Source organism: Dipodomys spectabilis, unplaced genomic scaffold (assembly GCF_019054845.1).
Source record: "Dipodomys spectabilis isolate Male_0828 unplaced genomic scaffold, ASM1905484v1 ptg000566l, whole genome shotgun sequence".
NCBI classification, from domain to species: Eukaryota; Metazoa; Chordata; class Mammalia; order Rodentia; family Heteromyidae; genus Dipodomys; species Dipodomys spectabilis.
The window spans coordinates 642,476-714,564 of record NW_024871243.1 but is presented as its reverse complement, the minus strand read 5'-3'; the positions used below and the strand labels follow the sequence as shown (position 1 = coordinate 714,564).

Genomic DNA, 72,089 nt, shown 5'->3' with positions numbered 1-72,089 from the left:
ATTTTTGGCAAACTCTCTCTCATTTGACCTGTCAGTCTCTCACATCCAACATGGGATCACATCAGCTGGGATATTTTATCTCAGCAATATAAAAAACAATAACTGGAACATTACACCAGCAAAAAGGACAGATCTACTAAGACAAAGTTTATCTTATTTTAGAAGGGACCGTACAAAGACATTATGGGAAAAAAATGCTCAAATAAGAATGGATGCTGTTAATTTCCAAATTGAGTCAAGCTTACTTGCCTCTTTGAAACTACTAAACTCAAGAGGTGAAAAAAAAGTTCCAGGCACTGGCTTGTCCTTGCTCTTTAATAAAATGCATGCTAGCTGAGAGCTTGTGGCTCACACCTGTAATCCTAGCTACCTAGGAGGCTGAGATCTGAAGATTGCAGTTCAAAGCCAGCCTGGAAAGGAATATCCTTGAGACTCTTTCTCCAGTAAACCACCAGAAAACTGGAAGTGGCACTGTGGCTCACATGGTAGAATGCTTGCCTTGAGCTGAAGATCTCAAGAGTTTCAAGCTCCATGACCAAAAAAAAAAAAGTCACTAAGCATTATTACCTGATGCTAAAGCCTGTCAACCCCCCAACTGACTGGAAATACACACTTTTACATTTATGTCACTTCCTATTTCCTTTTTTTTATTTTGTCGATTGTGGGGCCTGAACTCTAGGCCTGGGGACTGTCCCTCAGCATTTCAGTTCAAGGCTAGTGCTCTACCACTTGAGCCACAGTGCCACTTCTGGTTTCTTCTGCTTATATGGTGCTTAGGAATCTAACCCAGGGCCTCATGCATGCAAGGCAAGCACTCTACCACAGAGCCACCTTCCCAACCCCTCACCTTCTATTTCTAAAGCTAGGTTTCAGTACAAACCTAGATATCTCTTCCCATGTAGGAACATGTGCACCATTTTAGAAGAAGGATATCTAATTTGAAATACATCGGGCCTAATTCCAGAATCATAGCCCAAATGTTTGTAAACCTATAAGGACAGATTGACTCCCTAATAACTGTGATTTCACAAAATAGAATACCTTTAATATATTCAATGGGGAAAAGGTTTATTCCATGCTAAAGGAACACTTTTGTTAAAGAGTAAGAGATTGTTACAGGTCTAATCTAATATCCACATTAATTCAAGAGGCATCTCAAATTAGAGAGTAAACTATTAATAATGGCATATTTGAGAACACACCTGATTTCGATTCTCTCCATTGCTGTCTTCCCTAGGATCCCTATTTAGTATAAAAATTCTGCTAGGATTTTGTCCCTATATTCTTTACCTACTTCATGGGTTTGTTTCATCTAGATTGGAGTCCGTCAACCTACAAGTGGCCATTAAAAATAGTTAAATATAAACTGGTCTAGCAGTTTTACTGTGGTCCATTTGAAGAGCACACAAACCACAGGCTGTCTACCTAAAAGACACTTCTTGGAAGATCCTAGACTACCTTAACCCCTCTGACATCTCTCAGCAGAAAGTCATTGTCCCTGTTTCCTAATGACACTTATGGGTTCCCATCAAAGAAGGACTGAGAAAGGAAGGTAAGTATAGAAAGTAAGGGCCATAACATAGTTACAGATACCATGTGTCCCAGCATGGAGTTTTATTCCCCTAGTTCTACCAGCTCCTGATAAAATACTTATTCCCATAAAAGCTGTGAGTAACTGCTCAAATGCTGTGTTTCCACTAAACTAGTGCAGACACACAAAGCAAATGTATAAGCCATTAACCAATCTACCCAAATACAGAGAGTGGAGAAAAGGGAGGAGCTCAATATTATAAAAACCACTCTGCAAAAAAAAATCAATATATATCCTAAAAAATTAAAAGTGAGGAAGTGATGGTTGAAAGAGGTGGCACTGATCAAGACATACTATATTCACAAAATGCTTTGCTGATTGACAACTTCTTTGTACAACTATTTAGGACACAACAAAATTTTTTTTAAAAAGAATCCAATGTATATTCTACACAATTAAGAAAAGTGAAGGATAGGGTGGATAGGGGAGTAATGGATGAGAATGTTGAAAGGGATAACTGAGGAAGATATATTATATCCATAAACTGCTATGTTAAATGGCAAGTCGTTTGTACAATTACTTAAAGATAATAAAAGGAAAAAGTAGAGAAAAAAAAGTCCTCTGATAGGACTTTACTACAATCTCCCCTACAGACAGATAATCTCCTTACTTTCATTTCATGCCTTTCCTTGTACTGTCAAATAAATTTACTCTGTTTACCTTAAATTATGTCTTGCCTTTTAATTCTTTAATAGGTGGAGAAAACAAATCCATTCCCCTATACAGCATCAGTTTCTGCATCTCCCAAAATACACTATGAGATGGGTACCTAAGGCTGTGATGGTGGTTTCACTTATAACACATTGTTTATAGCCAGTAAACTGAATACACACCTCCTCCAAACTTGTGTATCCTCTTGATGTTCTTCAATTTATTTTATTCTTATATTATAATCTTTCATTATATGATAAAACATGTCTCTTTTCTCAGTCAATATCTTGTCTAACCTCCACAATAACAATCCAGTATTTTATCTTTCTTTTAAATTTTCTTTCACCCTCATAGTCATGTAGGTTTCAACTGAAGGAAAAGCTTCCAAAAGTCATAGTCTATGTAACACTAATATTGAGGGTGAAATACGAAATATAAAAATTTTTGAAATAATCAATTAAGGAAGAAAATAGGAGTTTCCTTAAAACAAGAGGAGGGACAGAAATTTAGCAGGGAAGTTCAGTTTAACCCAAGATTCCATACAAAGGATAAACAGAGTCTAGTAGACATCAAATATTGAATTTTATGCTTCCAAAAAGTGGAGAATAAAACCATCCAAGTAAAACTCTTTATACAAACAGATACTGACATGGTTAGAGTTCTGCTGCACCTGCATAAATCCAGGTGTGTTTTTTGTTTTGTTTTGTTTTTTTGGGGGGTGTTTTTTTTCTTTTAAATCTCCTGGTGTGTCCCACACATCTTCCGCATTTGAAAAAGCAAACAAAAACAGCAAAACAGCATTTGGAGGTATGAGAAAATCCATGGCACAGACAGTAACAGCCATTCACTGAGAACAACAGAAGAGCAGTAAATAAAAGAACTGTATACTGTACCCAAGGAGAATCTCCATGCTACAGATATATCCAAGAAAAAAGCCATGCTAATATTCAAGGCAAGTGAGTCACACTCCCCTACCCAACCCGCAGCACTCACTAAGATCTACAGAGCCAGAGACAGGGCTGCTAAAAATTCACAGAACACAAAACTGCACTGACTTAGTGGGTCCCAGAAGTTATCACTGCCATATAAAGTTATAACCCAGTTCCCCACATAACATATCACACATGCAGTGCAACTGGTCAAATCCAGAAGAGAGTATAAAATTTTGGTAGATGCCTATATGCATAGGCCTGCAAGGCAGAGGTGGCAGATTATTGGGTGAGCCTCCTTTTTTAGGGAGGGAGTTCCGGTCATGGGCCTGAACTCTGGGCCTGGGCACTGTCCCTCAGCTCTTCAGGTCAAGGCTAGCGCTCTACCACTTGAGCCACAGAGCCACTTCCGGCTTTTTTTTCTGCTTATGTGGTGCTGAGGAATCGAACACAGGGCCTCATGCATGCAAGGCAAGCGCTCTACCACTGAGCCACCTTCCCAGTCCTAGGGTGAGCCTCTTATAGCCTAGGGCTGACTGGAAACAAAACAGCACCAGTAGTTTTTGCAGCACACAAATGGCAACTTTAGAGATTTGCTGTAATTCACTTCATTCTAGAGCACTGCAAAGTCATACATAAAATCCTGAAAGAGTGAAGTTTCATAAGCAACACAGCACTTCCTCCTTTACTGAGGGGATTACACTAATTCAAGCTAGGTAACTGAGGATTTGGGGACTGGAAGTGATCATCTTAAAAAGAGAATTTAGTGGGCAACAAATTATACGCTAACCTGAACAAAGACTGAATATGAAAACTTTGGGGATTTTTTTTCTTTGCACTGGTCATAGGGCTTGAACTCTTGGCCTGGGATCCTTTTGCTCAAAGATAGTGCTCTACCACTTGAGCCACAGTGCCACGTCCATTTTTTTCTGTAATTAATTGGAGATAGAGTCTCATGAATGTTCTTGCCAGGACTGGCTTTGAACTGTGATTCTCAGATCTCAGCCTCCTAAGTAGCTAGGATCATAGATATGACCCACTAGCATGCAATGGGACTTTTTGTCTTTAGTATATTGTGTCTATCAGGGATTTGGTTTGACATGGTTCGAGTTTTTCTTTTTAAAATTTTGTTCTTTTTAAATTTTGGGTTGTTTGCAAGGTATTTGCTATATTCCTGTTTCTTTTTATTCCTTTCTTTTGTAATTATTTTTCTATTTTTGGATCTAGACTTCTTTTCTTGGAAACCAATCCCAATTCACATGTACCTTATCCTAGAACCCTCCTCTTTCACACATATATCTAATGCCTGATATCACCACTTCTCTCTCAAGTGAACATTATACCTACATGGAACATATTTGGATCTATATGACACTATTATACTCATTCAATATTTCTTTCATCACACCTTTTACCTGAAATAGCTTAGATCTAAAACTTACATTATCATACAAAAACCCAGCTCCACTACCTACAATAAGACTGGGTGTACAGATAAAGCTATCAAAGGTCTTACTTTACCAAAATATTTAACTCAATTTTTATTTGCCAATATATGAAAGTTAAGATATTCTCCATATGCAGTGGTGGGAAATACTGCACAAACCACTGAACACCTAGTTCACTGACAATACTGAGACTTCAGCCTCTAAAAGCCCTTAATATGACCGTATAAGATGATGTTAAGTTAAATGAATCCCAAGATAGGGCCACAAGTGGGTTTTTTTCTTTCTTGCTATTGTTTTTAACATATTTATAATGTACTATGTGATTTTCTTTTGTTTCTTTGGTATGTTCTTCCCCCATGGTATAACCCCTGTTTTCACTGTATTTGTTTCCGGTTCTCAGCATCTTGTATATACATTTTTCTAATTTGGGGAGGGGAAGGGAAATAATTAAATGCTGAAATAAGGACACAGGTCGACGCATTGTAACAATGAGATGTACAAGGCACTATGTTGAAAACAAACTTTACAACTTCGGCGGGGCAAGGGTTGGATGGAGAAGCAGTGGGGGAGGAGTTGGGGAGGTAGGAGGGAAGGGATGGTAGGGGAAAAACAAAGGAGGAGGTAACAATGATAGGAAATGTACTCATGACCTTACTCATGGGACTGTAACCCCTCTGTACAGTCTTTTAACAATTAAAAAAAGAAAACATTTTAAAAAGACCTAACAAAGAAATACAAGAAATATGAGAAAGCTGGAAATACAAAGAGAGAAATAAAGAATTCCAGTGAGAAAGCAGATAAACTGCTAAAGGAAATCCAAGTGAGTACAAAGAAGTGAGTTCAAAGGGAATGGGACCATGCAACTAAAATAAATTTTTAAAAGCCACAGCTAAACTAAGTTAAGAAGTCATTATGGGACATTAAACATAATCCTGAAAAGCAATCAAACTGAAGACAGACAGAGGAAAACATGTAGAATATTTCTCCAGCAGAACAGATGATATTAAAGACCAAACTTCTTGAGCTTGACTATTGAGTAGATATAAAAGAGAGAGAGATAGTAAACATACACACCTACACACACACACTCACACACACACAAATCCAAGAATTGTGGAAAAATGATTGCAAGAACTTTAGGACTGAATTCAAAGACCAAAACTCCTAATCAATTTTAAGGAAGGAGAAGAACAGATAAATAAAGGCATAGTAAATATATTTAAGTTTCTTCTCAAAAAATGAGAAATAGAAGCTCATGAACTTCAAGAAAATTTTAAAACACCCAGAAGACCAAATCAAAAAAATAATCTTTCCAGAGATAAAGAATACTCAAATACATACTAGTAACTAGAATATGAGCACAATATTTTGTTGTTTTATGCTGCTTATAGGTGATATATTTTTTGTTCTTTATGCTGTTTGCCCTATTAGAGCGTTTACCTGTTTCTTTTATATGGTGCTATTTTTTTTGCTTTTCATAACTTCTATTGCCTTGAACATTAGTATAACACGGCCCGAATTTATCTGTGTGCACAAACATTACTTTCTTTCCACTGTTTGGTGATTATAATTAACATCTCACCATCCAAGATAACCACAAATTCAGAGTGAAAGGGCAGACAAAGACCTTCAAAGCAAACTCATCCTGTGAAAAGGCAAGAGTAATCATACTTTTTATTTTGTCAGTCCTGGGAGCTGAACACTGGGCCTGGGCACCGTCCCTCAGCTCTTTAGCTCAAGGCTAGTGCTCTACCACTTGAACCGCAGCACCACTTCTGGCTTTTTTCTGCTTATGTGGTGCTAAAGAATCAAACTCAGGGCCTTATGCATTCGAGGCAAGCACTCTACCACTTAATATCAGTAAGTTGCCTCTTATTAGTAAAAGGATTGATCCATGAAAGAAGTAATTTTAGTGGTCTACATATATGCATGTAACAGTGGCACACCCAAATTCATTAAACACTCACTCATGGACTTACAAGTGCTGATAGATAACACATAATAAAGAGAATTTCATGCTGCACTCTTTATAAAAGATGCGTTAACCAAATAAAACTTAAGCAAGGAAATCTCAGAATTAAATGTTAGTATAACTTTTAATACATGAAACATTTCTTTTAGTAACTCCCAAAATACATATTGGACTTTTTCCAAAAGATATATCCTAGGACATTCAGTAAGCTAAAAAATTCTGGCTCTTTGAAAAAAATAAGATTAGCAACTTTAATCTAGTATGACTATAAAAAATTAGAGACCCAAATAAACAAAATGAGATATTAAAAAAGAAATGACAACAACTATCAAAGAAATACTAAAGACTATATAAGTATTAGAGTTTTCAAAACCCTATACTCAAATAAATTGGAAAAACTTATAAGAAATGCATAAATTTCACAAGGCATACACACTGAACTAAAGACAAGAATCACATGATTATCGCAATATTTGCCAAAAAAGTCTTTAACAAAATCCAATACATCTCTTTATGATAAAAGCTCTGTTGAAGCTAGAAAAAGAAAATACATACCTGAACATAAAAACGTCTGTCTGTGACAACCTACAGCCAACATTATACTAAATAGTGAAAATATAAAACCATTTTTTCTAAAAATAAGAAAAAAAGGATGTCCACTTTATATGATCAAAGCACTGCAAAAGCTATGAATAGGAGTAATAAACCTGAACACAGAGCAAGCTATCTATGACAAAACTACCATGAACATTATACTAAATGGTACAAAACTAAAACCATTTTCTCTAAAATTGAGAACAAAACAAGAATGTTCATTCTCTCAATTCCTTTTCAGTACATGAATGGAATTCCTATCCAGAGACATGGGTTCGATTCCTCAGCACCACCTACGCAAAAAAGAAAAAAACCAAAAGTGGCACTGTGGCTCAAGTGGTAGAGCACTAGCCTTGAGTTGAAGAGTTGAGGGACAGTGCATAGGCCCAGAGTTCAGGCCCCATGACTGGACCCCCCAAAAAAATTTGTATGCATAAAAATCTTCAATATATAATTAATTTTTTAAAAAGTTTTTAAGTCCTCCTAAAAACTTCTAGACCCAATATTCTTTTCACTGAAGAATTCTGTCAGATGACTTTGACACAGTGAATAATTTTACAATAAATGATGTCCTAAGAGTTGGAATATATAGTTTTAAAAAGTGGCTTGGGAAAATTGGGAGGGAGCAAAGGAAGGGGTGACATTGTCCAAAAGAAATGGACTCATTAATTGCCTCATGAAACAGTAACCATGCTGTAAATCTTAATTATAATAATATTTTTTAAATATGCCAAGTTTAAAAAAAACCTCATAGATCTAAACATTACTCACAAAGCACAACACTTTAAATGAAAGCACATGAAACTTCATGTATTTGTGTGGCTTTGAAAATGACTTCTGTGTACACTTAGTGGGTTTTTTTGTTTGTGGTTTTAGTTTTGTCTTTGGATTGTTGTTGGTCTTTGTCATTGATGTCATGAAGCTTGGACTCAGCCTTGCCGCTGTCACTGAGCTCTTTAGTTCGAGGATAGTGGTCTACCACTTTGAGCCACATCTCTACTTCCAGGTTTTGAGGACTTTTCATGAGTACACCACTAGTGCCCGGCTACACTTCAGATTTTATTTTTTTTTGTTGGTCATGGGGCTTGAAGTCTGGGCTTGGGCATTGTCTCAACACTCTACCACTTGAGCCACAGTGCCACTTCCGGTCTTCCAGAGATAAGAGTCTCAGGGACTTTCCTGCTTGGGCTGGCTTTGAACCATGATCCTCAGATTTTAGCCTCCTGAGTAGCTAGGATTATAGGTGTGAGCCACCAGCACCTGGCCACTTCAGTTTTTTATTAGGAGATAATATACAAAATTTATTTTTTTAGTAAAGGTTTGCCAAACAGTCAAGAAGCAGATGTATCTCAAGTGATGCAAGTTCATGTGTGAACTCTATGAAGATGCAATAAATAACCTAAATAACCATTACTTCTGCTATATCTATTCCTTAGTCTCTTTGAACATATTTCTTTTGGGACATTATTTGTATCAGTTCTAACCTGGGCTACAATGTCACTCATTAAGCTCTGCTCTCCTGGACCCCTCTTCTCTAGACCCTCGTTCCTGAATCAACGTTATTGGCCTCAATTCACAAAGCCTCCTTGCAGCGATATCTGTAACTTTTCTCTGACCAAAGAGCTGTTTCAATGAGCATGTGGACACACATCTACCCTGTACTGAACTGTTATCAGTCTGTCCCATGGAACCTGGCTGTTTATAATTGGCTTCCTGGTTAATGGAAATTCCAATTTCTAAAGACTCATTCCATCCCAATTCCTTCAGCAAATAAGTACCTCTGAATATTTACTCTGAACAACAATCTAGAAAGTGCTGGAATACTCTTCTTGAAAAAGCAAACTGGTAAACACCCTCTTTCTTTCATCATTAACCACTCTTTCTCTTCTTGCAAACATATGGCCCTTTCTACTTACAATATTATCTTATATCGAATATTTTCTTTTCTTCACCCACTTCTTTCTCTTCAAGACATTACACATACATACATGGATATATATATATATATATATATATATATATATATATATATATATCCATGTATGTATGTGTGTGTGTGTATACATGTATATTAACCACCTCCAACTTCTTTTTAAACAGTAATAAATATTGTGTCAAAACACTGCTTTATGAGTTTCTTAACTTCTTTCATTCTTTTTTCCTCTCCTTTCTTTTACCTTTCTCTCTTATCTTCTATCTCCTCTGTTTCTCTCTCCCTTACTCTTGTTGTCACTACCAAAGCTTTAAGGGAAGTTTCAAGTTCTCACTTGGCTTTTGTTTTTTTTCCTAAAAATAGCACTCAAACACATGAGCTACCCCTCCAAGCAAGTTTTGTTTATCTACTTATTTTGCTTATTTCTTTTTTCCTAGTTATTTCTAGTTAATTGGAGATAGATTCTCAACAAACTGTTCAGAAAGGCTGGCTTTGAGCTGTGAGCCTCAGAATGCATGTGTTCCTAAGATTACAGACATGAGCTACCAGGGCCCAGTTTGTGCTGTCTATATGCTTTATAACATTTACATCCTCCTGAAATGGTAAATGTTATTAGTTCTTCTGTATATATAAGGAAAGTGTTGCAGATCTATTTTTCAGAACCAAAGTTAATAAATATTAAAATGTGGATTTAGGCATAGGTTATCTAACTAAAAATACTATACAATAGATAAGCTGGACCTGTCCCTCACAGAGTGTCCCTCCCCTCCTCAAACTCTTATGGACTGACATCAGTCTGCTGTTTTACTTGCTCTGCTGAAACTGTTCCTTGAATTCAGGCCATTTGTAAATGCTTGATTCCAAAATTCAGTGATTTTTTTTTCCAGGTCTTTACTTCTCAATTGAGAAAAGAAGTCCTCCACAATTTTTTCCTTCTCTGATTTTTCCCACTTTCACCTCTTCTTCATCCCCTTCTTGATCATATCAGTTTCACCTCTTCTTCATCCCCTTCTTGATCATATCAGTTCTTGATTTTCTTATTTTTGATTCTTATAAAGTAAGAAAAATTAGCCATATATTTTGGACATTTTTAGTAACTCAGTAATCATTTTTTGAGGCTCTCATCTTCTGCACTTGGATAAAATTGGCCAGCTATTCCCTGGTGAAATTTGTACACCAAATGCATTGGAGAAGCTTTAAAGATATTTAAGAAAAGGATGCAAAACACCATCTCTAGAAATGGCTTACATTTACATTTTCATTCTAAGAAGGCACCCTCTAAAACTTCCTTCCTATTCATAATGTCCAAGTAATGCTATCAACAGATAGCAGCAGCACATAAATAGTCTGCAATATGACACAAAAACAGCAAAAATGTAAGCCATGAAGTATTATATAAAGAACTGAAAATATTCAAAGAAGACCAAGAAAAATGATCCCATTTATACTATGTATCTCCTATAAGCTTACTTATAATGCAAAATTATATGGGCCAACCTTGTCTATATGCTTGTTTTCTTGATTTGTATAGAACTTAAATATGGTACACTTGTAGAGGTTCTACCAAGTTAAAGACTATTTCTGGGAAATGTTTACAATACATGATGTATAAAGAAAAGCTGTAATGAGATGATGTTTGGTTATTAAATTGGTGAGCAGTTATGCTTTAAATTTTTAATTGAAAGGCTTAAACTCCAATTTGGTTTAGGAACAAAGCAACATATTTGACTGCGACATAGATAGGGAAAAATTCTTTGTCTTTAATCAACTTATCATGAAAAAATGTCCAGGACTTTTTTATTACCTAGAGAAATCTCTGGTTGTCATTAATGATTTCTCAAAAACACAGTATTAGTATTGGCCAGCAAAAGGAAAGTGAAGTGAAGTAGTATACACGTGCAAAAAACAAATTCCTTCCCTTCTATAAGTTATCCCTGTCTCCACTGGTAAGTTTATCTATTATCCTTCACTTTCTGTATTTAGTAACATAATTTTCCCAAAAAATGACTGACCTCAACTTTGTTACCAATTCTGTTTTTCTTACGTTCTAATACAATCTAAAGTTCAAAAAAAAATTAATACTTTCTCAATAACAAGAATACTTCTAAAGAAAGACATCATGAAACAAGGCACTGGTGGTTCAAGCATACAAATTTAGCTTTTCAGGAAACTGAGATGTGAGGACCACGGTTCAAACTCAACCTACGTTAGAAAGTCTGTGAAAGTCTTATTTCCATTTCACTACCAAAAACCTGGAATTGTAGCTGTGGCTCAAATGTTAGTGCACTAGTCAAGCAAATAAAAGTTCAAAAACCTCAAGGATAGTGTACAGGCACTGAGTTCACACCTCAGAACTTGTTCTCTCCCTCAAACAAAAAGAAAAATGACTAGAAAAGATAAACATCATAATCTAGCAGGAAACCACTGGCCCAGAATACCAATTTGAGGCATATAAATCCAGTACTAGCTCAGAACAGGAAAATTGCTAAAGCATAACATAACCATTACAATACTTGAGAGGAAGGTAGTAAAATGATCATTTTTTGTTCTTTAGGTAATATCTGAGAAAATTATCAATTGCAATATGACTCCAACTGACAAATTCTCAAACAATTCATCTGCCTGCTTATCAAGAAAATTTTTTGTTATTAATATTGTTTCCCAAATATAGCAAACCCAAGAATGTATGCACCTTTAATGGAGCCATAAAATCCTTCCTATCTACAAAAATAAATGACCTTCATGGTATAGTAATAAGTTACCATTTTGGTTCACTCATTAGTTTCCTACTACTGTGATTTTGTCCACGTTTGTGGAGGAATTGGTGAAAGCCCAGATTCTGAAGTTTAAAGATTCAAGCTTCACTTTGAAGTCACTTATTTTCTCCACTGTCCCCTCTCTAGTTCCCATGGCATGTGCTTTATTCTTTCAAATATAAACCAAGATCCTTCCAATCATAAAACACATTAATAAGCAAGTTGAGAAAATGGGTAATACTTAGTAAATGTTAAAAAAAATCTATTGTTTATTTATATTGAGAGTATGTAGGTAGCTCTAAAATAAGGTAAAATTCTCTTTCTATATAGCAAAATGAAAAACATATATATGTGAGTGTGTGTGTGTGTGTATATATATATATATATATATATATATAACATACCCAAATGCTATAAAATATATTACTAACTAGAAGACCACATTCCAAATGAAAAGATGTGAAACTAATTTTTTCTGTATAATGAAATTTCTATCAAATTTATAAAAGTAGAAGAAAATTGACAAAAGTTTTTAATCTTTACTGAGAGTAAATTTATCTGAGAGAGTTTTGAATTGAAGATTTAAACAAAAAAAACCGCCTTGCCACATAAGAGGATAGAAATTATTCAACCTAGTACTACTGCCAAAATCAGAGAAAACAAATGAAATAGTACAAAACCCAGAATCACATCTACTGTTTGACAAACATGGGCTTTTCAAGTAAAGGAAAAATAATGTTTATAATATGTAGCTGCTAGGCGAAAACTGGTGTCTCCCAACTTTAGCCCCAAGTACCCAGGAAGCTGTGGTCACAGGATCTCAGAAAAGAAAAGACGATCTCATGGCAGAAAAGTTCATGAGAACCTCATCGCCAATTAGGTAGAAAACAGCCACAAGTGAAGGTGTGACACAAGAGGTAGACCTCAAGCCTTTAACAAAAAGCCAAGTAAGAAAAGCAAGGTCCTGAGTTCAAACCCCAGTACTAGCACAAAAAAATAAAACAATTATTATCTCAATGAAAATAATAGGAAAGGTAGTGCCATTACATCAGTATTTCAGAGCTTAAATATAAATAAATTGATATATACATAAAATTAAGAATGTATATGGAGGAAACAGAGATTATGTTTTTTTTTTAATTTTATTTTATTTTATTTGAGAACATACTGTACAGAGGGGTTACAATTACATAGGTAGGATAATGCATACATTTCTTACCAAGCATTGCAGCCTCCTCCTTTGTTTACCCTTCACCTCCCTTCCCAGCCTCCCCCCTCCGCCCCAACCAATGATACCCCCCCCACACACCGACCTTGTAAAGCTGGTTTTGACATGACATTTTGTACTTCTCATTGTTGCAACAGGTCCACCTGAATCCTTAAACGACTTGTTTGTCCCCATCTCCTCCACATGTTATACTGACATCAAATATAGTGAAAGCGGGAGTTAAACTGTCGGGGAGGGACATACTAAGCAACAAAGAAATAATCTTATAAATACGTTAGAAACACATGCATGAAAGAAACATAAACATTAAAATACATATTTGAGGGTTCGTTTTCCTAACATCACATTATCTGACTTTTTCCGCTTGACTCATACCTATACTAGATACTGCAAATAAGGGAAACCATGGGATCTATGTTTCTTTGGGCCTGGCTTACTTCACTTAATATAATTTTTTCCAAGCCTTTCCATTTCCTAACAAATGGGGCAGTGTCATTATTTCTGATGGAGGCATAGAATTCCATTGTGTATATATACCACATTTTCTTGATCCATTCATCTACAGAGGGGCACCTGGGTTGGTTCCATATCTTAGCTATGGTAAATAATGCTGCAATAAAAATAGTTGTGCTGGTAGCTTTAGTGTGGTCTTTTTTGTAAACATTAGGGTAAATGCCCAAAAATGGGATTGCTGGGTCATAGGTGAGTTCTATGTGAAGTCTTTTGAGGAACCTCCATACTGATTTCCAAAGTGGTTGAACAAGTTTACATTCCCACCAACAATGAAGTAAGGTTCCTTTCTGTCCACATCCCCTCCAGCATCTGTTGTTGTTAGAGTTCTTGATTTTTGCTGTTCTAACTGGAGTGAGGTGATATCTCAATGTTGTTTTGATTTGCATTTCTTTTATGGCTAGGGATATTGAACATTTCTTCATGTGTCTATTGGCCATCCTTCTTTCTTCTTCAGAGAAGCTTCTCTTTAAGTCTTTTGCCCACTTAATTATTGGGCAGTTGTTTCTTTGAGGATTTTTGTTGGGTGGTTTAATTTTTTGAGTTCCAAGTATATTTTAGATATGAGACCCTTGTCCGTTGTATGGCTAGTAAAGATCTTCTCCCAATCTGTGGGCTTTCTATTGATCTTGCTAGCTATGTCATTTGCCCTGCAGAAGCTCTGCAACCTTATGCAATCCCATTTGTCCAACCTTTCTTTGATTTGTTGTGTTTCCGGGTCTCTATTCAGAAAATTTCGGCCTGAGCCAAGGAGACCTAGGGTTTCTCCTATTCCATCCTGTAATGTTTTCAGAGTGTCTGCTTTGAGTTCAAAGTCTTTGATCTATTTGGAGTTGATTCTGGTGCAGGGTGATTTATAAGAATCTAGCTTTAGTTTTCTACATGTAGTTAACCAATTTTGCCAGCACAATTTACTGAAGAGGCTGTCTGTCTTCCATTCTATTGTTTTAGCTCCCATATCGAAGATTAGATGGCTATAGGTCTGTAGGTTCATTTCTGGGTTTTCAATTCTATTCCATTGGTCCTGAGGTCTGTTCTTATGCCAATACCAAGCTGTTTTGATTACTATGGCTTTATAATAGAGTTTGAAATTTGGTATTGATATTCCTCCAGCAGTGTTCTTTCCATTGAGGAGCGTTTTTGCTATTCAGGGTCTTTTATTGTTCCATATGAATTTTTGGATTGCCTCTTCTATTTCCTTGAAGAATGAGGGAGGAATTTTGATAGGTATTGCATTGAATTTGTAGATAGCCTTGGCAAGTATTGCCATTTTCACGATGTTAATCTTTCCAATCCAGGAGCATGGGAGGTTTTGCCATTTTTTAAGTTCTGTGTTGATTTCCTTTTTCAAGATTTTAAAGTTTTCATCATAGAGGTCCTTCACGTCTTTAGTTAAGTTAATTCCTAGGTATTTTTTTTTTGGTGGGGCTATTACGAATGGAGTTGCTTTCCTAATTTCAGCCACACTTTTCTCATTGTTGGCATACAGAAAAGCCATTGATTTTGGGGGATTAATATTATATCCTGCTACTTTGACAAATTTTGAATCAGCTTGAGTAATTTGGGAGTGGAGTCTATGGGATTCTTTAAATACAAGATCATGTCATCTGCAAAGAGGGAGAGTTTTATTTTTTCTTTCCCTATTTGGATCCCCTTTATGTCTGCATCTTGTCTTATTGCTGTAGCTAGGCATTCTAATACTAGATTGAAGAGAAGTGGAGAGAGTGGGCATCCTTGTCTTGTTCGTGAGTTAAGAGGAAATGGCTTTAGTTTTTCACCATTGAGTATAATGCTGGCTGTAGGTTTGTCATATACAGCCTTTATTGTATTGAGGAATGTTCCGTGGATTCCTAATTTTTCCAAAACCTTCATCATAAAGGGGTGTTGGATCTTGTCGCATGCTTTTTCTGCATCTATTGAGATAACCATGTGGTTCTTATTCTTGCTCCTGTTGATGTGATGAATAATATTAATTGATTTGCGTATATTGAACCAGCTTTGCATCCCTGAAATGAAACCTGTTTGATCGTGGTGTATGATTTTTTGGATGAATTGTTGAAGTCGGTTGGCCAAAATTTTGTTGAGAAGTTTTGCATCAATGTTCATCAAAGAAATGGGTCTATAGTACTCTTTCTTTGATGAGTCCCTGCCTGGTTTTGGGATGAGGGTTATGATGGCTTCATAGAATGTGTTCGGTAGTGAGCTTTCTCTTTCAATTTCATTGAAGAGTTGGAGGAGAATTGGTGTGAGCTCTGCTTTGAAGGCCTTGTAAAATCCCACTGTAAAACCATCTGGTCCTCTTCTTAGCTGGGAGGTCTCTTATTGCTGTTTCTATTTCAATGCTTGATATGGGCTTGTTAAGATAGTTTAACTCATCTTGGTTTAGTTTTGGCATGTCAATATTTGCTAGGAAGAGGTCCATTTCTGTCAAGTTCTCAAACTTATTAGCATAAAGTTTTGAGAAGTATTCCCTTATAATGTTCTGAATCTTGGTTGTTTCCATGGTGATGTCTCCATTCTCATCTCTGAGTTTATTAATTTGCGTGTGTTCTCTTCTTTTTCTGATAAGATTTGTTAAGAGTCTGTCAATTTTGTTAAGTTTTTCAAAGAACCAACTCTTTGTTTTGTTGATTCTTTCTACAGTTTTTTTGGATTGTAATTCATTTAATTCTGATTTAATTTTGATTATTTCTTTCCGTCTACTGGATTGGGGTTTATCTTGCTGCTCTTTTTCAAGGAGGTTTAGATGTGTCATTAAATTGTTAGTTTCAGATCTCTCCAATTTGTTGATGTAGGAGCTCAGAGCTATAAACTTGCCTCTGAGTACTGCCTTTGCTGTGTCCCAGAGGAGCTGGTAATTTGTGTGTTCATTTTTGTTGAATAGCATGAACATTTGAATTTCCTTTCTAATCTCTTCCATGACCCACTCATGAATTAGCAGTGTGTTGTTCAGCCTCCATGTGATACCGGACATTCTTTGGTGGCTTTTGGTGTTGAGTTCTAATTTTATTCCTTTGTGGTCAGAGAGAATGCAAGGTATAACTTCAATGTTTCTGAATTTAGACAAGTTTGCTTTGTGGCCTAAAATGCGGTCTATTTTAGAAAACGTATCATGTGCTGCTGAGAAAACGTGTATTCTGATGCTGCTGGGTGAAATATTCGGTAGATATCTGTTAAGTCTAGTTGATCTATGCAGCTGTTTAGATCTGCGGTTTCTCTGTTGAGTTTTTGCCGAGTTGATCTATCTAGTGGGGAGAGTGGTGTGTTAAAATCCCCAAAAATTAATGTCTTTGGATCTATATGGGATTTGATAAATTTGGGTGCTCCATTGTTTGGAGAATAGATATTTAGAATTGTAATATCCTCCTGAAGGAGAGATCCTTTAATTAGTATGTAGCGACCTTCTTTATATCTTCTCACGAATTTTAATTTGAAGCCTATTTTATCTGATATTAGGATTGCAACTCCCGCCTGTTTATGGGGTCCGTTTGCTTGGTAGATTTTGTTCCAGCCTTTAACTTTGAAAATGTGTTTGTTTTTACGGGCAAGATGTGACTCCTGCAGGCAGCAGATAGAAGGGTCTTGTTTTTTAATCCAACTAGACAGTCTAGGTCGCTTAATTGGAGAGTTCAGTCAGTTAACATTAAGAGATAGGACTGAGAAGTATTTGGGAATACCTGCCATGTTATCTACCTTCTTGGGGGCTGCGAAAACTGGGTTCTTCCTATGGTTCTTGGATTCTCAGTTTGGGTGCAGTTTCTTGGCCTTTACTGCGGTCTTGTTGGTTTTCTATGTGTAGGACAACTTTAAGAATCTTTTGTAGGTCTGGTTTGGTGGAGATGTATTGTTTCAATTTTTCTTTGCTATGGAAGGTTTTTATTTGGCCTTCAGTTATGAAGGAGAGTTTAGCTGGGTACAGTATTCTTGGTTGATAGTTGTTTGTTTTTAGGGCATGGCATATATCATTCCAGGCTCTTCTTGCTTTGATTGCCTCTGCTGAGAAATCTGAGGTGATTCTAATTGGTTTCCCTTTATAGATGATTACCCCATCTCTCCTTGACAGCTTTAAGGATCTTTTCCTTGTTCTGAGTTGATCCTGTCTGGATTACAATGTGGCGGTGGGATGTCCTATTCTGGTCTGGTCTATTTGGGGTTCTAAAGGCTTCTTGTATCAGAATAGGCCTATTATTTTGCATGTTTGGGATGTTCTCTGCTAGGATTCTGTTAAACAAATTTCCTAGACCATTAACTTCTGTTTCTAGGTGCTCCTCTACACCCATTATCCTTAGATTAGGCCTTCTGATTTTGTCTTCCAGGTGTTGGATAGATGTATCATATTTCTTGGACTTGTCTTGGATGGTTGTGTGTTCTTTCTCTATAATATCTAGGCTGTCTTCAATCCCTGAGATTCGATCTTCTGCATGGTCTAACCTGCTGTCAAGACCCTCTATTTTGTTTTTTATCTCTTTTCCTTCTAATTGGTCAGCTTTGATGGCTTCAAGTTCTTTGTTGAAGCTCTGTTTTAGGTCTTGTATGAATTTCTTTACTTCCTTAATTTGGTGTTCAGTGTTTGTCCTCAAATCACTTAGTTGATTGGTTATGGTTTCTTTGGACTCCCATTCCTTCTGTTGGGTTCCATTCAGCATTCCATTTGTGGTCTCCCTGACTTCCTTCAGCTCTTTGTTAATGGATTCCATGAATGCCTTTAGTGATCTTTGTGTGTTCTCTACCTGGTCTCTCAATTCCTGTATTACTCTTTGATTAGATTCCTCCAGTTCGTGGGATTCCTGCAGTTCTCTTTGAGTGTTCTCAGCCTGCTCACGACATTCCTCCCTTTCTCTTTGAGTATTCTCAAGTTGTTCACACAAATCCTGTATCAGTTTTTGAGTAGCTTCCTCATGCTTATGATATTCCTGTATAAACTTCTGGGATGCCTCCTCTCTCTCCCTATCACGCTCATACAGAGTCCTTTGTAAGTTGTCAAACTTCTCATTTATCATGTTTGCCTGCAGTGTTTGTAGAGCTATTTGGGAACTCTCCTCTGCATTATTCATTATCTGTTCTAACCCCTGATTATCAAGATTGGGAATTGATATACCCGAATTTGCCATTTTTCTTGTGTTTTTCTGGCTTACTCTGCCCATTTGAGATGAAGATAGCACCAGTTTTGTGATAGAACACTATCTTAAGGCAACCATCAACGAAGGTTTGCATTTGTACAGTCAACAGTCTACAGATACAATCTAGTTCAACAGATACATCTATTCGACATCAAACAACTATATGTTAAAGGACTTCGAACCACAGAGAAGAATTTGGAAAACCAGAAATTATTAGTGTTAGGGAGGGATGTGGGTAAAAAATAGGAATAGATTGTTGTGGGTAGGCACAGGGAGAGTTAACTATGTCCTAATCACAATGCAGGAAATAGGTTGGGTAGGATGCAAGTAGAGAGAGAGAGAAAAAGAAGAAAGGGAAAGGGGAATGAAAAGATTCCAGAAAAAAAATAGAAACGGAAAAATTAATGTTATTATAGAGATTAAAATACCATCTATTTAGAGAGGAATGTGAATATATTGAGAAAAAGGGAGGGACATAGAGGAGATGTGAAACACTTTAAAAAATGCTTAAAATATTATATAGGTATAAAGAGGTAGTACTGCTATTAATGAATTTAAGTCTCAGAGGTTTTGAATTGAGTAATAAGTTTGTGGATTAAGTGTGTACACAATGGGGGTAGGGTCTACTAGTTAACTACCAGTTTATCTGAGGATGTGCAGGACAAGAGTTAAGTCACATAAAGAAGAATAAAAGAGAGGAAAAGGTGGAAAGGATAGGAAAGTGAGAAGAAAAGATCAGAAGTTCAGTAGAGCTAGACAAAAAACAAAAAGATAATTAAGAATGAAAGAAAAAGAGAAAGGAGACTAGAAAAGAAAGGAAAACACACATTCACGTATTCCTAAAATAAAAATTATAAGAGGAGAAAAAAAAAAGTTACTGGAAAACAATTATTTTTTCAGAAGAGGCAAAAATTAAAGATTAATAAAAGTTTTAGAAAAGGAAAAAATTTTTTTATATATATAAGGTAACAAAAAACAAAAAAAGTTCTTTGATTTTCTTTTTTTTTTTTGGGAGGGGTGGGAAGAATCCTGTATCTCCCTTTTGTCTGTAACCAGAGTCTTGTTGGAGTCTCTGGTCATCTTGAAGTCCTGTGGCTTGATTGGTTTCTTAAGTCAGTTTGTTGGAACAGGCAGAAAAATGCTCTGCTTTACCCAAGATTTTGAGATTCCCCCTCCCAGGTTAGTTTACTGGGAGGATAATCTGCTTTGAGACTCACAAAAGAGGGGGATGCAGTGATGATGCTAGGTTCTGGGCAGAGTTGAGGCCTTTCAACAAACAGTAGCTTTTCCCTGGGGCTATTTTGTGACAAAAACTCACAGCACCCAGCCTGGAGCCATTCTCAGGGTTTCTGTTTTTCAATTGATTGTGGTGGCTGCTAGAGGGAGGGGCAGCCTCTGGCTCTGGTTACCAGGTGAGGAGAGCCACTCCAATGGCTGGCGCCTGAGCTGGGTGACTTTTCCCTGGATGGAACTGAGTCTGTGAGGTCACTTCGCCGTTAAGTTCTTGTGACCTGCTAAATGACTCGTTTTATTCCAAGGCCTGAGCTGGAGCTAGCAGCTCCTCTGAGCTTTGTCGGTATCCAAGATGGAGATCACCGGTCCTCGGGCGGGAGGGGTGGCCTTCCCTCCTCTGCTCCCTGAGAAGGAGTGAGGATGTCGGGCTTCTACTCACTCCGATTCTTGGATCCTGGGTTGTCTCTGGTCTGCAAAGTGTAGGATGAAGATGTCCGCTCCTTGTCGGTTCTTGCTGGTGTTGAGTAGAATCCGCTCGTCCCCTGGGTCTGGCTCCTTTGTCCTGGACTGTGTCTCAGGTATGACCCCGCGGCAGTGGTCGCCGCTGTGACCCTGCCGCCGCAGCGGCAGCTGCTGGAAAGTGCTCAGATGTGTCTGCTTGGCTTCCCCTCTCTTGACTAACTCTCTGTCCTGTGATGGCACACTTGGTGTGATTCTCTGGCTTGGAACTGTTCACTGGAACTCTGAAACTGCTTTCTATGCAAGAGCTTGTTCAGATTCCAGCTTCTCCTCTGCCATCTTCCCGGAACTCCAGAGATTATGTTTTCTAATTGTTGAGTCAGGGAGGAAATTTAAAGCAAAATGTAAATATCAGAAACAAGAACAAAAACGATGGACTAAATTTGGCATAAAATAGTATATATCACCAACAAAAACTAGGAGAACTTATTTATAAAAAATAATATGCAACACATTTGATAGGTAATAGAAGTTGTAAAGATATTTTTAAGCTTTCATATGCCGAGTTGTAGCCCAACAAAATGAAGCTCCCAATTGAAATATAAGAGGGGAAAGTAAAGGGGAGGAGTGTAAATGAATGAAGAGTGGATGGTAATGGCAGTATGCAGTCATAATATTCAATGCATATCCTATGAAATGAGGAAAGTTGAAGAAATGGCTTGGGTTGGTGGGAGGGAGGTGGTAGAATGATGATAGGATTGATATTGAGCAAGATACTTTGTACTTATAAACTGGTATATTGACAGATAAATCCTTTGTACAACTACTTGAAGATAATAAAAATATAATAAAAAACAAAAAAAATTATCTGGGTGCCAGTGGCTACAACTGTAACCCTGGCTACTTAGGAGGATTTGAGTACTGAAGCCAGCCTGGGCAGGAAAGTCCATGAGATTTTCATCTCTAATTAATCACCAAAATGTCAGAAATAAGAGTTCTGGCTCAAGTGGTAGAGCACTAACCCGAAGCAAAAAGAGCTCAAGAATAGTACCCAGACCCCTTAGGGACCAACACACACACATGCACACGCACACACACACACACCTTTCAAAATTCACTAAAAAGAAATCTTCCTAGGCCGGTAGTAGTGACTCACACCTCTAATCCGAACTACTCAGCTTGATATCTGAGGCACTTGGTTCAAAGACAATCCAAGCAAGAAGATCCTTAAACCTTATATGAAAATAAATAATAAAAAGCCAGAAGAGGAGCTGTGGCAATACAGAATACAGGCACAAAAAGCAAAACAAAACTTGTTTCAGTCTTATAACAACATATATTATACTGAGAGTAATATAAATTGTCAAAAAGAACTTTTGAAAATATATACAAAAAGCACTAAAAGTACAAGTACACTTTAATCCACTAGCTGTAACAAAACAATAAAAGAGGGGCAACTTGATAAGCTAAGCTGATGTTTACCATGCTAATTCATAACTTTAACAGTGAAGAAACATATAAACTAGCTAGCAAGTTACTGAATAACACAATATTTTATTCTGACATTCAGACATCACAATGATAGTGTACGTATATATTGATGTAGATAGATGAAAAATATCTAGATAGGTAGATATATAAGTAGAAATATATTTGCTGCTAATTATTCAATATTAAAAGCCTTCACAAGAATTTATATATTCCTATTCTAAGCTCTTGTCTCCTGCCTCAACATAAAGGAAAATAAACATCCATAACTAGCATTTTACTTTTACAGGAACTCAGCACAAGCTCCTCAAAAGCTCACTCCATCTTTCACCACACAGTCAAGCCCTCTACTTTTTAAATTTACATATCTCCTTTTTAAATTTGAGCCTAGAATTCTTACCTTTCTCTCTATCCCCCATCCCTCTCTCTCTCTCTCTCTCTCTCCTCTCTCTCTCTCTCTGTCTCCTGACAACTAAAAGTCTAAATGGTCATGATCTTTTTTAAATACTCTCATTGAAGCCAGGACCCAATCACATTCTTAGTCTTACTTTATTTCCATTCTTTTTGTTGTTGTTGTTGGTTGTGGGGCTTGAACTCTGGTCCTGAATGCTATCCCTCAGCTCTTCAGCTCAAGGTTAGCACTCTACCACTTGAGCCACAGTGCCACTTCCAGTTTTCTGAGTGGTTTATTGGAGATAAGGGTCTCATGGCCTTTCCTGCCTGGGTTGGCTTTGAACCGTGATCCTCAGATCTCAGCCTCCTGAGTAACTAGGATTACAGGTGTGAGCCACCAGTGCCCAGCCTCACTTTATTTCCAAAAGAAAGCTTCCAGCTCTCAAAGCAGAGCATTATACAAAGCATGTACCAAATAAATTTATTCCATTAACATTTTCTATATACCTACTGCATAACAGCAGGACAATATGATGCTGAGTTTGGATCTCAAAGATCATGAAATATGTTCATGTATAAATATGACTAGTGCTTGGGAAAATTGGGATGTGGAGTAGAAGTATCAATAGGTTATTGATATATTATTATCCTCACAATAGTATGTATATTAGCTCGAATTCCCAAAAATAGCACACTGAATAATGTCTTCTGCATGTTTTAAATATTTTATAACAATATGTATCTATATAAATATATAAAGTATCAATAGATATTTGGGAATAAGAGAAGTAAGATAGAGAAAAAAGGCTTTGATTAACCTAGATAAACAATAAACAAGTACTACTATTCTGAAGCTTATATCTTGAGAAGGTGGAGATTACCACTGTCAAATTCAGGTTCACCATACATTTTCCAAATTTACAATTCTCAAGTTATACAAGCAAAAGTTATGGTTATAGTTTGGAAAGAATCCAATGATAGATTTGAAGTTTGTCTCATGAAAGGGTAATTTGTCTTCCTTTCTTAGGGAAAGAGAAAAGTAAGAGTAAATATCAAAACATTCCCAACACAACAGTTGATTTCCTCCTGGTATCATTTAGTGCATTTTTAATCTAACTTGATTCATTTTCTAAATTGTTACAGTTCCTCAAACTATGGTGCAGAATAACAATATGAAAAGAATGCAAATGCAGTGAGACAAGGTAATCTCTATAAATGAGTTGATTTAAACATGCTTGCCATTTTCTCATTCATAAACACTACATTGATGCATTTCACTTACAGTGGATTTCACTCACAGTATTCTTTTGCTTGCTTGCATTTTGACTTCTGCTGCCTAATTTGTTAGCATATGGGTTGAGTAAAGGTAGTTCATGCTGTAAAACAAGAAAAAAATAATGTCTGTAATCTTTTTTGGGGGGGGGTGAGGGGATCCAGTCGTGGGGCCTGAACCTTGGGCCTGGGCACTGTCCCTCAGCTCTTCAGCTCAAGGCTAGCGCTCTACCACTTGAGCCACAGCGCCATTTCCGGCTTTTTTCTTTTTGCTTATGTGGTGCTGAGGAATCAAATCCAGGGCCTTGAGCATGCAAGAAAGCACTCTACCACTGAGCCAACTTCCCAGCCCAATGTCTGTAATCTTAATGCAAATTGTTGTCATCTATTGTTAGAGGAAATGAGGTGGAAATTTCAAAACCTAAATGAGTAAGATGAATCAGTAACTGAATAGAATTGGTCACATATCGTTTCCAATGGGAATAATAAAACAATACAATCCATCAAAGCATTTTTAAAAAGAAAAGGTAGGCATGGTGATTCACATCTGCAGTCCCTACTCACTCGACTAAGAAAGAGCATCGTTCAAGGTCAATGTGAGACAGAACTTTACAAGACCCTATTCTCAACCAAAAAGTGTGTAAAGGTGCACACCTATCATCTCAGCTAGGGCACACAGACACACAGACACACACACACACACACACACACACACACACACACACACACGAAGAACAGGAGGATTACAGTCTATACTGGCTCATACCAAAAGCAGAGATTATTATCTCAAAACTCACAAGCACTTCTGTGCTCATGAGAGAGTAACTAACTACCAAGTCAAAGACTTGAGTTCAAATCCTAGTATTTCCAGAAAAAAAGAGAAGAGAAAAAATACATTAAATGATGAAAATATACCCACTTTCAATTGACTTTCCTTTGAAAAGGGGGATTTAAAGATAGATATTTGAGGCATCAGAACACTGGTTTTAAGGTGAAAGGTTCCAAGACTTGGCTGGGAAGGAATTCTGGATATTGGTTCTCTGCAGTTTTTCAGTGCATGAAAAGAGCATGGCAAGGGCACTGAAAACCAGTGAAATAGAAGTCTCCCTTGTATTTTACTGCAAATCTGCAGAAATACAAGAGAAGCCTCATTGGTCTAAAGACTAACAAGAATATTGTTTCATTAGGAGATAATTGTGTTTTTCAGCCACTGTCTTCTCCTAATACATGGAACAGATTTTTAGTAAATAATGTGCAATTGATTCCGTACAACTTAAAATTTTGAGGCAGGGAGTAAAACCAGATCTTTGGAATCAAGAATCAAAAATGGAGCAGTATAACTGGGCAGAGTTAAAGGGGGAATAAGAAACAAAGGAAGTAAGCAAGAAAGAATAAAGGAAGGGCTAATAAAAGATTATAAGTAAAAGAATCAACACATTAAAAACTGAAGCTAATCAAAATACATCACAGTATCCTACTGACTTGGTCAATCCTTCTAGCTTTAATTCTATCCTGGTTATTATGGCTACTCAGTCTCTGAAGATTCAGATCTACAATGTTTAGAATTAAGAAGCAAATTGATACAATATCAAAAATAGGAAAGTAGCACATATTTTTTATTTGTAACATTTTCACATCCTTCAAATTTAAAATACATCATGGGAAATTACAGATAAATAATTACCTGGTAGAGCCCATAACATTTGACTAAGTTTGGGGGAAAAGATTAAGGTGGTTATGTATTTAGAATTTCTTACAATGAGATGTACAAGGCATTATGTCGAAAAATGAATTTTACAACTTTAGCAGAGGTGGGGGGGCATGGGATGGGAGGTCAGGGATGGTAAGGAGGAGGCAACAATGCTTAGTAAGAAATGTACTCATTACCTTGCTCATGTAATTGTAACCCCTCTGTATGGTATTTTCACAATAATAAAAACTTATTAATAGTAAGTTTTAGCAATGTTTATCTTACATATCTAATTTTGATGATCATCAAAAGAAGGCTGACTCTTTTTCATTGTGAAAATACTGTCGACTTCATACTTTGTAAGTCCTTGTTCTGATGATAGGTCAACATGTGCCACTGTGTTAGGAGCCCCTCCATTTATACAATTCAGGTGAGGGTGTTTTGTCAAGTTTGGAGTGGTATCTTTGATTAACTTATGTCTGGTATTTCTAATATGATTTTATGTATTTGCTTATGTATTGTCTATTGACACAAATAAAAAATTAGTTTGTGCCTCATGGTATACTGCCACAAACACTGCACAATTGTTCATGTTTTGACACTGATACTTACTTAAAAATATTTTACTGTGAAGTTATAACATTGAATACTCTCTAGATATGTCTTTAAAAATAAATTTTAAATACCTCTGATTATATTGAACATATCTGAAAAGAATGCATATAACATTGGTTTCACCTGACTTTAATAAGTAGGCACCCAAATTCTTTGAGGAAAAAAAAATAAAATCTCCTTGAAGTTCAAATACATACATAAAAATGCTTCAAGTTTATTAGAAAAAGACAATTGATCAAAAGATTAAGTTTGATTAGAAAGTCTTAGTGGTTCTGAAAGATAATGAAATTAAAATACTATTTAACTGAAATTGTTTCTTTTATTATTATTAGCACACTAAGCTTAGAAATGGATCTATTATTTCCTAGGTATAGGTCAAATGGCTTTATTTTCATAAGTTTTTTTAAAATGTGACTTGAAAGTAGTAGGTAGGCCAAAAGGAATAAAATTGCTGTCTTGCTTACCCTTCATTAGATCCTCCTTTGGTCATGTCACTCTTCTTGGTGTGATCACCTCAAGAGCAAACTGCATTCAGAAATCAATGATCCCAGAAAATCTTTGACTACCCACTTATCCTGATAGGTTCTCTTCAATTTTCCCATTTTCCCAGGGTATTCATATTTTACTGCTAAAATAATAAACAAAACAAGCCTGTCATGCTTAGAGTGCTAGCCATTTATTCTTCATTGATAAAATAGACATTGATGAGTTTCCTAGTATATATCCTCTGTGTCAAAGGCTAAAGATATGATAATAAAATAACAGAGGATTTTTCTATTGTAGGGAAAAGATACAGTAGATAATGGACAATTATCACACAAACCAAGTGATGAACAGTATTTATACCACAAAGAGGAAAAAAAGGTACTCACCTATTCAGGTCCATAATCTAAAGAAAAGTTGATGGAAAAATGCCTCCAGGAGACTAAAAAGGCCAACAGGGATCCCAAGAAGCTTATTATCAGCAACGTCCTGTGGGAAGTAATAATTAACACTAGCACCTTTTCCTGCTTCTTATGAAGGATGCTGTTGGCCTATTACAAAAAAAGCTAACTACACTGAACTTTATCACTGAGATGTCAGTATGTCACAAAAGAAAGGTATAGCCATAGTTTCCACTGTGTTCCAGCAGTGACATCAAATATGCTGAGTATTCCACCATGACATTATTTGGTAAGGAATGTGTTCTTCAGTGGTCTTGGGAAGCTGGGAGGCAGTTGATACTATTCTCACAGGTGTACACCAAATCCAGAACATTTCTCCTCACTTCCTGTTAGCAAGAAAACATTTCCTTGATATGCTTCACTTGTTGACCTCTCTAGGCGGGTCCCAACTTTGCCTATTCACAAGAAGATGAAGGGTTCAATCTTCTAAAATGAATTTATAATGCTTCTGTACTATTCATTTCAGTTTGACAGAAGCTCTAAAATCTGACGTTCTTATTTATCTAATGAAACTTTAATTTACAAATCAAACTAATAAACAGGGGTAAATTTGGGTCAAATTACACATTATTGACTAAAACTATGCAAAAATTCCAGGGTTGTTATACTGTTGAACATACCTGATAAGAATGTAGTTGAAGTTATTTTACCTGATTTTTAACTAGGCAACAGATCTCCATGAGGGAGAAATGTAATCTCTCTTGGGAGCTCAATGTGTATGTATAATATGTTTCAAGATTATTAGACAAAGACAAGAGGCCTAAAAATAAATTTTAGCTAAAAATCTTGCCCTGAAAAACAATTAGTCGTAGGAAAATATTGAGGGGGAAAATACTAATAACTAAAACTGCCTCTGGAACTTTATAAAATTATTATCAAACACAAAAAGGAGTTGATTTTTTTAAATCAAAGGCATATGATAAATGGTTATTACTTTTCATGAAGTTTTTTAAATGACTGGTAGACAGGACAGACAAATTGATGTCTTGCTTTCCCTTCATCTGGCTCACCTAATTCCATTTTGGACATTTTGAAGTGTGCTGTCACCTCAACCCAAGGCTACATTCAGAAATCACTAATCATGGAAGTTATTTTGCTACTCTTATTCTGAATGATTCATCAATTATTTCACTGATTATCAATGTAAGTTATGATATGCCACTTTCAAAATAAAAAAAAAAACATAAAACAATTATCACTCATACAATGCTATTCATTCATTAATCATTTAACAAATATATTTTGAACAGTTTTGTGGGTTGGAGGACATGGGTATATCTGCAGTCCTGGAGCTTGAATTCCAGGTCTGGGTGCTGTCCCTGAGCTATTTTGCTTAAAGCTAAAGCTCTACTATTTGAGCCACTTCTGATTTTTTACATAACTTTATTGGATATAAGGTTCTCCCAGGCTTTCCTGCCCAGTCTGGCTTTTAATTGCAATTCTCAGATCTGCCTCCTGAGTGGCTAGGATTGCAGGAGTGAACTATTGTGCCCAGCTGAGAGCTAGAGATATAGTGATGAGCAAAACACAGATTATATCTAGTCTTATAAACTGTAAGTCTTCTGCGGAAAAGGGTCATTAGACAATTCCACACAAAACGTGAAGAATAGCATTAATTCCACAAGGAGCAAAGCAATTGTACTCACCCTATTCAAGTCCACAATCGAAGGGCAAGTTGATGAAAAAGTTTTCCCAACAGACAAGGAAGGCTGACAGGAACCCGGGAAGCCCGTGAAGAGCAACTTCCTGTAGATAGGCACAGTTAAATATCAGCACTTTCCTGTTTCCTCTAAAGATGCTTTTGGTCTAAACCCTTTATCCCTAAGGAGTTAGGTGAGTCACAAAGGAATGGATTGGTCACAGAGAGCCTTGTTTCCTAGTAGTGATCAAGAACCCTGAGTATCCAATGTTATGACCTCAGGTGAGGAATGTCTTTTTTATACTGTCCTTGAGCAGCTGGAGGTTATAGACGTAATGACATGAGACTATATTCAGTAAGCTAGAAGACACATCTGCACTTGCTGTTAGCAAGGAAGCTTCTCCCCAGTGTTTTCAAAGGTCTAGCCTCTCTAGAGTAGGTTCAGTTTTGGACAAATGGGTGGAGGAGCCATGAGGCAAGAGAATCAGCAGGAATTTTGCCAAAAAGAAATTGCCCATTCACTTCAGGGTGAAAAATATGTTTTAGTACAGACTTAGAAGAGTGTGGCTTCTCATCAGTGGCATAAGCTCAGCAGCATCATGGGATAAGCCACTGATACATGCTGTACTGCAGGAACTCCAAAACATGACAAGAAATGTTACATATGCTAACATACACCATATCCTTTTTGTAATGTGTACAGAAAAGTTATATGCATATATAGAACCGGTAAGTAGTCTCTCTTGGGGCCAAGTATCAGAATGGGGTTTGCCACATTGAGCCCAAGATACTCAAAAAAGTGATGAATGTGTCATAATTGCATGGGGCATGGCATGGTAGGGTGTTTCTGTTTTCTAGGCTACTAAAAAATTAGAGGCAGAAAGAATTACTCAAACCCAGGAACATAAGCCTAACAAAACATAATATAAGCTAGACAAATAGCAAACAAAAAAGCATTAGTAGCTCCTCTACTGGTAGGGTAAAGAGGCTTCATAGAGGCCGTACAGGTAGCAGTCCTTGTCTTTAATTGTTCCAGCCCAAGGACCACACATGAGAGTAGTCAAGCCTTTAGATCTGTGAAGATTTGGCCTGAGTTATCACAGCATGTAGCACCTAGCATCCATGACCAGTACTAAAACTGCACCATAATATACATCTAATTCAGATGAGCTTTCAGAGAGCAAAAAATATTTTTAAAAATACAGAAAAGAAATTCAAATAAACAAATGTTTCACTTTTGTATTCTTATTTATTATCCTAGTAGCAAGTTCATAAATAGATGAGGTTGCCATCTGTGGTAGAAATGATAAAGGAATGAAATAGAAGGAAAAAGTTGTTTTTTCTGAGTACCTTGCCTTATATTTAGTCGTGAAAGATCTGACCAGGCTATATACTCTCTTTCAGAAGTTCGTATACAGAACTTTCTATAGAGGAGAAAGAAGATCAACTGACTTGTCTGGATGGGATTGTTATAGATCACATTTTTCCTAAGCTGGGGGTCTTATAACTCTACTGATGTCTTTTGCACTGCATATGGAAAAGTCAGACCCATAAAAATACAAACTTATTTCTATTTTTTTTTTTTACAAAAACTTCCATACATTTATTGCTCAGCTCATTCTTAGGGCAAAGAAAAAGAAAAAGGGAAATCAGACTTTTAATTTAAACTACAAATCTTTCCAGGTAGTATTAAATTTTTCAGTCTGAATTAAATAGAACATAAATATTTATGAATTATCTTGATTCTCCTCCAGTGGAGGAGTTGTACATGATTTTGTTGTGAGTTTTGTATTTTTTTCCCCAAAACCATTAGAAAATGGGCCACTTTTGCTTTTGTATCTTGACCGACTAGACTCACTTCATCCTGAAAATTTTGTAAAAAGACCTGGTAAACAGCCCTTCTAAATACAGACATCACGTTGAAGGCATAGAAAAACATATCTACTGAAAGTTAAAAATCTGTTGTTGTTCTATGTTAAGCAAATCAAACAACTTTGCCACACAATACCCAGTCTTTTTATATTGGTTTTAAATTGATACCTAAAAAAAATCTAGTGATTGTTTATATGGTGAGTTTGTCTAAGTTGTCAAATCCCTTTGATTTATTTTAATTTTATGTCCGAGACCGGAACTCTAACTCAGTATCCTTCTGCTTTTGCTCATTGGCTCTACCAACTGAGCCAAGCTTCCAACCCCAATTAAATCCCCTTTAAAATAAGAATAACTGATTTAGGACTAACTTTTTTTGCTTACTTCTGTTTTTTTCTACTGTTAAATAATTTTTGATGCAGTTAAATCATATTTCCTTTGTTACAAATGTTTTACGGTGTTTTTACATTACATAATCCTTGTACTTGGTTTTCTAGAATGATTTTTAAATCTCTAGTCATTTTAGTTGGACAGAAAGCTCTACAAACTGACATTTTTAACATATATCTAGTATGACTCTATAATCCACAATCAAACTAATAGATTGGAAGCCAATAAGAGTCAAATTGTTGGTTACGAAGAACTTGGAAAAATCACCAGGGTTGTTATGATGTTGAAAAGATTAGATGATAAAAATGTATTTCAAGTTGTTTAGCATGATTTGTCTAGGCACCAGAGTACTGTGAGGGGGAAAAAAATGAAATCTCTGTTGAAGTTCACATAGATATCTAAAACGTGCTTCAAGTTTATTAGGCATAAAGCCAATAGGCCCCCAAATAAAGTTTAATTATAAAGCCATGCTGGATGTGAAAAACAATGAGGTAAAGTAGAAAGTTCTTCAAGGAAAATTAATATATAACTGAAATGGTTTCTGGAGCTTTTTAAAAATTATAACTAGCAGACTAAACTTAGAAATCAATCATCTTATAAATATGTTAGAAACAATAGCAAGAAAGAAAAACAATTTGAGTCCTTATCTTGAGGTAAATGCTTGATGAGAAATGTACTCATCACCTTGTTCATGTAATTGTAACCCACCTGTATGGTATTTTCACAGTAAAAAAATAACTTATTAATAAAAAATCAATCAATTGCCTTTAAATCAAAGATTGGATGATTATTCTTCATCAGAAGTTCTTAACATATGACTGGTGCATATATTAGAAGTCATTAAATTGTTGCTTTGCTGTTATCTGGCCCTTCTGAAACCATTAGGGATACTGTATTACTCTTTGTGTAATCACCTCAAATCCAGACTTCTTTAGAATTACTCAACTTGGAAGTTCCTTTGCTATACGCATATCCTGACACACTCTTTAACTATTCTATACTTGAGTATTGATATAGTGAACAATATTCGTGTCAAAATAATAAAACAAATAAGCTACCACTAATTGAGGGCTATTCATTCACAATTCAATTAACAAATTATTTTAGGCAGTTTTATGTACATAGCCTCTGCTAAGAGCTAAATATAAAATGATGAGCAAGACAAAGGTTATTTCTAGTCTTGTGAACTGTAAAGTTTTGTATGGAAAAGAGACACTATGCTGGTAGCTCATGCCTATGGTCCTAGCTACTCAAGAGCCTCATGTGGTAGAGAACTAGCCATCACATACACACACACAAACAACCTCGAGGACACCGTTCCAATCCTTAGTTCAAGCCCCCATAATGGTAATAAATAAAAGAATTAAGAGGTACAAGACAATTATCACACAAACCACATGACTGACAGTGTTACACAGCAAGGAAAGAAAAGAAGGTACACACCTATTCAGATCCACAGTCTAAGAACAAGTTGATGAAAAAATGTTCCCAGAAGACCAAACAGGAGCATAGGGGACCCAAAAAACTTCCCAATAGCAACCTCTTATGGGTAGGCACAGTTAAGTATCACATCTTCCTTCTTGCTCTGAAGAATGCTATGACCAATTACAGAAAACCTAATGGGCTAGGTGACTCATAAAGGAATGGAATGTTCATAGATACCTTCTATATTTTTTCAGTAGTGTTATCAAGTATGTTGAATAGGTCTGGGAAGTTGAATCAGTGGTAGAGTGCTTGCCTTGCATGCATGAGTCCCTGGGTTCAATTCATCAGCACCACATAAGCAGAAAAAAGCTGGAAGTGGTGCTGTGGCTCAAGTCGCTAGCCATAAGCTGAAAAGCTGAGGGACAGCACCCAGGCCCAGAGTTCAGGCCCCACAACCAACAACAACAAAAAAGAAAGAAACTTGAGTAGTCCAATGTGATAGCTTAAGATCAGAAATATCTTTTTTTCAGTTATCCCCAACACTGAACAACTCTACACCCAGGGAATGTGTAGAGGCTGAGCAGGCAGTATTTGAAGGAGGAAGGACCATCCCTCCTGCATCTTTTACAGCAATCATATTCAAAACAATAAAACTTCAGTAACAAAAAAAGAAATACCTTTTCTCATGATACTTGCATAGGGGGAGGACCGCTACACAAAGTCCAACACAAAACCTTTCTTCTCAGTTATAGTAAGTAAGAAATCCTTTCCTCACTATCCAGGCTTCTCTAAGGTGAACTCAGTTTTGCCTATTCCCCAGAGGATAGAGAAGCCATGAATCAGGAGCATGGGCACAACTTTTGCCAGAAAAAGAACTGCCAGTTTCCTTTAAGGAGAGAGGACAAAACAGATCACGGGAAAAGTGTGTTAAGAAATAAGGTAAAGACTGTGGTTCCTCATCAGTGGAATGTGCTTACACCCATGAAGGATAAGCCATGTATTAAATGCTGTGATATGGAGGAACCAATAGACAGCTGTCTATTTGCCTATGTGCAAATGGGGATTGGCTACACTGAACATAAGATCACGTTATAGAATTACTAAAAAAAATTTTATTAATAAGTTTTTTTTGTGAAAATACTGTACAGAGGGGTTACAATTACATAAGCAAGGTAAAGGTAATGAGTACATTTCTTATCAAGCATTGTTGCCTCCTCTGTTTCCCCTTACCATCCCGGCCCTCCCACTCCCCTGCTCCAACCCCACCCTGCCCCCCCTCCCACCAATCCCCCTATACACACGCCAAAGGGAACCAGGCACCAGCAGTTCAAACTTGTAATCTTAGCTACTTAGGAGACTAAAATCTAAGGATCAAGATTATAAACCAACCCATTCTGTAAGAAACTTATCTCCAATTAACCATCAAATAGCTGGATGTAGAGCTATGATTCAAGTGGTAGAGCACTAGTCTTGAGCAAAATAGTTGAGGGACTGCCCAAGGCCTGAGATTAATCTCTAATACCAACACACACACACACACACACACACACAAACACACACACACACACACACACACACACACACACACACACACACACCACAAAACTCGATTGAGCCTAACATGGTAGGGGTGTGCCTATAGTCCCAGGTGCACAAAAAGCTGAGAAAGTAGAAATCAATTGAGACCTTATACTATAAGGAACAGCAAACAAAAGGCATTAGTCGTTTCCCACCTCAGGCTGGAGGGCCCCTATAGCAATAGTTTAGATAAAAGCATGATCTCTATCTAGTTCAGCTCAGATACTACACTGTGAGTAAATAAGTCTTTAGATGGTTAAACATAGGACCTTCAGCCATCACACAGTGTGTATCAGCCAGCATTAGTGACCCAGAACCTCAAATGTACCATTATGTACATCTACGCTGAGAAAACTTTCAGAGAATGTAGCCCAGAAAATATCTGATAGCCATTGTCTAGAAACTCACCAAAGTATCATATCATACCTGTTTTGAATTTCTGATTCATAAAGTTATGAGCAAATAGTTGTTTTAAGGTGCTAGGATTTGAGTAATTTGTACATAGCAGAAACCAGGTGAAGGGAAGTGATTGGGTAGAGAGAAAGGTTAGCCAAGAGTTAAATCCTTAAAAAAAAAAAAAAGAGTTAAGCCCTCAAGTTAGCTGAGAGATGAAGTTCATTATACTACTTCACTACTTCTGTGAATATCTCAATTTTGGCTTTGTAAAACCCACTGACATAACCATATTATATACAGCATATTACAATATAGGAAAAATTATAATCACCCTATTTTGATTATAATCAAAAACAATCAGCTTATTTTAGAATATTGCAAATTCTACCAACATTTCACAGATTTCTTCAACAAGTAAAGATTTAAAAGGGGGAGATTGTCCCCCAACAACAAATCTTCAAGAAACAACTGACTGTATTCATGATTTCAATAATACATGTACACTCCCCTAAACACACACACACACACACACACACACACACACAAACACACACACACACGAATGTATGCAACAGCTCAACCTACTCACAAACATCCACTCAACAAGAATCAAGGATCTTCCTGTAATAGTTGAACTTTTAAATTTTTCAAGTGTTGTAAATAATTGATAACAGTTATATAAGCAATTATTTTCTGATCAGCACTGTGCTATGGAAATGAGAGTTCACTATTATTATTACTTAAAATATCTCTGAATCTCAAAAGAATTAAATAAGAGAATCTGAATTTGGGGGCTGTATTTCTACCAGCTATCCTACAAAGGCTTAATGAGATGATACTTATAAGATCCAAAAATTAAGCACTAAATTAATACAATGAAATGTATACATGAGTAAGTGAAGTGAAAGCCACTGGTCAGAGAGACCTATGCTGTCTCCATCTCTCAGCCGGCGGCACACTGTGGCAATTTTGATGCTGCCTGGGCCATGGAGTTGTCTTCACCAGAGCAGTAGCCATGCTGGCGTTGGAACTGGGGGTGGTGGGGAGGGGAGAGAAGGCCACTGGGGTGGCCACCCTGGGGATGGGGAAGGGGCAGTGGGGAGGGAGAGGAGGCCCTGGCAAAGGCTGGTGAGTGGAGGAAGTAGGCTGCAGGCCAGTGGCACAGGCAGCAGCAGTCCAGCTGCTAGTTCTGGTGGCTAGGCTCTGGGGATGGTGGGGATTGATCCCCTGGGGCTTGGCAGCCTCCTAAGCAGTGGACAATGAGAAATGAGATAAATAAGCAGGCTAAAGACTTAAAGAGAAACTTCTCTAAAGAGGAAAAAAGGATGGCCAATATACACATGAAGAAATGCTCAATGTCCCTAGCCATAAAAGAAATGCAAATCAAAACAACATTGAGATAGCACCTCACTCTAGTTAGAACAGCAAAAATCAAGAACTCTAACAACAACAAATGCTGGAGGGGATGTGGACAGAAAGGAACCTTACTTCATTGTTGGTGGGAATGTAAACTTGTTCAACCACTTTGGAAAGCAGTATGGAAGTTCCTCAAAAGACTTCACATAGAACTCCCCTATGACCCAGCAATCCCACTTTTGGGCATTTACCCTAATGTTTACAAAAAAGACCACACTAAAGCTACCAGCACAACTATGTTTATTGCAGCATTATTTACCATAGCTAAGATATGGAACCAACCCAGATGCCCCTCAGTAGATGAATGGATCAAGAAAATGTGGTATATACACAGAATGGAATTCTATGCCTCCATCAGAAAGAATGACACTGCCCCATTTGTTAGGAAATGGAAAAACTTGGAAAAAATTATATTAAGTGAAGTAAGCCAGGCCCAAAGAAACATAGGTCCCATGGTTTTCCTTATTTGCAGTATCTAGTATAGGTATGAGTCAAGTGGAAAAGGTCAGATAATGTGATTTTAGGAAAACGAACCCTTAACTATGTATTTTAATGTTTTCGTTTCTTTCATGCATGTGTTTCTAACGCATTTATAAGATTATTTCTTTGTTGTTTTGTATGTCCCTCCCCCACAGTGTAACGCCCGCTTTCACTATATTTGATGTCAGTATAACATGTGGAGGAGATGGGGACAAACAAGTCGTTTAAGGATTCAGGTGGACCTGTTGCAACAATGAGAAGTACAAAATGTCATTTCAAAACCAGCTTTACCAGGTCGGTGTGGGGGGGGGGTATGATTGGGTGTGGGGGAGGGGGGAGGCTGGGAAGGGAGGTGAAGGGTAAACAAAGGAGGAGGCTGCAATGCTTGGTAAGAAATGTATGCATTATCCTGCCCATGTAATTGTAACCCCTCTGTACAGTATGTTCTCAAATAAAATAAAATTAAATTAAAAAAAAAAGAGTCCTGCCTCCCTTTCTTCTATAAGCCACAAGCAGATGATGCATTTGATATCATCACCATCTAAAGACCTGGCAGCCACTGCCTAGACACGTCGACTCCTGTCCTCTTGCAGGACATGGCAGTTGGGTGGCATTTTCTCGGTTCTTGTTACTACGTGGGATGAGAAAGGTAACAGTAACAGAGCAGCCAATCCTGAGAGATGGCCAATCATTAGGAAAGTATATTGGTTGCTAGTGAAGGGTCCCAGGTGATGTTTTTTACAATGACTAAATTCTTTCCATGAATGAAAAAGATGGGTAGTGATGGCATAGTTTTCACTTAGCATATTGTCTTAGTGATACTTTATAAGTCACTTCTCTATTAACGTTCTGGTGTTTGTGATACATTCTTATGCTGATTTATGGCATACTTTTCATAATTCTTTAATATTTTTGAGGAGAAAATTTGTGTTTTTTCCCCTCAACTTAGTTATTTCATCATTTAACCTTGTATGTTGTGCATTAACGCATTTTAAATAATGTGCACCAGTAACAAATTCTTTTTTTAAATTTTAATCCGACATAATGCTAGTACATTGAGATGAAAAAAAATAGTACAAACTGTTAAAATGAAAATGTTTTTAAACCTGACAACTTGGAAAAAAGAATTAGTGATATCAGGATAAATGGAGGATTCCTGTAGTAGAAAAAATACAAGAATGTGCTGAAGTATAATGCAGAATAATAACACACAATTGTAGAATGTGTATAATGAGAATGCCAAATATCTCAATTTTTCACTTAGGAATTGTTCAATTCGCATATTCAGTGAATTAAATAAAGTATTAAAATTAATTTAATCTCTTTGTGTGTGTGTGCATGTGTGCTGGTCTGTAGGCTTGACCTTGTGTACTGTTCCTGGGCTTATTTTGCATCCCTGTGGCTTTTTAGTGGATAGAGGTAAGAGCGTCAATGACTGTCCTATCAGGTCTGGCTTCTATTGCAGCCTTCAGATATTAACATCCTGAGTAGCTAGGGCTACTATTGATAGCCCGTGGTACCTATTCCTGTCTGTCTGTCTGTGTCTCTGTGTCTGTGTCTGCGTCTAATACATTTTATGTTCTTAAAGTCATTTGGTAGTATTTGCCTTTTTTGGAAGCTTGGTCGAAAGCGCAATTCATGTTAGAAATATAGATAGTAGAAAACCTGGAGGGAAATTTGGGGCTCTACTGCAGGACACTGTCCCTGGCAAAGCCTGCATCTTCTTTAGACCTGGGGAGCTTGCCTGCAGGTGGTGCATGGCAGACCCTTCCTACTTGTGCCAACTAAAAGAATCTAGACAAAGGCAATATATGTGTTCTCCCGATCCCTAACAAACTTATCATTGATTTAAAACACTCCTTCTGCCATGATCTTCATGTCAGAAGGGAACCCTACTGCATTGTTGGTGGAGTGTAAACTTGTTCAACCACTTTGGAAAGCAGTATGGAGGTTCCTCAAAAGACTCCACACATAGAGCTCCCCTATGACCCAGCAATACCACTTTTGGGCATTTACCCAAATGTTCACAAACAAGACCACACTAAAGCTACCAGTACAACTATGTTTATTGCAGCATTATTTACCATAGCTAAGATATGGAACCAACCCAGATGCCCCTCAGTAGATGAATGGATCAAGAAAATGTGGTATATACACAAATGGAATTCTATGCCTCCATCAGAAAGAATGTCATTGCCCCATTTGTTAGGAAATGGAAAGACTTGGAAACAATTATATGAAGTGAAGTAAGCCAGGCCCAAATTAACATAGGTCCCATGGTTTCCCTTATTTTCAATATCTAGTATATGTCTGAGTCAAGCAGAAAAGGTCAGAGAAGTTGATGTTAGGGAAATAAACCCTAAGATATCAATTCAAATTCTTTCAGGTGATTGTTTCTAACACATTTATAAGATTATTTCTTTGTTGCTTTGTATGTCCCTCCCCCATGGTATAACCCCTGCTTTCACTGTACTTGATGTCAGTATAATTTGTGGAGGGGAAGGGGAAAAACGAATCATTTAAATAGGGATATAAGTGGATCCATTACAACAATGAGATATACAAGTTGTTATGTCGAAAACGAACTTTACAACTTTGGTTGGGGGGTAGGATTGGGTGAGGGGCGGGAGGGGGTTGGAGGGAAGAATGGGAAGGGATGGAAAGGGGAAACAAAGGAGGAGGCTACAATGCTTGATAAGAAATGTACTCATTATCTTGCCCATGTAATTGTAACCCTTCTGTACAGTATTTTCACAATAAAAAAAGGGATTGTTATGAGGAATCTGGGCTAACTAGGATTCAAATGTACTTGTGGACCTGGGATGGTTTATCTTGAAGAATAAAGTTAGATAATAATAAAAATAAAAATAAAAATGATAATAATAATAATAATAATAAGTTGATGTTAAGGTGGAGCCATAGCACAGTGGTAATCATTGCCTAACACACAAGACTCTGCAGTACCACAGTATATGTGGGTGTCTGTGTGTGTGTGTTTCTGTGTGTGTTTGTGTGTGTGTGTGTTTGTGTGTATTTCATAACTTGTTGAAACTTGTTCAAACTAGGTGAAAGCTTTAGACCACTTCGGATTACATTTTCATTTCCTTACATTTACATTATTCATAAATGTATAAAGATACTAAAAATAAAACATTTTAAATTATAAAAAGAAAAATATTAGATAATTTTCCATTGTGCTATATGATCTAAAAATACAAGATTACTTGAGAAATGTGTAACAGAGATTTCTTCACTTTCAAGGATCCAAATATTCACAGAAAGAAGTAATATTCAGCAAAATGTTAATCTGTAAACTAGGAATTAAAAAGGAGGTAACTAAATGATGATAGGAAGGAAGATTAAGAGAAGAAACAGGAACTAAGTGATATATGGTAGATTGTATTAGTTTATAGAAAATGCAAAGTGAGAACTTGACAAGAACAGAGGAAAGCATTTCCATCAAGATATATCTTTGTTAGCTGGAGATTTGACTGGTTCATCATAATTGGAACTGAAAAAAATCACAGTAATAAGAAGACCAGTTATATATTTACCTATCTAAACCAGGTCAGCACAGAATACACACAGGAACTCAGAGTAGCCTATATCATAAGACAGTGAAAAAGCTATTTACTAGAGTTTGGGGAGGTACCTGTATCTCTTTTATGTTATTCTAGTAATGGCTTAATATTTTAGCTTTGTATAAAAGATTTAAAACTGCCTTTTGAATGACCATCTATTTCACAAGGATTCCAGAGTTTAAACCTTTCATCTCTGGCTGCACAGAATAAATCAATAGTACCTGAAATTTACTAACTACTTAAAAACTAGGTATGTGGAATAAAAGGATACAGAATATAATGCGACACAGGCAGGTTTTCACAGCTCAGGGTGACATTTAGCCAGTGATGCAAATGAAACAGCTAGGTGACATGGAAAGACCTAAACTAATCTAGCAAGGTGCTTATTCTTAAACAAAAGAGAAGGAAGTTTAACAGGTGAATGAACACAGAAGGACTGTTATTTCAGAGGTCACATGACTTGCTGTCAAAGCACCAGCTATGCCTGTACTTTCTAACATGCTTAATGCATGATACACACCACTATTTGCACAAGTACACACACATACCCGCACACACATTGAACAACCAGTTGTTTTCATTCTAGGAATTTTTATCTTTAGATGTTCTCTCACACTTATTCAGAGTATTCTGAACTGTAAGAGACCTGAAAGCTATTATATTATATAACAGAAGGAGGAAGAAAACTAAATTCCCATATCTTGATTCTTTCACTGTATACTCAGAAGGGGATTGTGAGATATATATATATATACATATATATATATATATACATATATATATATATGTATATATATATAATGTATATACACGTATATATACATATATATGTTATATATACATGTATACATGTATGTGTGTAAACACACACATATATGTATACACGCACATGCATGTGTATGTATATACACGTGTATATATATACACAAACATATATACATAAATACATATATATATACATACATCTATATCCTCTTCTCCTGAAGTTTTTTATTCAAAACAAAAATTTTTAGACTTCAAAGATTGCAGAGGAGCAGCTGGGAGCTAACTGAGATCTCATGAAGAAACCAGTTTTAGTGTTCCAGTGAAAAATCCAAGGCTGAAGAGTCACCCAAGTGAACCATCATAGTACAGTGAGTTTGGTCAGAGAAGAAAAATTCAGGCGTGGCTGCCAACATAGCAGTAGACCAAGCCTGAGAAAAAGGTGCCAGAAACAGAGTGCAAGCACTTTCTACTCACCACCAGTGTGAACTGACAGGGAGCAAAAATCTTCATCCTGCTGACCACAGATGGACGCAGATCACAGATGGCCTGAAAAACCAAGGGAACGTGTGAGTACCCAAAAAGACATTCCCACTCCTCCTCACAGAACAGCATTTGGAAGGTAGCTCTTCTCCTATCACCCCAGAAGAATGTCATCTTTCATACTGTCAAAGACCGGGCCAGGGCAGCCAGTAGATACCTCAGGCCTTAGAATTAGACACTGCTGAGCCATTCTTCAACAGGCCAAAGCAACCCAACCAGTGGGACTCAGCTCCATCCTGAGGAAACTTGACCTTTCCAGATTGGGGAAGGATCACCCAAGGCAGGGCAACTTTCTTCACAGAGTAAACAACCAGAAGAGGCCCCACCCCTCTGCAGCATGGCAGCAGCAGCTCTCCATGCTGTGGGAGGTTAAAAATAAATAAATTCAAAACTGAAGAGTAAGAGAAAATCCCAGGACTAGATGCATTCACAGCTGAAATCTACAAGGCCTTTGAAGCATAACTCAATGGATACTCCCCCAACTCTTCAATGAAAATGAAAGTCCACTACCAATCTCATTCTAGGAAGCCTCCAAAACCCTCATCCTCAAAACAGACAGGGAATCATCAAAGAAACAGAACTCTAGACCCATTTCTCAGATGACCATCAGTGCAAAACTACAAAATCCTGGCCAATCAACTTCAACAATTCATCAAAAAATCATGCACTACCATCAAACAGGATTCATTCCATGGATGCAAAGCTGGTTTAATATATGCAAATCAATAAATGCAATAAATCACATCAACAGGAGCAAGGACAAGAATCACATGGTAATCTCAATACATGCAGAAAAAAGATTTGACAAGATCTAACACCACTTTATGATGAAAGCTCTGCAGAAACTAGGAATCCATAGAATGAACATTCCTCGATATAAGAAAAGCTGTCTATGACAAACTTACATTACAACTTATATTATAACTAGCATTATACTTAATGGCAAAAAGCTAAAGCCATTTCCTCTAATTTCAGGAACAAGACAGACTGTCCATCTCTCCACTCCTCCTAGTATTAGATTGCCTAGCTACAGCAATAAAACAAGATGCAAACTTTAAGGAGATCCAAATGGGGAAAGATGAAGTAAAACTCTCCCTCTTAGTAGATGACATGATCTTGTATTTAAAGAATCCCCTAGACTCCACCCCCAAGTTATTCGAGCTGATCTGAAACTTTGGCAAAGTAGAAAGGTATATAAAATTAACCCTCAAAAGTCAGTGGCTTTTCTGTATGCCAACAATGAGAGTACCTCTATCTCCTCAAATAGTTATGCTTTCTTTCTGTTAAAGCATTCAAACTCCTCTCATTGCCCTTTTGGAAACATGCAGTATATATTTTCATAGTCACTCTGCCATAAACACTACAAGTTACTTCTACTGAATCATAACTCTGTACATACTGGCCATCTCTCCATTCCCATTCCTAACTTCTATCTCTTATAAAATCACTGTTCTATTCTCAATTTTTGAGAATTTAAGTCCTAGCATGAGTGAAATTATGCAGTATTTGCTTTTTTGTGCTGGCTTACCCCACTTAACATGATCTCCAAAGGCCACAGTAACGTCAGCATCAAAGGCCAACACTGTTCCAACCACAATAGAAACCAGTTCTATTCAAAGTTCTAAGTAGGTGAGTGTCCCTCCATAGAAAGCAGTCACAGCTTCCCTCTGTTTCTAAACCCTTTGAAAGACAACTGTACATTAGCCAGAGAATAGCGAAGAATTAAGCAGTTAATAAATTTTAAAAACCCAACCTAAATACTAAGTATCATATTAACCTCTGATTCCTAATTAGAAAATGCATAGTTTGTAATAAAAGTATTTGCTATTAATGAATGTAAATTAATGCAACCAGTTTAATAAATGTTGAACTATTGAAACTAATATTGAAGCATTTGTTTGCCCTCTTTCTTCACAAGTTAATAAAAAATAAACAAGTAAATTAGAGCACTGTGACATATCTCAATTGAAGAAAGAAAATCCTTCCTTTTAGAATGACTGATTAATGAAACTTGAATTAAAAATCAACCTCAAAGATATGAGTGAAGGGGCTGGGAAGATGGCTCCGTCGTAGAGCGCTTGCCTTGCATGCATGAGGCCCTGGGTTCAATTCCTCAGCACCACATAAGCAAAAAGAAAAAAGCCAGAAGTGGCGCTGTGGCTCAAGTAGTAGAGTGCTAGCCTTGAGCTGAACACCTGAGGGACAGCACCCAGGCCCAGAGTTCAGGCCCACAACCAGACCCCCCCCCCAAAAAAAAAACTTATGAGTGAAAACTATTGTCTACACTACTCTAGAAGACAAAGCCAATTTCAGTGTAGAAATTTTCTGGCATACAACAAATGCTTACAGTCTCATTGAATTATTTCACTACTATAATATCCTAGGTGTTATATATAGAAGGCACATAGGATGCCTACACAAATGAGAGATGGTGTTAACAGTCCTATAGTTAAGACTTTTCTTCATGTATCCCAGTTAAAACACATCTATCCTCAAAACCTTACCCATGGCTGCACATTGGTGGATATCCATAAACTAAGCAAATAGCTCTCAAGAAAATTCCACAGCAAAGTCGGACCATGCTCAAGAAAACTCTTAAAACTCGTCTTAATGATATTTTTGTTTCATTTCTCCTCAGTACTATTTCCAACCCTTGTCCTTTGATTGTCACGTAATTAAAACTATTAGTTAATGCACCTAATTCTAGCCTTAAGAGCCTATAATAATAAATTTAGAAGAGATGTTATAGATGTTCAATACATTTTTCTAAAATCAAACTAAACACTATGGAAGCAATAATATCAGGGAAGTCTCCAATCTTTTGCCAACCTAATTACTTCCAAAATTTTCTTGTGTCAGACTATTTTGAAAGAGCTATATAATCTATTCCCTGAGAGCTTCTACCTACCGATTGAACCTTACCATTTGAAGCAATATACCTTAAAGCGGATATAGTGTTCCATAACTTTGTTTTCCTAAAGTTTCAGAAAACATAAAATTTTAGCTTCTTTTCCTATAGCACAATTGGAAATCCCTTCCTATCTTGGTTTCATTCCTCTGAATATTCTGAGACAGCCTTATATTTCTTCACTAAAAGCTATTGTTGGGTTGAACCTGATGCCATCCCTTTCACCTATTAGATTCATTTTTGTAAATCGAGTACACATTTACTCAATGGATAAGCCCAGGATATTTTTGATACTTGGTGCTAAGTAAAATTATTCTGCTCCACAGTGAGTGAGATAGTTAACAGTTCTAAGTGGAGAATATAACATTTACTCTACAAAATTTAGTCATTTCAGCCTGTTCAAATTTCGCGAAATTCAAATTCCGTAATCCAGCATTAAAAATAAAAGTAAGTCACTGTTGAAACTTACTGAGTTGGATTTGCATAAATAGGTAAAACGTCCATCCGTGTGTGTGTGTGTGTGTGTGTGTGTGTGTGTGTGTGTGTGTGTGTGTGTGTGTGTGTTAGGAAACATGTTTTCTGTGTTTTTTGTCTTTTCTAAAAATCCATTATATATGTCTAAAAATATTATTTTTAAAAATACAATAATAAGTAGCTTTTAACTGCTATGGATCTTAATAATAAGACTCTATTAGCCTTTGAAATTCTAAATTAAAATTGTCACATTTTGTTAATTTTGTTAAACAAAAAATGTACACTTTCTTTTGAATTAATCTATGAATTAGCAGAGTAAGTCAGAGTAAGTCATATATAGCAATAAAATTAGTTCTATGATTAACTTCATCATGTAAATAATATTAGTGATTACAATGTCATGTGCAACTTCAGAAGACACATATAATTTTTGGTAAGGCTCTAGAAGTCGTTGATAAATACTCAACAACAAGTCTTCCTGCTCTGTGCCAAACAAGTAAGGTCTAGTTTAAGTGTGATGGGAAGAGTCAGAGTACAATATATCCTGAAGCCACCCGCAGCAATTCAGAGCCAGTAAGTCCCTCAAGAATACTCATTTGGGGGGGGGGGGTCCAGTCGGGGGGCCTGAACTCTGGGCCTGGGCACTGTCCCTCAGCTCTAAAGCTCAAGGCTAGCACTCTACCACTTGAGCCACAGTGCCACTTCCAGCTTTTTTCTTTTTGCTTATGTGGTGCTGAGGAAATGAACCCAGGGCCTCAGGCATGCAAGGCAAGCCCTCTACCACTAAGCCACTTCCCCAGCCCAAGAATATTCATTTTTTATGTCTCAAAAATAACCTGAATTTCAATGGCTTTGCAGTATCCCACTGCATTTAGTTTCAACTAGAATTTATTCCTGTTAAAACATTTTAGTTTTATGTACTCAAACATTTTCTTAGTGCTCTAAATGAGGAGCATCTCGTCCTCTGACCTACCCCATGAAAACATTGTGTGATCAAATAAGCAGAAAATCTATTCCTTTTGGGTATCTATAATCCTCTTTATCTATAATCTTCATTAGCTTTCTGTTTAAGTTGGGTACAGCATTCCCTAACTCACCTAACCATATAATCTTTCCACATACTAGCCTGAACATTCATTAACATTTCACTGACCTACAGAACACGTGGGGAAATTTTTACTTCTTTAGTTATACATTTATCCCAGTACTATTACATAGAGCTTTGTATTCATATGTTAAATTTGTCCAGATTTGTGAAGAAATCCCTCCTATTCCTTTAAGATCCTCTAAACGCTAGATGCACATACTTTTTCTAAAAGAAGCTGGCAATATAGGTGGGAAAAAGAAAGTTTAGTGATAATCCTTATCATCTGAGACACTGAAGATCTTTAATTACTTGGATCTTTCTAACATATTCAGAGAATCTCAGAAAAGACATCACAGCAAAGAGGAGTCACCAGTACTTTCTGGAGGTCCCTTAAAAGCACTGAAACCCTCATTTCTGTTTGGCTAAGAAAAATTCCCTTTCTCATTACCTAAAATGCTTGACCAATCTTACCTCTCTGAAATGAGGGTTTTTCCTTTTTATTAAAAAAAGAGTCTCTGTTGCAGATTATTTTATTATTTGTAGTTTTTTCCTAGCTGTTCTGAAAAAAAAAAAGAATGTCTAAAACCATAGATAGCTAATGCTATTTTTTCAGAAGTACACAGCAAATAAGAATGAGTTTATAAATAAAGAAAATGTTTATACAGGAAATGTGACTTCAAATTCCAGACTTGTTTAGAGCTTGTACAAAGTTTTTGATAGACTGATAGACTCAAACACTGAGTTAGACCAAAAGATGGTAAAATTCTTTCTTTAATTTTTTGAGGGACAGCTGGGCGCTGTCCCTCAGCTCTTCAGCTCAAGGCTAGCACTCTACCAATTGAGCCACAGTGCCACTGGCTTATTTCTTTTTGCTTATGTGGTACTGAGGACTCGAACCCAGGGCCTCAGGCATGCAAGGCAAGCACTCTACCACTGAGCCACCTTCCCAGCCCCAAGATGGTGAAATTCTTTAAATTACTCTATGTGTGAAAGACGGATCTACTTGAGGACAATAATCATAGGTTAGCTGAAGAGGGAGGGAAGGAGCAAACATCCAGAGTTCTTTTGGACTTTACCCTGAAGCAAAACAAGTAAAATTAAATGTTTAATGAAATCTGTCTAAATCCAACCAACACATGCAGAAAAATGCCAAGAGGTCACTCACCCAGGGATACTACTAATGGTGGGACAAGTAAAGCAAAGGATGGACCTAATTCTGGGGTGATTTGAATCATAACCACAATTAAAGCTTCAGTACCATGTCAAATACACTTCAACACTTTAAAATCCTTTGCTTGCATGAAGGTTTTCATGTCGACTAATGACTAATGACTACATGGAACAAAAGCAATGTATGAGAATTGCAACTATCACCACAACAAAGGAAAGGAAGCATAGTTGATATTAATGGCCCACTGTATAAAACTCACATTAATTTCTCTCCATGAGTAAATGAAATAACTTCTTAAATGTGACTCCTGGTCGACATTCAAGCTCAATGCAATCGATCATTCACACCATAACCAGAGGAACCTTACAAACCTGATCATAGTCATTTCCCTAAATAATGTCACTAGCATCCTGCTTCCCCAGAACTAAACTACAAATCACTGGTTCAACCTGAAAGTCCTTCCCAGTTTCCCTTTGTACCACCCCTCTTCAGCTACATCATATGCCCTAACTTCTCCATCCTCACCCCATTTCCACAATTCATCCAGAGCCCCACACATAATACACTTCTTAATTTTTTCATACCTGAACCATTTCATCAGCTTTCTCTCTTTTTGGATTGCCTTCCCTTCAATGCATCCCTTAGGAAATGATCTGTTGATCAAAATTATGTTCAAAGATCATTATCTCTTTGAAGGTCTTCTTTGCTCCGCTAGGTCAAATTAATGTTGCTCTTCCTGTGCCCACAGGAACCTCCTACAGTAGATAATAAATTGTAACACATTAACATTATTAAGAAGTGATTTTCTAGACATAGTTTTACTCAATTTAACCCTAACAATAACCTCATGAGGCTGCTACTATGATTATTATCACCAATTTTCAAGTAAGACAGTCTGAGACATACATACACTGAGTGTCCTATATGAGGTCATTCAAGTATTCACTGACAAACACAAATTTGGAATACAGTTGGTCTGTCCCCATATTCACTCTTAAAGATTATCCCAAAGTTCCATTGCTTGAGGGTCCCCTGGGATCAAGCTAAAAAGAGAAGCCAGGGCTTTGTTTGGCTAGGGGTTCCACGACGCAGGAGTCAACTTCCATAGGAAACCTTGAAATCAGGGGAAAAAAAGCAGATCCATGATCTAAAATGGGCGATTAAGTCAAGCAAACCAAAGAGGTAAGATTTCACAAGCCCTCAAATAAAAAGCAAATACAAATGTCAGAAACTGAGCTCTGAAATAAAGAAAAAGTGAGAATAAGTCTGGTTCCATAAGCAGGGTAATTTCTAACTCCTTATGTCCTGAAAAATGAGCTAAGAGAAGTTCTCCCTTAGAGGAAGTAGAAATAAATATATCCATGTACTTACAAGTGTCAGAAAAGTATAAACTCCCCTTTCAAAGCTTCTTCACTTCCCTGTTCAGGATAGAGGAGTTCAAATTTTGAACAGCTCCTCACTGGCCTGGGCAAGGTTCTCTCCCATGTGAACAGCACATTTCCCATATTGCAAAACAAGGACCACAGTCATTAATTTATAAATCATAGACTGCTCAATTGTAATTTTTGTGTGAGTGATGCTGGGATTAACCTCTTGTAATTGCTAAACAAGCACTCAATACTTAGCCAGTCCCTACTTAGCCCTCATTTGTAATTTTTATCAGCTTGCTATTTGTCTTAATTGGCACTGCATTTCAGGTCAAAATTCACCAAATTTCTTTAGCAATAGCCTTGTTCCCTCTGGCACCCTATTCGGCAAATTACATTTTTCTTCACAGATTTAGTGAAAAAGGAGCACATTTTTAGGACCCTACTCAAATGCATTTTTCTTCATGAAGTGTTACTTTTTCAACTTTATGAAAAGTAAGCTGATTCTCTCAAATTCCTATACACGTTCTTTGTACCAATTAAAGATATTCTCTGTATTTTTATGTCAATAGCCTTGACTGATGATTCTATTCCCAGTGCAACTACCACTAATACTAGTAGATATCTCTTTTTTTTTCCTGTGCTAGAACTGAGCTTCAACTCATGGCTTAGAATTCTGAAGGTCTCAGTTGACCATACCTTCACTTCCAAATTTTTCTGATTAGTTGAAGGTAAGAATCTCACTGTTTTTTCTATTCCAAACCCCATGATTCTTAGACTGAACCACTTGAGTAGCTAAGCTTATACATGTGAGCCACCAGCACCTGGGTTCACTTCTTAACAATATGCTATGGGGGCTGGGATGGTGGCTCAGTGGTAGGGTGCTCACCTTGCATGCATGAGGCCCTGGGTTCGATTAGTCAGCACCACATAAGCAAAAAGAAAAAAGCCAGAAGAGGTGCTGTGGCCCAAGTGGTAGAGCGCTAGCCTTGAGCTGAAGAACTGAGGGACAGCACCCAGGCGCAGAGGTCAGACCTCACGATCAGATCCCCTGTCCCCCCCCAAAAAAGAATATGCTATGGGCCTTTACATATAGTCACTTATTCAACAACCTGAAATGCACCTGTTTCATGTCAGTAAATAAGAATCACATTTAAAAACTATGAAATAATCTTTTGTAAAAAGACATATTCTTATCATTATTTTATAAACATGAAAGCTAAGGTACTAAATCATTGACAATCTTGTCAAGTTCACACACCAGTTAGCCATAGAGATGTGAAAGGACTCCAGGCCTTATTTCTACATACAGTTGTCCTTACTATCTTTGTGCTGACTCAGTTTTCCTGTTTCCATGTAATAAGGGTGATACCATGTGAACATGGACTGAAAGCAGAACAAATTATAAGCAATAGAAAATGTGTCTCTCTTCTGAGCTGAGGCATTTTAGAATACAACCCTGGATGCTACAAGAGAGCCTGGATCTAAAAATCACATTACACAATGCAGAGGTGTTACGCATCAAATCTTCAGAAAGCAAAAGACAAACCAGTGATGATCCCTTAGTTCTCTAATTTGTTTTTGTTGTTATCAATGCTGCTATAATAAAGACTCTGAAACCTAGTTTCTCAAACTTAACTCTCCTCCAAATTCTGATTCAACATTTCAGAGTATTTTTCAGCTAACACAGGCAGAAGAAAGAAGAGAAGGAAATGAAAAAGTAAAGGCTACTAGCTTCTTCACATGGAAATAAAACAACAATGAGTCAATCAGATACAATATGTGAGGAACTCACAGAGAACCTCACAAATCCTGATAGTACCTCAGGTGTAATCTCAGATTCCACAAGATCATCTCAGAATAAGAGAAGAGGACTGAATGTAAACAAGTTATGCAGTTATCCTACTCCAACAAAAAATTTTCTTGTCTTTCTACCTACACTACATTTACATATTAGTTTCATTTCCTGTGTATCAGGAAATCTTGTCTGACATTGGAATTCAGTAGTCAGAATAGCTTTTAGAAACAGCAAAAATTCAATCACTTATTTCAGGTAATTTTCACTTATCATGAAAGAGGATCATGAACTTCTTCATTTCAGTTTCTATAATGGTAGGCACTATCCTCTCTACTGCCTTTCTTGTTCATTGACCATAATAGGTACACTCTTTCAAATACTATTAAATTTAGAAATATTAAATGTGTTTGCCTCCCTCCAAGCAAATTCACCATAGTAATTTACACTACTCACAAAAACCCAAACATACACACATTAGTTAAGGGCAGTATTTCTCACAATGGTGAAAACTAGAAACCTCAGTGTTCTACACTAGTTATATTATAGTATTTTCTATAAAAGATTATTTCATAGCGTTTTTAAAGTGATTCTTATTTATTGACATGAGACAATCACATTTCAGGCTTGTGAGAAAAATTGTAAATTACAAAAATCTGTATTTTGATTCCATTTATATGTGTGTTTGTATCTATGTCTGAGGACTATTTTGTGTATGGAAATAAAGAAGGCATAAAAATCTGCTTCAGAATTTTAACAGTTCTTTCTTGGTAGGTTTTGAGATGCACTTCACTTTTATACTCTTCTGTGTTGCTTCTGTTTTAAATGTTCATATATCTATATCTATATGTCTATATATAAATAAAGGATTAGAGATATAGCTTAATGACAATGCTTATCTAGCATGCTTAAGATACCAGTTTCAATATCCACTAGCACAAAAATCACAAATGTAATACAGATTCATATTGGAAAAATGTTTAAGCTGTATCTTAGCTGCCACTTTCCAGCACAACAAAATTTCATTCAATGGAAACACAAAGTGACAAAAACTAAGGTTAGCAATCTAGTTTATAGACATCACTTCTACCTAGTTTCTATAATCAGAATGTTGCCTGTTATTACTCAATCTATAATGAAAATAATGAGATTTCAAAAGTACCCTCATAGTTAATTCTTTCATTTCAGATTTCAACATTAAACCATAAAGGCAGATTCTACATATAGACCATAATTCCAATGAAACCTTGGGTGAAAATCTTGTTGCAGAATGAGTTCCTAAGTCATAATGTTTTTCTCTTTCGGACCACATTTCCAATTTATGAAGTCATAGATGTAACAGTACCAGAAAATTTACTGGCTGTCAAATAAAGAAAAAATAAGAGAGTCATAGATGTAACAGTACCAGAAAATTTACTGGCTGTCAAATAAAGAAAAAATAAGAGAGGCTCTAAACTATATTTGTTAACACACCCAGTAGTATATCAGACAAGAAATTGTGAAATAAGTTCTATACTTCAAGCCTCTTTTACCTGTTAAAGGATTTTTTCAAATAAGAAAGTAATAGACAAAATACACCATGAAGTTTTCTAGGTTAAAATCTAACCACCAGAATTTACCAACTAAGATTGCAAAATAGGAGAGTAAACAAGAAAAGATTCTAAAATTCTATTGGAACAATAACCCATGATATCACGCGTTATTCCAAGCAGAGTGTAAATGAAGTTTGATTTTAGGGCTAGCCCATCCATTAAACAGATGCTACATTAAACATAAAATTGCTTAATACAAAGTATTTGTGTCACTGGCTATTCTGGTTAAACACACACTATATTCATCATGGTTAAAATAAAGATTAATTTGTACTTTAAGTCATAGTTCAGTTGGTTACATAGCTATTCAGGAAAGCTCTCATTCATCTAAATGGTGACTTACAGAGACAAGATTCTTCATTATTGCAGTTTAACATTTGGAATATGTAGTTTCCAACTTCGCCACAGAACAGATGCTGGGGAATAAAATAAGAGGATTTTATGGATTGAGCTGGAAATAGCATATACCATTTACACCTATGAGCCTTTGTCTAGAAATTAACCATATTATTTTACCTAGCTCCAAGAAAGGACTGAAAATATAGTTCGGTACCTAGGAAGACAAAATGGATTTGTGAACATGATGAATGCTGCTGTAGCTTGATGTTAACTGTTCTTTTTATCTTTGTAGAACATATTCGATACTATGGTAATTTCTTTCCTTTTCTGTATGCCTCAAACTCATGTGGCAAAGGAAGACTCACTCCTCTAAAGTATAGACCTAAAAGTTATTTCCAGCTTCTCCCTTTCCTCAGTGCTCCCACAGTCATCAACATTCCTGTGGCTCATTTTTTTCAGCCTATGCCTTTATCACCCCCACCATCAGCCAGGTGTTCAACTACCCTCTCCTGGAAAGAAATCTCTGCCTCCACTCTGACCTCAACCACAATTTTCCCACCCCATCCATTGTCACCTCCACCAATACAGAAACAATAACAAATCTTTATTATCCTAAGACATAGTATCACTTCTCCTTACCTTTACACCTCAGTAGGTTTACTTCAGGCTCTGTTAAATATCTCACAATATCTCCTACAACTACAAAACTACTCTGCACACTAAATGAGTTCCTTACATATGGACTAAGGAGACAAACAATAATCTCTTAGGAGCTATTAAAGTATATATAGGCATTTCTTTATATTCTAAGTGGTCCCAGACTTCTAGAAATTGAGAGTTTGGCTCTAAATATTTGATTGTTCCTTTTCTTGCCATATAGCCATACATTTGGAATATTTTAAAATATGGAATGCTCCAGCAATTTGTTTGTCATCCTTATACAGGAGACATGCTAATCTCTGCATCATTTCAATCTTAGTATACAGTATATGTTGCTGTAGCAAGTACTTGATATTGCTTTCTATTGCCTTCAGCATGTTGATGCTCTAGCCAGCCCTTCTTTACTGTTTCTACAATATGCAGCAATGGATTCTACAACAAATATAATCAAATAAATATAATCTCTAACAACTGTAATTATTCCATATTATATATTACGTTGTTATATATTAATGTAATTACTAATATGTATTTGATTATAGTTTACAAGAGAATAAGTAACAGCAAAACTGTTCAGGCTGTGGCCCATGGGAGCACTTGTTCACTTTGCAGATGCCCATCCCTAAAATAATATAAACTAGTCTTCTTTCCTCTCTTCCCACCATTACTATGTGTTCACTGATGATTATTTAATAAATGAAGTCACCTAAGAATTCTAACCAAATCTACAATTTTATCAGCAATTCACCTTTATATTATCCCAATAAACCAAGACAGGAAGAGATGAAGAAGAAATTAGAGAGATAAAAAAGTCTTAAAAGTGTGGTGGATATTAAAGCAGATAGTTGTGACAGAGCTGGTGATATTGTGACACAATCCTCTGGTGATATTGTGACACAATCCTGCCAAAGTAGGACAGGCAGGGAGGGAGAGGAGGAGGAAGAAGAGCATCATAATGATCCTTCTCAACACTTCTCTGGAACAAACTTGAATTGGTTTCTTCAAGGTGGGGGTGATGGGCTTGAGGGGGGGACCCTTTCTCTGAAGTCTGACAAGGAATCAGGAAATATTGCAGTCCCTCAGGCAGCCCAAGTAAGCACAGGAACAAGATAAGAATTCCTCACCTTGAGCACTCACACTGAGCTTTTTTTGAAAGTTCTCAAACCTTCATGATAGAAACAGTTTTGATCCTCACAGCAAGATCTGTGAGGCAGGAAGGATGGGGAGTCTGATCTTTAGTGAGGTAAACTGAGTCAGAAAGGAGCAATTGTAGGTCATCCAACACCAAAGCCAATGCCTGAGTTTCTTTTTTTTATTTTTTATTTTTTGTGAACATACTGTACAGAGGGGTTACAATTACATGGGCAAGATACTCATCCAGCATGTATTTATTGATCACCTATTATGTGGCAGAGCCTGTGTCAAGCGAAGGTAATCTACACAGCACTTGCTCTGAACTTAGAGAACTGTACATTTGAAGAAAAGACCGATAAATCATTAACATAATAACAGGTTTTAGTTAATATCATAATTTCTGATTATGTTACCATAACATGGGAAATTATAGGACAATATTGTTAGAGCAATGATATAAATATACCAGCAGGAAGATTTCAGGATCAAGGAATCAGAAAGGGAAATTCTGAGTTAAAGGTAGTGAAAGCAGTGAAATTCCTGAAGGAGCCAGGTGCTGGTGACTCACACCTGTAATCCTAGTTACTCAGGAGGCTGAGATCTGAGTCTATGTGATATTCTACCAGTCTAGCTAGCCTGCAGTAAGCATTGCATTAGATTGGTTTAGCTAGCGTCTTCCTCACCCCTAGTGTCTTCTAAATACCAGCTCCATGGCTAATAAAGTTCTACTTGTGGCCAGGCCCTGGTGACTCATGCCTGTAATTCTAGCTACTCGGTAGGATGAGATCTGAGGATTGCAATTCATAGCCAACCCTGGGCAGGAAAGTCCATGAGCCTCTTATCTCCAATGAACCATCAAAAAAGTTGCAAGTGGAGCTGTGGCTCAAAGTGATACAGTACTAGCTTTGAGCAAAAAAGCTAAATTAAACATTTTGTACATCAAAGGAAAATGAGCAAATATGAGTGAGGCAGGAAAAAAAGAATCACAAGGACCCAGAGAAACAAAGGATACATGTTTCCTTTCTAAGTGGAAGCTAGATAGTTGATACATTCATAAGTAAATACATTGGTTGGTGTGCAGGTATATGCAGATACATTCACTGAAATACAGTAAACTCAAATGTCATCTCAAATATTGTGTAATTCCTTAGAAAGGCAAAGTTCAACAAAATAAAAATAAACAACAGGAATCAGGTACTCAAAAACAATAGAGTAGGGTCAAGGAGAAATGAGTAAATGAATGAAGAAAAGGAGAAAACAGTCAAGAATCATATGTATTTCTTACAAAATGAAAATGAATGAGGGGAGGAGAGGAATAGGTGAGAATTTTGAAAGGAGTAACATGGACTAAGACATATTGAATTCATCAACTGCTTTGTTACATGACAACTCCATTATACTTAAAGACAATTCCAGCCAGGCACTGGTGGCTCATGCCTGTCATCCTAGCTACTCAGGAGGCTGAGATCTGAGGATTGCAGTTCAAAGCCAGCCCAGGAAGGAAAGTCCGTGAAACTCTTATCTCCATTGAACCACCAGAAAACCAAACGTGGCACTGTGGCTCAAGTAGTAGAGCACTGGCCTTGAACTGAAGAGCTTAGGGACATCGCCCAGGCCCAGAGTCTAAGCCCCATGACTGACCAAAAAATAAAAAAGAGACAATTCCAAAACATTCAGAACAAATATAGTGAAAGAAGCAAGGCAGAAGTAAAAAAAAATATTACAAGGAAAGAACTGAATTCGAGGACTTACATTTCAATCACTGGGGTGCCATGATTCTGTGTCAGTGGCATACGTTGCTGGCTCCTAGAGCCTCAGTTTCCCTCCTCTGGTGAGAGAAGGATCTGGGTCCCAGAGGGTGCCCTTCTAAATCTGAGGTTCTCTGCAGTTCTACATTGCTATTCTTGTTCCTCCAGAGAAAGACAGAAAGAAAGACAGAGAGACAGACAGATTGTGCCACGTGAGCCACTGCCATGCCATGGGGCCTGGTGCAGGATAATTTATAGTGCCACATTGCAAACGGAATATATTCGCCAACCACAATCTTGAGAGTCATCATTATTGGCCTCGTGGGAGAAGTTTATTTCTTCCCTGCCCTTCAAATGTTAGCACAAGGTGAAAAGACTGGCTGTACTTTTCCTGGGCTTTGCAAGACGTAAGTCTGTAAACACGGAGACAAATCCATTTCAATGTCTGGCTTCAGGAGGAGGGGAAGGGGCCATCTAGAGCTACCATTCCAGCAGGGTGCAGTTCATTCCCACAAATATGATTGGAGAACCTACCAGGTACCGCATTTCCCCCCTCAGAGATCATTCTCTGCTTTAGTTCCATCTGTCATCTGTTCTTTATTAACCTCATGAACATCTTATAGTGCCAGGTACCAGTGGCTCATGCCTGTAATCCTAGCTATTAAAGAGGCTGAGATCTGTGGATCATGGTTCAAAGCCAACCCAGGTAGGAAAGTCTGTAACACTCTTATCTGCAATGAACCACCAGAAAACCAAAAGTGGAGCTGTGGGTCAAAGTGGTAGAATGCTAGTCGAGCAAAAATGATCAAGGACAGTATGCAGACCCTGAGTTCCAGCCCCAGGACAAGCACAAAATAACACCACATATGCACACACACACACACACACACACACACACACACACACACACACACACACACACACACACACACACACACACACCACATGCGCACACACGTATCTGAATACATAAAGCTTCCTTATAGATAACATCTTTCCTGTGAATTCTCCCAATATGCCCACCAAACTAATGGTAACCCTTTCAAGCATTTCCCCAACATTAATACCGCACTTCATACCTGATCAGCAATAGTTCAAACCCTAGTATCATCAAAAAAAAAAAAAAAGAACAAAAGAAAAAATGAAAGAAAGGGCTGGCTGGTAGTTCCTGTCATCCTAGCTCTTCAGGAGGCCAAGATCTGAGAATAATGGTTCAAAGCCAACCTGAGCAAGACAAAAACAGTCTATGAGACTCTTATTTCCAACAAGTGGTAGAGTGCCAGCCTTGAGCAAAAATCTTCAGGGAACTGAAGGATCTCTATGATGAAAACATTTAAAACCTGAAAAAGGAAGTCAAAACAGAACTAAGAAAGTGGGAAAACCTCCCATGTGCCTGGATTGAAAGGATCAACATTGTGAAAATGGCAATACTTCCCAAGGCTATCTACAAATTCAATGTGATACTTATCAATATTCCAACCTCATTCTTCAAGGAAATAGAAGAGGCAATCCAAAATTTCATATGGAACAATGGAAGTCCCCGAATAGAAAGAAAGAACAGTGCTGGAGGAATATCAATACCAAATTTCAAACTCAACTACAAAGCCATAGTAATCAAAACAGCTTGGTACTGGCACAAGAACAGACATCAGGACCAATGGAATCGAATTGAAAACCCAGAAATGAACCCACAGACCATACTATAGTCATCTAATCTTCGATAAGAGAGCTAAAATAATAGAAGGGAAGTACAGCTTCCTCAGTAAATGGTGCTGGCAAAATTGGTTAATCACTTGTAGAAAACTAAAGCTAGATCCTTCTATATCACACTGCACCAGAATCAACTCCAAATGGATCAAAGACCACGAAGTCAAAGCAGACACTCTGAAAACATTACAGGACGGAATAGGAGAAACCGTAGGTCTCCTTGGCACAGGCAGAAAATTTCTTAATAAAGACACAGAAACACAACAAATCAAAGAAAGGTTGTACAAATGCGATTGCATGAAATTGCAGAGCTTCTGTTTGGCAAAGGACATAGCTAGCAAGATCAATAGAAAGACCACTGATTGGGAGAAGATCTTTACTAGCCATACAATTGACAAGGGTCTCATATCTAAAATATATCTGGAACTCAAAAAATTAAATCCCCCAACAACAAATCCTTAAAGAAACAACTGTCCAATAAATAAGTGGGCTAAAGACTTAAAGAGAAATTTCTCTGAAGAGGAAAGAAGGATGGCCAATACACACATGAAGAAATGCTCAACTTCCATAGCCATAAAAGAGATGCAAATCGAAACAACATTGAGATACCACCTCACTCCAGTTAGAATGGCTATAATCAAGAACTCTAATAACAACAGATGCTGGAGGGGATGTGGACAGAAGGGTACCCTACTGCATTGTTGGTGGGAGTGTAAACTTGTTCAACCACTTTGGAAAGTAGTATGGAGGTTCCTCAAAAGACTCCACATAGAGCTACCCTATGATCCAGCAATCCCACTTTTGTGCATTTATACAAATGATCCCAAACAAGACCATACTAAAGCTATCAGCACAACTATGAATATGGAACCAACCTAGATGCCCCTCAGTAAATGAATGGATCAAGAAAATGTTGTATATACACAATGAAATTCTATGCCTCCACCAAAAAGAATGACATCTCCCCTTTTGTTAGGAAATGGGAAGACTTGGAAACAATTATATGAAATGAAGTAAGCCAGGTCCAAAGAAACATAGGTTCCATGGTTTCCCTTATTTGCAATAACTAGTATATGTCTGAGACAAGCAGTAATGGTCAGATAAGTTGATGTTAGGCAAAATGAACCCAAAGATAATGACTCAAGTGGTTTTTCTTTCTTGCTATTGTTTCTAACATATTTATAAGATGATTTCTTTGTTGCTTTGTATGTCCCTCCCCCCACAGTATAACCCCTGTTTTCACTGTATTTGATATTGGTATAATTTGAGGAGGGGAAGGAAAAAAAACAAATTGTTTAATTAGGGATAAGGCTGACCCATTGCAACAATGAGATGTACAAGATGTTATGTTGAAAAATGAACTTTACAACTTTGGCTGGAGAAGGGGCGGGCAGGGAGAGAAGAAGGGAGGGCAGGGATGGTATGGGGAAACAAAGGAGGAGGCAGCAATACTTGGTAAGAAATGTACTCATTACCTTGCTCTTGTAATTGTATCCCCTCTGTATGGTATCTTCACAATAAAAAATTTATTAACAATAATAAAAAATGCTCAGGGACAGTGCTCAGGCCCTGAGTGTAAGCCCTAGAACTGGCACCAAAAAAGAAAGAGAAAGGAAGGAAGGAAGGAAGGAGGGGAGGGAGGGAGAGAGGGCGGGCAATTTGAATGTCTCATTTAGTAAGCCAATGGCTACTGTTGGCTAATGTTTTGGAGTGAATTCTTGTTTAATAACGCACTATGAAGGTTCTCGCTATTCTAAGCCTGTCAATATCAACCTGAGACCTATACTTTCAGATTTGATTCTGTTTTTTTGTTGTTATGTTGTTGTTGTTTTGGTTTTATTTTTTTTTGATGGCTGTGGGACTTGAACTCAGGGCCTGGGAGTTGTCCCTGAGCTCTTTTGCTCAAGGCTAGTGCTCTACCTCTTTGAGCCATAGCTCCACTTCTGGTTTTTGAGTAGTTAATTGGAGAGAAGAGTCTCACAGGGATTTTTCTGTGTGGGCTGGCTTTGAATCATGACCCTCATATCTCAATCTCCTATTCAGGATTACAAGCCTGAGCTACCAGCCCCCAGCTCAGGTTTACATCTTTATCTGTGAATTATATGCCAAGCTACAGCATCCTCTGTCATGAAGATGTCTAAAACCATTGCAAATGGACTAAGTAGCAGGAGTAGCAGGCTCAGAGACAAGACCCTGGGCAGGGCAGCAGGGCCACCTAAGCCAGGATGAACAACTAATGACCCAGGTTTGGCAGAAGATAGAATGCTGAGGTATCCACTTCTCCTGCACCTACAATATGGGAAGAAATAGCCTGGCCTGGCCCTTTCCATTCATATGAGGTGGGGGAAAAGTACCAAGGAGCTAATTGATCCATAATATTTATGAGAAACTGTAGAAATAAACTCCTCATGCAATTGGTATATAAATCATTTCAGCAATGAATAATGATACCAAGACAGGTAATTTATTTTAAATATGAGACACTTCTGAAAGCCTGGGCTTGGTGATTATGCTTAAAGTACTCTCTAAGCTGGTGTGCTGGTATTTGATGCCCAGAATCCTAGCTACTCAGGAGGCTGAGATCTGAGGATCATGGTTCAAAGGCAGCCAGGGTACAGACAAATCTGAAGGATTGTTTTTTGCTGGTCCTGGGGGCTTGAACTCAGGGCCTGGGCTCTGTCCCTGAGCGCCTCTGTGCACAAGGCCAGTGCTCTACCACTTGAGCCACAGTGCCACTTCCAGCTTTTTCTGTGTACGTGGTAGTAGGGAATCAAATCCAGGGCTCCATGCATGTTAGGCAAGCACTCTACCACTAAGCCACATTCCTAACCCTGAGGGATTCTTATCTCCAGTTCATCTCAGTAATAAAGCAGGAAGTGGAGTGGAAATAGCTAAGCAAGAGTGTGAGGCTTTGAGTTCAAACCTCACTACCAGCACAAGAACAAAGATAAATCTACAATAGTACATCTACAATGTACTATTCTGGGCAAAAATGAGCTCCTGGAGCCCAGAGGTATGCAACCTAAGATTAGTTGGCCATACAGGTGTTATATGAGGAGAAAAGCTTAGCAGATCAAGGTTGGGCTGGATGTATTTCAAGGACCATGGGCCAATGACACCAAAAGGGACAATGAAGCCAGTCCCAGTGGTTCACACCCTGTCATCCAAGCGACTCAGGAGGCTGAGATCTGAGGATCGAGCTTCTAAGCCAGCCTGGGCAGGAAAGTCTGTGAGACTGATCTCCAATGAATCACCAAACTCTCCATCCACTCACACAACTCTAAAACATCTCTATTGAAGAGTCATATGCATATATACACACACACGTATTAACTGAAGTATGGCTGGGGTGGAGGGAGGATTTGGACAACTTACAAAAATGAATACCAGCAAGCCAGAAATTGAGATATTAATGTTGGGATGATGAGATCTAGGATGAGGGGGCAGGCAAATGAAGAGAGGAAGGGTACACAAATGCAATCATAATAGTCAATGTATATGTGTGTAAATGGAACTAGGAAAATTGAGGGGAAGGAGAGGAAGGATAGAAAAGTTGGGATTGATCAAGATGCATTGTACTCATAGACATGTTGAATTGAAACCCTCTTTGTTCAGCTACCTAAAGATAACAGTTTTTTGTAATGTGTGTGTGTGTGTGTGTGTGTGTATGTGTGTTAAATGAGTAAATGGTTGTTGAAGTGATAAGACATTCCAAAATCTCCAAGGCTAAAGCTTCTGCAGCTAGGCTGCAGTTATGCTTTTGTAGCTTATGCTAGGACAGATAAATCAATTCTACCAGAGCTACAAAGCCCCACCTGGTACAAAGGAGAGATGTGATGGTGGGAATCGGTGATGAGACTGATTAGTCATGTCTGCCCTACATGATCAGAAATGGCTGCAGGAACAATGCCTTCTTGTCAGGTATACTTCATGCTTGCCCTACATGTTGTGAAATAGACTTTTCACTGCTATCTCTCTCTCTCTCTCTCTCTCTCTCTCTCTCACACACACACACACACACACACACACACACACACACACACACACACACACACACACACACACACAGAGCCAGGGAGAAGGATAGACTGGAATAAAGGTGTTCATTGAAGTGGGCTATAATCTAATGAAGAAGATGGCTCTCAGTCCCCACGGAGCCATCTCTGATTCCTAGGCTGAGGGCTTTGTAAGGGGGACTCCAGGGCTTCTCTATCAGCAGATGACCTCCACTCTTTAGCCTCCTTGCTAGAGCCTCCTGACTCCTTGCTAGAGGACATCATGCATATTATCTCATCTCATCTTTTGTTGTTGTTCTGGTCCTGGGGCTTGAACTCAACACCTAGGTGCTGTCCCTTAGCTTTTCACTCAAGCTAATGTTCTACCACTTGAACAGTTCCATTCTGGCTATTTGGTGGTGAATTGGAGATAAAAAAAATCTCATGGACTTTTGCCAGGGTTGGCTTCAAAGTTATAACTGTGAGATTCCTATGCCCAGCTGGCAAATTATTTCTAAAGCAAAATAGGCTAGTGGTTTATGCCTGTAATCCTAGCTATTCAGAATGCTGATAATATGAGAATCAGGGTTTGGAGCCAGTCTAGGCAGCCAAATCCTTGAGACATTTATCTCTAATTAACCAGCAGAAAAGCTGGAAGTGGAGGTGAGACTCAAGTGTTTGAGCACTAGCTTAGAAAGAAAAAGCCAAGCAAGATTACGAAGCCCTGAGCTCAAGCCCCAGTATTAGCACAGAAAAAAAGGAAAGGAAGGAAGAAAGGTAGGAAGGTAGGAAAAAAGGAAGGAAGGAAGGAAGGAAGGAAGGAAGGAAGGAAGGAAGGAAGGAAGGAAGGAAGGAAGGAAGACAGAGAGAGAAGAAAGAAGGAGGGAGGGAGGGAGGGAGGGAGAAGGAAGGAATATAAGGAGAAAGAAATGGAGAAAGTGAAAGAAAAAAGAAGAGAAAGAAAGGGAGGAAGAGAAAGGAAAGACAAAAAGTAAAAAGGAAAAGAAAGGCAGCCAGGAAGACAGGCAGGCAGGCAAAGTCATAACATTGAATGCAAATCCTGGCCTTGCTATATTATCTTTTTATATAAGCCTTATCATATAATTGGGCCTCACACACACAAAATTATGCGACCTAATCAAATTATCTCTCTTTCTAGCTCTATTCCTATATAGTCAATAGCATGGTTAAAATCACTGCAGTCTCTCTTAGCAGGGTCAGAAACTGCCTGGTAGATGAATGACTTTGATTGAAGTCATGTTCCATGCTCTCTCTCTCTCTCTCTCTTTTCATTCTTCATGGCTAGCCCCTGAGAAGCAAGCAACTGCTACCAAACACCATCAAATCACACCTTCCCATCCCCTATATACACAGACAGTGTTCCGAGTGGTCCTTCTGAGATGATTACCATCCCTCATCCCCGCCCCCGCCCCCACACAGCACAGACCTCCTGATCGTGGCTCAGAGCCCCATCCTAGGCACTGTAACCTTCTGACTACACTGAGCAATTCTTCTCTCCATGCAGCTGTGGGTGCTAAGCTTCAGAGAGCAACATAAATTTCCATCAAGTCCACACTCTGCCCACCAATGTCAATGCCAATGTCAATGCCACTTTGGTCATGTGGGAACAACCTGGGGGAAACATCTTTGGCTCATTCAGCCTTACTTCCAGATGCAAGCAACACCTGCCAGACTTCATTCTTCTCCCTTCCTGCTCCCTTCCTGGCCCTGCCGTGGCTTTCACAAGGCACTTGCCCTTGGGAGCAGAGGCTCCTGTGGGTATATAGAAATATTATCTGCATAACTTATCACTCCCCATACAGTCATCTTCCCCCAACTAATGGAGAATCAGAGAGAGTTTTTTAAACTACCAGATTTGTGTGTGTGTGTGTGTGTGTGTGTGTGTGTGTGTGTGTGTGTGCATAAATATCTAGCCACCCAGTGAAGGAACATATTGCTTTTATGATTCTGTGTCATTCTTCAAGCTAGTTCCTTTATAAGAGTGCTTTATGTGGGCACGAATTCATTACTCCTTCCAGACCATCTCCAGTTTCTTTTTTATATTACTTGTGTGTATATGAGTGTGTGTGGGTGTGTCTGTGAATGAGTGTGTGTGTGTGTGTGTGTGTGTGTGTGTGTGTGTGTGTATGAATGTGTGTCCTGTTCCTGGGGCTTGACTCAGGACTGGGGCATTGCTCCTGAGCTTTTTCCACTTAAGGCTGATACTCTAGCCCTTGAACCAAAGCTCCACATACGGCTTTTTGCTGGTTAATGAGAGGTAAAATTGTTACAGACTTTCCTGTCAGTTTTCAGATCTCAGCGTCCTGATTAGCTAGGATTACCGGTGTGAGCCACCAGCAACCCAACCTAACTTCGGTTTCTAGAATAGTTACCTGATCCATGCTCAGCCAGTCAGAATTTCCCCAGTTATTGCCATACGATATGTAGATTTTCCAAGCAACAAGAATGGGGATTAGCATTGTGAAGTGATTCTCTTTCACTGACAGGCCATAATAGCAGAGAATAAGCCTTCCCTGAAGTGACTTCCTCTATGCCACATCGTGAGATCTGATGAAGCCAATAGAGGGGAACAGAGAACGGAGAAGCTAACACTCTTGATGACATTATTTATTTTTTAAAAGTGATCTTTAAGTCGTTGTACAAAGAAACTTCTATCCTGATGGGCTTTTTGTTGTTGTTGTTACCAGTCCTGGGGCTTGAACTCAGGGCCTGGGTACTCTCCCTGAGCTCTTTCACTCAAGGCTAGCACTCTACCAGTTTGGGCCACAGCTCTACTTCCAGTTTGGGGTGGTTAATTGGAGATAAGAGTCTCACAGCTTTTCCTGCCCAGGCTGACTTAGAACTGCAAACCTCAGATCTCAGCTTCCTGAGTTGCTAGGATGATAGGTGTGAGCCACCTTCAAATAACCACTAGAAGTGGAGGTGTGGTTCAAGTGGTAGAGTGCTGACCGTGAGAAATATAAAGCCCAGTGAGTGTGCAGGCCCTCAGTTCCAGTGGGAGTGCTGGCACAAATTGAAAAGAAAATTTAAAAAAGGAAAAAAAGAAGATAGAAAGGGAGGGAGGAGAAGGAAAAGAAGAAGGGGAAGGAGTTAAAAGAGAAGAGAATTGAGGAGAAGAGAGAAGATGTGTATGCCAAGCACTGGTGACTCATGTTGTAATCCTAGCTCCTCAGGAGGCTAAGATCTGAGGATCCTGAATAGAAGCCAGCCTGGGCAGTCTATGAGACTCTTATCTTCAAATAACCACCAAAAGTGGTGGTATGGATTAAGTAGTAAAGCAACAGTCTTGTGTGACAAAACTAAGCAAGAGCCTAAAGTCCTGAATTCAAACTCCACTCCAAGTGTGTGTGCACAGGACCATACAACACACACACACACACACACACACACACACACACACACATACACACACACACACATTGATGTAGCTGTTGTCAGGAGGCCTCAATCACTCAGCTCCAGGGCCTTTCTGCAGAACTGCTTGAGCATCCTTACATCATGGCGCCTAGATTTCCTCAGAGGAAGACAAGACACCCTAGGCCATAGCATGAGTACTTTTATGGTTTAAAGGCAGTCACCCTACAGTTTAAGGAGGAATGATTAGCATCTCCACACCTCACCTTGAAGGAAAGGGTTTCTAGACAATTGTCCATTGCAATGCATAGTTTCTCTTCTGAGCCACAGGAAAATGCCTTCTCATTTCACTACAAGGAATCTTCACCATTTTTTTGTCAGACATGGGGCTTGAACTCAGGGTCCAGGTGCTATCCTTGAGCTCCTTTTGCTCAAGGCTAGTGCTCTTCCAGTTGACCCACAGCTTCATTTATGGTTTTCTAGTGATTCATTGGAGATAAGACTCTCATGAACTTTCTTGATGGGGCTAGTTTTGAACTCTGATCCTCATATCCCAGCCTCCTCATTACAGGTGTGAGACACCAAGGCCTGGCTTCCTCACCCTGTTTTTTAGGAGTTTGTTTTGATCTCCTTGTGTGCTACAAATTTGGGAATAACTGACCTTGTTTTACTCTATGCTCCTTGGAAACAAAGACTTATAGCCCACGTCCATGAACAGTAAAATATTTCACTGCAAATATTTTACACACTACCATCATCTCTAAATTTTCCTGATCTCCTTTCTAACTTTTTTCTTGCCTTGTTTTCTCCCATTTATTTTGTGGTGCTCTCTAAGCTTTGCATTTTAATGAGCTGCCTTAAATCCTTTTCAGGACAAGGCAAGATATAAATAAATAAGTAAAGCATATGAATGTACACATATGTACCTAAAATAGCTCTCTTGATTTACAACTACGGATCCTGTGTGTCAGAGCCCCAAATCATTTGAGCAAATTCAGGTCACTGTATCTGACAGATGCTGTGATAAGGAGACTATCAACAGCACTTACAGAATCTTACAGAATCCATTTCTTATTCATGTTGCATGCCAAGCACTAACCCAACCCTCCTTTAACTTCACAACAGCCCCCAGAGGTAGGTAGGCACTGTCAGGTCCCTATGTTACCAATTAAGCTTAAAGGGGTGATACAACTTTTCCCAAGATTACATTTGAAAGCCAGGCACTGATGGCTCATGCCTGTAATCCTAGCTACTCAGGAGACTGAGATCTGAGGATCACAGTTCAAAGCCACCCTGAGCAGGAAAATCCCTGAGACTCTTACCTCTTAATGAATCACCAGAAAACTGGAAGAGGAACTATGACTCAAAGTGGTAGAATGCTATCCTTGAGCAAAAAAGCTCAGGGTCATGACCCAGGCCCTGAGTTCAAATCCCATGACTGACCAAAAAAAATCAATTTATAGAAAGTAGCAGAGCCACAACACAAACACAAGCTGGGTGAGTGCTGGAGTTGAAGTTCTATAATGTTTTGGGGCATATTGTAAGATGTTATTAATAAGATCAAAACTCCATGGAGATAAACCAAAAATCTTCAAGTAGTTGCTTACCATTCTTGGGTCAACTCCAGGTTTGCCGTGGGTGGTGCGCAGTTCCCCAAAAAAGGAGAAGAAAATACACCATAGAGGATTCCACAGCACAAGCAAGAAGCTATGGCTGACATATGTGAAGCATGGAGAGCAGAATTTCTATGACTTGAGACAAACAGGACACAGGAGACATATTACAGATGCTCAAAGAACCCCAAACTTCATTCCCTAAGAAGGTTCTAGGGGTGATGAGATTTGAGCTGCACCTTGAGAGACAGACTACAACTGGATATAAAGAAATACTAAAACCAAGCACCAGTGGCTCCTATAATCCTTGCTACTCAGCAGCTAAGATCTAAGGATCAAGGTTCAAAACCAGCCTGAACAAGAAAGCCTATGAGACTCTTATCTCCAATAAATGACTAAATGAACAAAGCCAGAAGTGGAGCTCAAGTGGTAGAGCACTAGCCTTGCCCCAAAAAGCTTGAGAACAGCAACATGGCCCTAAGTTTAAGCCACAGGATTGGTACAAAAGAAGGAAGAGGAGAAGGAGAAAGAGAAGATTCTAGTAGACTGGAAGGAAATACAAAGTTGAAATTTTCCAGGTATCCACACTGCATAATTAATTGGCCCTTCAAAAACTTAGATTAGCCAGCTAAGACTAAGCAGGTATCAGGTGGTCAGTCACTGCAATCGCACATGTGTAGACCCTAGAAGAGAAAAGCACAGATGCTATACCCCGGACTCTCAGAAAAGAGAAAACTCAGAAAGAACCTGGAATCTACCCATCCCTCATCTCTGTAGCAACAAGATGAATGAAAAACCAGGAAAAGGTGTGTGTGTGGGACTGTGACCCATACACCACTGCTTCATTGAGGGCAGAGAAGGTAGGAATCCTGAGGTCTGGACACTCATCCACGAAATGGGGCTAAATGTATTTCCCCCCTAGGGAGATCAAATTAGATAATCCACTTAGAAAGCATTCTACCCAATAAAACAGAATAATATGAACATTCCCAGGACTGGACAACATCCTTCTATACAAGTGTATGTGTTCTATTTTGGGCCAACCTAAATTAAACTAAAAGCTGTTTCTTGATCCTTGCAATGAACTTTTTTTTTTAAAATGTGTCTATATTCATGTGTATGTGCACACACATACACACACACACATACACACCACACATACACATGCATACTGGAATTATGCTAGAACTCAGGGCCTGGACACTGTCCCTTAGTTTTAAATTTTTTTAATTTTTTCTTAACCACTTGAGCCACAGCTCTACTTCTAGCTTTCTGTAGGTTAACTGGAGATGAGTCTCACAGACTTTCCTACCTGGGGTGGCTACAAAACACTTTCTTCAGATCTCAGCCTCTTGAGTAGCTGGGATTATAGGTGTGAGCCACCAGTTCCCAGTTTTGCACTGGCTCTGGTTTTATCTTCTGGGCTGCACATAAAAATATCTATTCTATTTTCATATCTTAGTTCTCCAAGTATTTACAGCCAATAGTTACCACCATTGCCCTTCTCCCAACCAAAGTTCTAGACTATTCAAAACAATTCTTTGCCAGCTGCCAGCGGCTCACAACTGTCACCATAGCTACTCAATAGGCTGAATAGTGGTAAGATTGTGGTTCAAAGTCAGCCCAAGCAGGAAAGCCTCTGAGATTCTCATCTCCAATTAACTACCAAGAAAAAAAGGCAGAAATGGAGCCGTGGCTTAAGTGGTAGAGTGCCAGCCTTGAGCAAAAAAAAAATAAAAAATCTCAGACACTGCATCTAGGCCCAGAGTTCAAACCCTAGGTCTGTTCACATATGCACACATGCGCGCGCACGCGCACACACACACACACACACACACACACACACACACACACACACACATGTAGTCCATCTCCTTCTGAGGCTTTTCACAGTTTCACACAAAAACAGCGTGCCACTTTCTGCTGACACTTTCTAGAGTTTTCCATATGATGACCAGTAAAAAACACGAGTTCTAAATATATCTATACCTAGAAGCTAGTTGATCCTCCTACCATCCATGCTTCTGAACTACCTTGCTTTCCTTCTGTAGCCAATCTAATTCTTGCTGGCTAGCTCAACATTCAGCCCACATCCTTGAATAAATAAAGCTTTTTCTGATGAAAGGTCTGCTCTAACTCTTGAGTTACAGAACCATTTCTGGCAATTTCTGAGTAGTTTATTGGAGATCAGAGTCTCATGGACTTTTCTGCTTTGAACTTTTCTAACTTTTCTGTTTTGAACTGCAATCTTCAAATCTCAGCCTCCTGAGTAGCTAAGATTACAGTCATGAACCACTGGTACCTGGCATCAGTCTTTTTTCTTTGCTCCAGAATTCCTCTCATGTTGATCCTCATGCACTAAAAGACAATTCAATGTTACTGTCAACATGATGGCTTTTAAAATCAAATTTCCCTGCATACAGGCTAGACCCTTCTGTATCACAAGCCACTAACAAGTTATCTGAGATCTGATCATCAACACAAGGCAGGTGACACTAGTAATTTTTAGGAGCATTGTCCTGAGGATTAAAGAAGTAGTAAGGTGGGTGCTAGCGGCTTGTGTCTGTAATCCTATCTATTCAAGAGACTAAGATTGTGAGGATTGTAGTTTGAGGCCTGACTGGGTAAAAATGTCTGCAAAAATCTATCACCAAAATAACCAATAAAAAGCAAGGCTGGAGGAATATTTCATATAGTAGAGCACCTAGCTATAAGCAGCAAATTCAAGCCTAGATACTGCTTTAAAAAAAAGAATAATTTTACTCTTCACTGTACACTTGAACCACTCAAATGCATATCCCTGGAGAGCCTATTTTTAAATGGTTTTCCTAGAAAATTAATATATAGACGGGGATGAGAGCTCCATAGCAAAGATCTTGATAGTTGAAAGGATTTTTTTTTAATACATCATTGTTGTGCTATATTTTAAATAAGAATAGATTATCAAAACTGGTTAATCAGTAAGGTCTAGCTTTCACTGTCAACTATGTGTAGTTATTTCATTTGTCATAATCCATGAGCTGGATAGCGTTTGGCAGCGTCTTTATATTTCAATTTATATACTTTCAGTATTTCACTGTTCTGAGAAACATTATGTATGGGCTTGTGCATGTAAATATATTTATAGCCACTCAACTATTTACCTAGGATAAATTCTGAGATGAGGAATTACTGACTTGAAGGGTAATACACACTTTTTTGGGGGGTGGGGGTGGTCCAGTCATGGGGCCTCAACTCTGGGCCTGGGCACTGTCCCTCAGCTCTTCAGCTCAAGGCTAGCGCTCTACCACTTGAGACACAGCACCACTTCCGGCTTTTTTCTTTTTGCTTATGTGGTGCTGAGGAATTGAACCCAGGCCCTCAAGCATGCAAGGCAAGGGCTCTACCACTGAGCCACCTTCCAAGCCCCCGTAATACAGTTTTAAGACTTTTGAACATGTCAAATTGCTATCCTTAAAGGAATGGTCAATAGCATGGGATGCATTAGAGCTACAAATAAGAAAAAAGGGGGCTGAGAATGTGGCTCAGTGATAGAGTGCTTGCCTTGCATGCATGAGGCCCTGGGTTCGATTCCTCAGCACCACATAAGCAAAAAGACAAAAAAGCAGGAAGTGGCGCTGTGGCTCAAGTGGTAGAGTGCTAGCCTTGAGCTGAAGAGCTGAGGGACAGCGCCCAGGCCCAGAATTCAGGCCCCACGACCAGACCACCCCCTCCTAAAAAAAGAAAAAAGAACAGTTCAAATTGATTTAAACAATAAAGGGGATTTATGGGATCATAGAACTGGCAAGTATAGCATTTAAGTGAATTTCAAGGCTAGTAGGATTCTGCATTTTAATAATATCATCAGGGATCTGTCTATATCATCTCATCTCTCCCCTTAGCCCTGTGCGGTACCAGACTTTTTTCAGTTAAAATAGCTTTTTCTGTAGCCAGCAATTGCAAATGCCTATATAGGGAGAAAAGGAAGCTCTCTAGAAATGAATGGGCCTGGGGAAAATTATAGTTGTTTTTGTTTCTGTTGGTTGGGGGGCTTGAACTTGGGGCCTGAATGCTTTCCTTGAGCTTTTTCTGCTCAAGGCTAGCCTTTGAGCCATAGTGACATTTCCAGTTTTCTGGTGGTTCATTGGAGATAAGAGTCTCATGGACCTTCCTGCCTAGGCTGGCTTTGGACCATGATCCTCAGATCACAGCCTCCTAATTAGCTAGGGTTACAGGTGTGAGCCACTGGTGTCTGGCTAAAAAGTTATGTTAAAGGAAGTAACTCATGTCCAGAAAGACAAAAGATCACATGTTGTTTCTCATAGATGGAAAACAGACCTAATTTATAAATATATATAAGCACACACTGGGTCATTTGCATATATATATATATATATATATATATATGTACATACACACATACATAGATACATACTACAAATGTATTAACTAAAGTATATGGTATATCATTAACTGAAATATGTGGTATATGCAGGAGAGATTTCTTTGAACAATTAACAGAGTCTAACAAAATGGATAACAAGAAGCAAGAACATGAGGTGGGGGGCAGGTAGATGAGGTGGTAGGATATGGATGGATGGAGACAGGAAGGGTGGGGGAATGCAATCATCATATTCAATGTACACTGTGAAAATGGAAATATGTAACTTGGGTGCTGTTGGGAGAGAAGGGAAGAATGATGGAAGGAATGGCGTGGATCAAGATGCAGTGTACAGTTGATAGATTGTGGCTGTTGCCCATAATGCTAGCTACTCAGGAGGCTGAGATTTGAAGATGAAGGTTCCAAACTGGCCTGGGTAGGAAATTCCATGAGATTATCTCCAAATAACTACAAGAAAACCAGTAGGGGAGCTGTAGCTCAAAGTGGCAGATGGCTAGCCTTGAGCAAAGAAGCTCAGGGACATCGACTAGGCTTTGAGTTCAAACCCAAAAACCAAATTTTTTAAAAAAGATGCCCTGTGCTCCTAAACTGATGTGTTGCATTGAAACCTCTTTGTACAACTACTTAAAGATAGATAAATAAATAAATCAGGAGTAAGGCTCTTTCTTCCACATTAGGCCTCACCTGGAATTGATTGATCAGAGATGGGATCATTCTAATTCACATATCCCAAATATAAAGGAGCAGCCAGCTGCTCCTTCCAGACCTTATAGCTTGCAGGAGTGACGTTCAGATGTACTGGAGACAGGAGAAGGTGACTAGAGGAGGCACCTACAAAGCCCGTACTGAATGAGAAACATGTGAGAAAATAAAAACTTAGTGCTGCTTACACATTTGAAAAAAGAAGGGAAGAAAATGGATTTGTGAGAAATGGGCCTAACATTCAATCACAAAAGTCTACCATAGGCAGTTTGAAGCTATTTCCACAGGTAGTAAATCCATTAGCAGGCCTTATGCCCAGGAATAGAAAGGCATAGACTGTAGTGTATGTAGTATGTTACACTCACACAAGTGCTGTGGATGTAAAGAACTGTAGTATTGGGAGCTGGTACGCCTGTAATCCTAACTACTCAGGAAATTGAGATCTAAGGATCAATGCTCGAAGCCAGGTCAGTTCAGTGAGACTCTTATCTCCATTTAACCACCAGAAAACTGGAAGTGGTGCTTTTCTCTAAGTGGTAGAGGACTCATCTGGAGCAAAAGAACTCAAGGACAACTCTGAGGCCCTGAGTTCTAGCCCCAGGACTGACAAAAAAAAACAAAAAGAAAAAGGAAAAACGAAAGATGTCTTGGAATAGGTAGATTAGTCAGGCAGAAGAAATCAGGAATAAGCCTGAAAGATTTCTCTTAAAAAAATAGAAAAATAGGACTGGGAAGGTGGCTCAATGGTAAAGTGCTTGCCTTGCATGCAAGAGACCCTGGGTTCGATTCCTCAATACCCATAAGCAGAAAATGCCAGAAGTGGCGCTGTGGCTCAAGTGCTAGTGTGCTACCCTTGAGCTGAAGATCTGAGGGACAGCACCCAGGCCCAGAGTTAGGCCCCACAACCAACAAAAAAATAAATAAGTAAAAAGGAGAGAGAGAGAGAAAGAGAGAGAGTAGATGATCTGAGAAAACTTCCCAAGCATTCTAACTTCCTTTTGACCCAGATAGGTTGGATAAAATGAAGGTAGGATAGTCCTAAATGTCTTCAGGTAATTCCATGCCCAATAGCTAAAAGGGAATGATCAATGAAAAATATCACGGGTCGTGACCAATGAGCAAGTCACCTTCCAAGC

The 72,089-nt window shown here is 38.1% G+C and overlaps 1 pseudogene; it reads right to left on the bottom strand.

Moving 5' to 3' along the window:
• Positions 1 to 52,537: 52,537 nt before the first annotated feature.
• Positions 52,538 to 52,635, bottom strand: LOC122100147 (annotated as a pseudogene).
• Positions 52,636 to 72,089: the final 19,454 nt, after the last annotated feature.